This window comes from Phalacrocorax aristotelis, chromosome 1 (genome assembly GCF_949628215.1).
Source record: "Phalacrocorax aristotelis chromosome 1, bGulAri2.1, whole genome shotgun sequence".
NCBI lineage: Eukaryota > Metazoa > Chordata > Aves > Suliformes > Phalacrocoracidae > Phalacrocorax > Phalacrocorax aristotelis.
This window is the reverse complement of record NC_134276.1, coordinates 32,446,022-32,506,969: the sequence shown is the minus strand read 5'-3', so window position 1 is coordinate 32,506,969 and position 60,948 is coordinate 32,446,022. Positions and strand designations below refer to the sequence as shown.

Genomic DNA, 60,948 nt, shown 5'->3' with positions numbered 1-60,948 from the left:
ACCGCTGGTGCAGGGCTGCAGGTTGGGGTTCAGAGGCAGTGCTCCAAAACGCAGCCTGGGGGCAGGGGACTAGGAGGGAGGGCTGTATCGCAGGGTGCCTGGCTCCAGTGCTATGACGCTGAGGAGGAGGAAAAGCAGGCCTCTTCACAAAACATGCTTTGAATAACAGCATACATCACCTGTCCCCTCTCCAGAGCCTGAGCTAGAGGCAGGTTTCAGTCTCTGGGGACACTGAAGTCCTACATTTTACCTATGGGAAATGCATGATGTGTGAAAGCATCCTCTCCCTGTCTTTCTCAGCAGGCCTCTCTAAAAATCCTACCCCTGTGCAAAAAACTTGAGTTGGTAATGGCTGGTGAATGGGAAATGCTGTGTCTGAAAATTCATTATTCTCTGTGGGGATAGCAAGTGCCACCATTCATTTGGGACCAAGGGAAAAGCCCCTCCTCACACCCTGGTGCTGCTGCCACCTCCCATCCATCGTCTACTTCATCCCTCATGTCTGCTCCTGAGTCTAGGGCGAGGGTATCTCCTTGAGATGGGGAACCCAGAGCAGGGCTGTCTTCAGGCAGGATTACCTGGCCCTTTCAGATCTACGTCATCTACCCAGCCTAAAATAGCCCTTGCAGTTTGTGAACTTACATGTATGCATGCAACACAGACAAAATACATGGTCATCTCACCCGAGGGAAATGCTGTGGTCACAGTTTCTGCCTGCAGTTTCCTCTCTCTGATTTACCTCTGCTGGACTTCTAAGCCAAACAACATAAGGGAAGAGCACCTGCCTTTTCAGTGCCACCCCTCTTTTATGGCAACAGTGGGTCATACACTTAGAAAGAGGAGGAGCAGCTTAGGGGCCATGCTCTGATAACTCCCCTTTGATGGGCAATACGACAGGGTGATGTGTCCTTTGTATAACACTCGAGAAGTTCTCCTCCTCTGCCAGCACTGGGAAATACTGTGACCAGACAGGGTGGGTCTTGGGATGCTGTTCCTTTCCCACCCTGTATTAAATACACAGGTTCATGAAAGGAACAGGGCAGCCAGATCTGATCAGGAGCAGGATCTGGCCTTTAGTACAGAAACCCAGTGGCACATTTGCATTGCAGAATACATAACAAAGCCACATTTTTGGGTATATGAGCAAAGGAAGAGGATGACAGGTATTGTACTGAAGGGGGAAAATCACAAGGGGTCAGGCTGCAGGTTCAGCCAGCACAGTGTCCTATCTTTGGCAGGGTCCCGGAGTGGCACGTACAGAAATGACCTAGGAAATAATTCTTCCTGCTTTCTGCAATCTGTGCTTTCAGTAACAATATGGTAGGCACCTCCTTAACAAGCCCACAGTGGTGTTTTTTTTTTTAAATCTGTCCTTATTTCAGCTATATGGTACAGACTTCCCCAGTAGCACATGCATTACTAAAAACAAAGATTACACGTTTGACTTTATAGAACATTTTCTGTAGAGAGACTAGTGATGTCATTGAATATTGACTCTTTATTAAGGCAATTCTGAAGGGGCTGGAGGGGAGGGAGGGGGAGAAGGAGGGAACTGAGACGGTGTCAATGGGATTGCATTAAGGCAAAATTCCTTCCTTCTGCATTTCATCACAGTAAAAGCCACATAAAGGCCAGAACAATAAATGACTCAAGCCAAGGAAGAGATTCAGTGCAAACAATATCCCACTGACTAGCCACAGACGGGGCCAGGTCCTCGACTGAGGCAAACTGACAGCGCCTTGTTAGCTGCAAAGCTATGCTGATTTAATTCCATTGAGGATCCCAGCCTGGGTTCAGGGAGGCATTTTAATATGTGTTTCATATTAATTCGTTCACATTTAAATGCTCTCCTGAATCAGGGCCACAGCCCTTTGAGTGCAAGTCTGTAAAGTTAACAGAGTTTAATTTTCATTCACTACATAAATACGTCATTCTGCACCCCTTTGGTTCACTTCTTATCTTATTGCTACTAATTGAGTAGTTTCTTTAACATGGTTTTCATTTCTATCATGCTTTGCAGTCTGCTTATGTTTTGTGTTATGACATGAAAATGAGTTATCCTTTGGAGAGCATTTCTTGCAAAAGTTCCACAGTTTGGGTATTTTTGGAGGACCAGGTTAGGGTATGTTTTTTCAGTGAGTAGTAATGTACTCTGTGAGTAATGCCACTGGTGGCAGAGGCATAACTTGCAGAGGAGAGTACTGCTCAGTTCATATACCACCAGCACATAGCAGATTCCAAACACTTCTCTCTTTTCACAAGAATTTCCTAAGAGAATCCTACCGTTCCAAAAATATAGCCACTAATACTCGCATTGGCTTGGGGAAACGCCTTTTGTTATCCCGATGCAAACTGAAGGGAAGTGTGGCAGAAATGCTATCAGAAGCATGAAGACATTTTTAGGCAGAAGCAGTATATAACATTTCATAATCCTAAAAGCTGCCTGTACCTCCCAAGACAAAGATTTCCATGTGACCTCTGACAGAAAACCCTGGTATCCATTAATATAACAATATGTACAGGCCTCATTATTGAAAAGAAAACTTAATCAGGAACATGAAATGGTTATATCTAGCAAAGTGGAAAGTAAGGCAAAGAAATCAAGCACATATTACTGTTCAAAACAAGACCTTTTTTGGATACACAACTTTCCTATGATCTGGAAACATGTATAATATTCATGCCTTAAAAGCATGAGCACCCTGCATATTTCCTTGATTCAGAGAAGAGCATCCAGTTTGAAGGAATCAAAAGGGTGAATACCAGGCCTCAGTACAAGTCTTTTGTGCTTTAAACTTTCTTCATGCCTTTTCCCATAAGGCAAGCAAACACTGTCATGACCATTTTGGGTTTTACTTCAACCAGGTCTTCTGGAAGGGCATAGACTCTTGCTCCAATTTTCCTTGCCATAGAGATGGCATATCTGTATTGCAGGGGTGAAAAAAAACAAAACAAAGGAATAAATTAATGCAGTACCATGCATTTGCCCTCTGTTAAGAAGTTTTTTACATGACCAGTACCTGAGTGGGTTGGGAACTTTCTTACTGATTCATCAAAACTTTTCTATAGGAATGTATGAGGCAGGTTCATAAAGAACTAATTTCTAGTAAAAGGAGGAGTGCGTTCCCTGATGGTTAGAGCACTGATTACCTGCAGCAAGGGAGACTGCAGCTCAAAGTTCAGTATGAAACATTTAGTTTCCCATTCCCTGAAAGATTATCCTAACAAGCAGCCATCCTAGTCTTGCTCCCCCTCAATTTCTGCTCCTCAGGCTTCACACATAAACAAATCCATGAGGATGGAAAGGAGAAGGCTGATGTTGGTGGAGATCAGTGTTGTTGGAAAATCAACATTCAGGGCTTTCTCTCCTGTTTGAAGAAGAAAGTACTCAAAATCAACAAGCTGACCTTCCCATCTCCCTCCTCAGAGTCCACTGTTGCACAGCTACTGGCTGTTCTCCAGTGGGTATGTCTCTTCTCTCTATTTTTTCCTGAAAAAAAGCTAGAAAATCCCAGGTTCTTCCCACTGCAGAGCACATACATTTGTGAAATTCTCCCCAAAATGCAGAGAAACACGGTGGGGGAGGGAAAGGGAGGGGAAAAGAGTCATCAGCAGGGATGAAGAAAAGAAGTATGGAGAGAAGCACATGTAGGATTGCGAGGAAAGAAAGATAACATGGTAGGAAATGGAAGGGAAAAAGAACAGTGGGAGAAGTCTTTATAAAAATAATGGGAGCTCTGATTGCCTTACAGTCATCCTTTCCTCTTTTGTAGTTGCCACATAGCAAAGAAGTAGCTAAACTGATGATCAGACTGGGAGGTGATCTTTATAACTCTGAAAGGAAAGGGAGATGCTCCCAGCATTGGCTCTCTGCTAGGAAATGGTTTGCTCAGGAAAAATAATCAATATCCACACCCATAAAACTAGTTTTTCAGGCATGAATCCTGTCCTCCCCCTTCTCTCTTAAAAATGCCCTTGTTCCACATGTATGTGACTGAAGAGGTAGCATGACCTCTAATCACTGGTTTCCATGGCTCTCTATTGTTGGCATTGTTCCCTGATCTTGGAAGGAATTTTAAATTTAATAAGAGAAAATAGGAGCTTGTGAAGCCAAGTGATTTTGATCCCTTCAAGGGAATTATAAAGCAGGAATTATAACATTACACACTTCATTTCCATTGATAGTCTTTTATACTGCCTAACTCCTAGCCTTCATGCTTCTTACTCTGGAGGTATTTCTCAGTTGAGGTTGTGCCAGATGAGAATGATAGCAGAGCAGTTTTCAAAGACAGAGTCAGGCAAGCCTGAGCAGGTAACTCATGTTAAGTGTCACTTGGCACGAACGTACTTAGCATTATTTAGTTTCTCCTCATCGTTCAGGTCTTCTGTTTTCAAGAGGTCATATTTGATTGATCCTGGTTGAATAGCATCAATGAGATCCAGGACGGGCATGCTGGTGCTGATTTTGCTATCCTGTGTAGATGAAAAATACTGTTAGGTGCAAGAACAGGATGACAGATCTCCCACAAAGCCAGAGTCTAGGCTCGAGAGCAATGGACAGCTCAGTCAAATACCATTTAGATCTTCACAAAGGGCTGCTTAGCATCACTTTTCATCTACAGCAGACTAAAAACCCTTTCAAGGATTTTTTTTTTCCCCAGTGGAAATAATTAAATCAAAAGATGGGGTGCTGGGCTAGTGAATTTGCTTCTGAGGGCCACAAAAATGATCCAAGGACTGGAGCACCTCTCCTATGAAGAAAGGCTGAGAGAGTTGGGGTTGTTCAGCCTGGAGAAGAGAAGGCTCCAGGGAGACCTTATTGTGGCCTTTCAATATTTAAAGAAGGCTTATAAGAAACATGGGGACAGACTTTTTAGCAGGGCCTGTTGTGACAGGACAAGGGGTAATGGTTTTAAACTAAAAGAGGGTAGATTCAGACTACATATAAGGAAGAAATTTTTTGTGATGAGGGTGGTGAGACACTGGCGCAGGTTGCCCAGAGAGGTGGTAGATGCCCCATCCCTGGAAATGTTCAAGGCCAGGTTGGACGGGGCTCTGAGCAACCTGATCTAGTTGAAGATGTCCCTGCTCACTGCAGGGGGGTTGGACTAGATGACCTCTAAAGGTCCCTTCCAACCCAGACCATTCTATGATTCTATGATTCTGTGATACTATAACACTGATACACGTCTACTGATGGGATGTGTGAGGGGGACCAGCTGTGTGTCTTCTGAGCTTATTACATGAAGTCTGATGGATCTGTCCTCACCTGGTGCAAACTCCTGATTTACATCAACTGAATGTTCCCCAGCTTGGGAAGTGTCTCAGATGTGTTAGCAAAATTGGAAGCTCTCTGGAATTGGAGTGTCTCTGTGTTCATAAGGTGCCTTGCAAAATAGGGTACCACTCCAAACAGTACCACCATGTTATAAAAGTATTGCTATTATTCTTTTTAATATGGTCATTTGTAATTGTTGCCATTTAATAATAAACAGCATAGCAATTCTTGCTTAATTCCAGCCATCATTCCTGGCTCTATACTTTGATTTCCTATGTCAAACTGGTGTTCAAGGTGTTTTCTGTTATGATCATATCACGTTTCTGTTACCTTTTCATAATAAAACCCCTTGAATAAAATCACTATATCTGAACATGCCTTTGAAAGGGAATGAAAAATAATCAAATTATGTAGTTAATGATATCATAATATATTGTAGGCATGTACATGTGTATATATATGTCTATATACAGGCAAAGTATGTAACACACACAAACAAACTGAATAAGATATTCCTAAGAAGAGACTTCCAGCAAAAAACTGTACCTTGAAACTGGAGATGGTTGAATCCTTCTCAGCAGCAGTCAGCGTTTCATTGACCCAGCTGACAATGATTTCATCATTGACCTTCTCTCCACCACCAATGTCTTCAAGGATATTCAGGGTGTACCTTAAGAGGGAAGCCAGGATACCTGCGTTTGCTTAAAGTCTACTATAACTTCAGAACCATCCTGTATGTTCACAGCTTGACTGGGATCATCCCAAAAGTCCTCTTAGACCTGATATCCCCCTGCTTCCCACACATTCACAGTATATATGAATTATATTATAACATGTTAATTTATCTATTGGGTCTAATTCACGCCCAGTTACCTCATCACTGTTTTGGGAATGTGAAAATGTTTTGGCACTCAAAATACCTACAGTGTCCCTCTTAGTGGATCTCAGTGTAAATGATTCATTCTCACAGTGCTTAAAAAATAATCACTGACTTTAACACCAGAAGGGAATTGTTATGCTTACGTAAGACTGACCTTCTGCATAAACACAAGCCCAGAATATTTTGCTTATATGCCAGCATACACCTTGGAAAGACATCCTAAATTGATGGCAAGTTATCACCACATCCCTAGATTAATTGTTTGCCTGATAAAGCTATACCTTCCTTTGTAGACTGAATTTAGTCTGTATTTATTTCCTAACCACTGGGTCTCTTTACACCCATTTACGGAGCTCTTAAACACACAAACACACAGAGAGAATTACATTAAAGTGGGGAGAGCTACTTAGTTGCATCCACTTCATGCAGCGGATTACAAAACTTCTGCAACAATTCCTTGCTTCCAGTACATTCTCCCCATTCCCTGATACAGAGACCTTTCAACTCCTTTTTCTCTTTTCCATGCAATGAACATTCATTCATGCTATACCGCTAATGACAATAATGATCTTCTGCATGAGCTGACTGTAGTGGCCTTGCCCACAAGATAATGTGCTTCCTGATTGCATCCCTAACTAGGAGTGAGCAAAAGGTTACTCTGTCTTTGCATAGAAGTGCAAACAGAGGAGTGAGAACGCTGTAGCCTGTAGACCCTTCTCAGTGATAGCATCAGGAAACCTTTACAATACAAACTCAGTATATCAAAACACTCTGAGGTTTGTGTCTGACTGCCATACCTTCTCATCAACTGCCAGATTAAGGCCAGCGTGAGCGTACGGTTTCCTTCATTCAGATCTTGCCCAGCGATGCCGACAAGGGAAAATTTGGCTTGATTCTTTCCCAGTTCCACTGCATAGTTGCAGTTTTCAAGCTGTTGATGACAGGTTCAATTAGTGCCATTCAAAAATATAGAAAAAAAAGAAGACAAGACACTGTTACTTTAAATTCTTTGGATTGCTTAGCCCAGACCCGCCTGGGCAAACAGGAGCTTTGGGGCTCTGTGATAATACAGCTGTTTGACTACGAGCAGCCAGTTCCATCCCAAAAATGCCATGGTAAACAGTTAACATAGAAGGAAATGTTATACTTAGTCATCAGGGCCTGAAAAACAGATTACCCTGGAAAATATGAATCTGTGGCTCATGGGTACCTCCAGCATGATGGCATTGCACTGAGACAAAGGATTAATGTCCACGTCAATTTTTTAGGTCAGTTAATCACTCTGGTCTAACTGGATGGAATCCAGATAGCTGGGAGAAAGCTTTGTATTTAACAGCAACTCTGTGATCTGTTCTTGAGGCATCTGGTTAAGAATGCTTATCATCACTGTCTTCATTTGATGTGGAGGACAGTGATCCAGACAGCTGCAATTAAGCTGGTGCCATATGACTCACAGTAAAGATGCATTATAATTGGTGACTAAGTAGCAAAAGTGGTCTGCAAATACAGTTTTTAAATATTGACACAACAGGTGTCGAGTCTTTTTACTTTACAATTATTTTTCACCTGTCAAAAGAGCCAGCGTGTTTCTTTTTCAGGATGAAAAATTATTCACTGACTAGACAAAATCCCGTTTAATGTGCCATACTTGGGACTTGAAAACAACATGAGTGCCCATGTTGCAGTTTGAAATTATATAGTTATCCTCTGAGGATAAGGCATCATTACTGGAGCTATTCCAGCTTTTTGTACCTTCTTCATGTTGCCACCCAGTTTAGGATATGGTGGTTTGTTCACTCTGTTCCAGTCTACTGGCACTTTAATCTTTTCATAGAGCTGGAAGATAACCAAGGCGTCTGACAGGTCACTGAAAACAATAAAAAAGATACATCATTGTCCAGAGAACAGAGGAAAGGAACCCAACTAAACTATTGGTAGAGGTAAAGTTAGTTTCCTAAAAACTAAAAAGAAAAAGCAGCTTATATTCTTAGAGGGTCCAAAAGTTTTTATGTCTTTATAAACAATTTGCTGACTCTATTTATCATCTGAAGGAAGTGTAATACCTCCTCTTACCTATATAAGTGATTTACACGTGGATTAACACCCAGGGAGTTCATCCAGTTCCTGAACGTCCTCTCTTCCCTTGTCTCACCTAAAACAACAGATAGATCAATCAACCAGCCTACAAAACACAACACTGCAGTAAAATAAGTGTCTTGTGATGAAACCATAACTCAGAATTTACAGTGCACTGAACCGTAAACAAAAGGAGACACTGGCTGACATGTGAAATAAGAGAGCACGGTGCAGCATGTAATATTTCTTCATGCCCTATGTATTATGGTATTTAGGCAGATTGGCCTTGAAATACCTTCAAGAATTCAAGAACAGCCTGTGCTCTAGCGTGAACTGTTTCACGATGAGGCTGAGAAGGAAGGACCTGTAGCTCAGCAAATGATCTGTACAACGGTGGTCCTGACCCCAACCCAGAGCAAGCAGGCAGCAGGTTTATGCAAGACCTGATTTTTAAATTATATTCTCAATTAAGGGAATGCCAGATCAACTCTAATTTCAACTATCAAGCACTCTCAGTAGTCCGTACTGGTTCAGACATCCCACAAACATTTTGGCTTTTAACATGTGCTAGCCACAGAACAGATCCCCAAAATACTAGAAGCTACATGCAGGGAGAGAGCAGCCTCCCTTTCTCAAGGCTGCCTGTGCTAACAATGCAGTGAATATATGTCCGAAGGACATAAGGTTAGGTTAACCTATCATCAACTCAGAGCTGGGGATACTGTGGCAAGTGGGGCCAGAAAGTACCTTTACTTGCATTTTCCTTACCTTCAATAGAGCTCCAGTCAATGTCCTGGTTCTCTGGCTTATGCAGGGCAGGGTATTTGTTGAACAAGTTGGCGATGAAGGCCAAGTTTAGCTTTGGATTTCCCCGGACAACATCGGTGGCCGTGACGAACTGCCGGCAGCCCAGCCGCTCCGCCTGCTGCAGCATGCACTCTGCTCGCTGGACATCATCCTTCTCCTGTGCCGGCAGAAAATGGGACCATCGAGCCTCACCCCGTCGCCTGGCACTGCACACAAGACCCGCTCAGGGTGTCCACACGTGGAGCTACATGTGGGGCTGCTAAAGCAGGTCCTGTCGGATTTGTAGCTATTTCCTTTCCCACTTTTACTAACAGCAGGTCTGTGTTTTCAAATGGGCTTTACCTACAATCCAACCATCTCACTTTATTGCTTTTACAGTTATATTCCATATAAAAGGGGATGGTTTGATGAAATTCCCAAATACATATATTTAAATATGTTTGTTACATGTTAGTAGTTTATCAGTGTGATTCAATGGTTGTTAAAGTTTCAGCAATAATATCTAACAAAAGGCAAAACACATCATTTATTTCCTTGAAAGCTTTGATTTCTGAAATACAAGATCATGTTGCAAAGCTAAAAAGAGTTTGCTTGTTCTGGCGTCCCCATGCAACTCTGTGTTGACCAGCAATGCAAGTAACAGACAGAAAATATTGGCATTTACTCTAAACTTATCTCATCTTACCCTTAATCCTGACATGTCAATAGTAATAGCCGGAATGCCTTCTTCATCTCCCTTGGGGGCAACTTGGTTCAGCAAATGGTAATAAGCTCTTGAGTCCTGTGACAGGCAGAGAAATTAAAGGGAGGAACAATTACATCTAAAGCTCAGGTTTTGCATGCCAGTGCTCCCCTGAACAATGTGCCTGCATGCTTAGTTTTTATTACATCAATCATTGGGCTACATAATTAAATTAATTAAGCTGGAAGCACTTAGCAGTTCCTACTTCATGCTGTATTTGCCAAATCTATTTCTTCCTTAAGCCAATATACATGTGCTGCAGAACGGTCAACGCACAAGACAAAATGCTGTGTGTTGCACTTACAAAAAAGACAGCAACAACAAAGAGATATTAGAATTTACTTAATCCGTACATTAAATTAGAGATAAGAAAATGCATACCTTTATAATGCTGTAGAAGTCAGGCTGCTGAGCATTTAATAAAAGAAAATGCAGAAGGAGAAAGCAGATGTTTAAAGCGGATTTCAAAGCAACGCTGGAACAGTTATGGAAGAGAAAGCATAGTTTTCAAGGACAAAAGTTAAAACCAAAAATAGTATCAGCATTTTTCAGGCAAAAGGGCAGGAACAAGATAAGGAGTTAACATGTTGTGTCTTTAATCTTTTGTGAAATGTAATGTTGCTTCCATGTTGCTTCAGAAATATCTCAAAGAACTGAAATTAAAGCTACATGTTAGTGTCTAGGGACTTGACTCACTAACCCAAATAATACTCTTCGAAATCTAAAGCAGATTACCTGAATTATTTTAAATCTTATACATCGGCAAGGTGGGGAGACATGTTTAATTAGAGAATGGCTGTAAAGGCTGAAGTCTTGGCCTCTGAGAAGTAAACATGTGCCTTATTCTCCAACTGTAAATATGATAAGGGTAATTTATCTTACAGTTGCAGATAGGATTTAATCAGTTGCATTATAGTCCTCTCAGCCACCCTACAGAAAGATGGGAAATGCTCCATTCCCTTCCCTTTCCATGGATATTCTCCAGTCCCCTCCCACAGTGAACCAAAAATCTGTTACAATAAAAATCATATTGTCGAATGTGACTCTTTTGCCTTCCCCGGTATTTTTTGCTGTATGTCAAGCAAGTCATGGTAAATGACTTTTCATGCTTAAGTCCCTGGTGAAGCCTACAACCAGGCATCTCTGGAGTGGGTCTTTTCTCATCCTATGGTGGGAGCAGGCAGGTCGGGTCATGGCTGGGGCGTTCAGTGTGCCAGCCAGCCCCTGGCTTGCCTGGAAGCCAGCTCAGACACCCTCCCTGGTATACCACCTACAGCTCTGCGATGTGGCTGGGCCTCACTCTGTAGCTTTAGTGTCTGAAAGCCATCAGTGTGCACCACTGAGGTTCAAATACATCTGTCTATGAAGAATGAAGGTCCTACAGAGAAAGCTCTGCTGAAATCTGCACCCATATGAAGCCTATGAAGTCCCAAGTACATGAAATGTGCTACGCAGAATAGAGACCCAACCTTGCAAGTGCCTCCCCATCTAGCTATATTATTTTGAATAGTCCCACTGAATTAAAACTTGTAGGTAAGTGCATGCAGTGTTGTAGCAAAGGTTGGGACAGAGGAGCACATAACGCAGGTGCTGTACTGAAAAAAAGATCAAGCTGGGGAATTGGAAGAGCCCCATCCTCTTCCCCTACACCTAGTTACATGTCTGGGTAAGGTCCAGCCTTTTCCAAACCAAAGCCAGGTCAAGAGGCATTTAAGGACATTTAAGAAGGAGGAGAGCAATAGGCAGGGAACAGAAAGTACAGCAGTAGAGCATGAGTCTGTATGACTCAGTATAAGAGTCCCTATGCCCTGTCCAGAGCCAGCAGCCATTCCTTTTCCAGGCATTTGGTGTGCTGGGGCTGGCAGTGATGACTGGGAGGTCAGGATGGGGAGGAATACTACTGAGCGGAAAGGTAAACCCCACTAAAATGATTTTATGTATCCAGCTCCATGCGTTCAGCAGAGCAGTGTCAGCTGCTTGGATTGTTTCAGTACACAATCCCTGTTTGGAGGGCAGGGATTTGGGTGTGGAACTGCTGTTTTGCCATTGTTGGTCAGTGTTTCTCATACCTTGATGTCTGAGCTGAAGTTGTTGACTTTGTTGCATCCTGCATTCTCCAGGTGATAGTTTGCCCACCTCAGCAGCAGTTCCTCTGGAGACAACTTCATCAAGTCCTCCAGGCTCTCTCCTTCTCTCAGAAGAGCAATCAAAGCTAAGCAGGGAAAAAGAAAAAATTAGTGATGTTGTGAATACTTGTAAGGAAGAATGTATAAATATTTTATCTTTTACACATTCTGCTACCGTAGTTTCTAGAAGTGAGCGACCAAAATGTTGCCAAAATTCAAGCTGGGTTAGCATGACAGAGGACATCAACAGAAAAAGGGTCTCATCAATAAAATGAGGACAAGGCTGTTAGCTGTGGATCTAGCAGTGGATCATATAGAAATGCAAGATGATTTCAGTGTCATCTAAGAACTACCCGAATTCCTTGCCTCAGGTCTTAATGAAAATATTACGATGTTGAGCACAGGGGCAAGATGGGAATGAAAAAATGAACACGGACTTTCTGCAGGTTAGATGAAAGAAATCTCAGTGACCTTCACACTGAAACTGGATCCACACAGGTATCCTGAAGAACTTGCACATGACTTCATGGGCTCATGGGCCAGTAGGGTTAACTCATCTGTCAATTGGAGAAGATACCGTATTTATATAGAAAAATTAACATAGTTATGTTCATAAAAAGAGGAAGAGGCATAATACTATTTATGTTCATAAAAGGAGGAAAGAGGAAAGATTGACCCTTGCAACTGCAGGATGTTCAGCTGATCTCTGGAGCATGAAAAGCTTTAGAACAAGTTTTGAAAAGAACAACTAATAACATGGAAACTAATTGTTAATGTGATAAAAAGGGAGAGTGTACCACACTACTCTGATCTTTCAGTATCATTTGTCATTCTTTGAAAGAAATATGGACTTGCTACATAAAGGAAGCAGTGGAGACCTACAGTGGAGACCTATATCTGAAGTTCCATTGATAATTTGGTATAAGGTGCTATGGGGTTAAACTGAACCGGGTGAGGTAATAGAAGCGTCTGAGAGTAGGCAGTGGATTTTATAAAGAGAATAATGTTAACAATGAGAGAAGTAGGCTGGAAGAAGGATCGTGGAGTTGATAATGGATTGATTTTTGGATTAATGTTTCCTTTTTTTTTTTGCATCAATTATCTTGGCACAAATTCTAGCAATGTGATAAAAATTTGATGATGATATTCACTAGGTGGCATAGTCAATACAGAGGACGATTAGGAAATCAGACAGAAAGAACTAGATGACAGTAATAAAAATGGAATGTAATTTAATAGTGCCATGTTCAAAGACACTAGGGAATTAATATGAATCACTGCTATCAGCTAAAATCTTGTACAAACAGAGGATGAAAACAACTTGAGTGTATTAGATGTTTTCTGAGCTACTCTGAGCCACCATACGATATGACCAGGGGAAAACCAAACATGATATTAGTGCATCTCAGGTATTTCCCATAGAGGTTGGTGTGTATTACTGCCTTGATACCATGTCCTTATGAGACCTCATTGGAAATACAGTGTCCCATGCTCAAGAAAGGGGATTTTCACCTCGAACAGCTGCAGAAAAGGGCGACCAGCAGAAGAGAGAGCCTGAAAAGAAATCAAAATTATCTTGGCTTGTCTACCGTGACAAACTGAAGTCTGAGATGAGAAGTGAAGAAGAAAATGCCAGAAAGTGAAAATTAACTATTAAGCAGGGTAAGGCTACCTGCAAAGGAATGGGAACAGAGGACTCTGGGAACTGGTGGCTCTGGCTATGAAAGGGATAGAAATGTGGAAGGGCTGAAACAAAGACAGTAACACCTGCGTGGTAACTGGAGGGAAGTGTCACTGTTGCTTGAGCTGACTATCCAGAGGCGCAGGAAACAAAGCAGCAAGATGAGGTACCATGTGGACTGCATGTACACACCCACAGCCTCACACTGAAGCTATTCACAGAGAATGTTGGCATTGGTGAGACACATCTGGAGTGCCATGTCCCATTTGGGGCTCCCCAGTACAAGAGAAGCATTGACAAACTGCAGCCTAGCGGAGGAAGACCAAGATAGTTGGGCTGGAGTACGTAATGTATGAGAAGAGGATGACAAAAATGGATTTGTTTAGCCTGGAAAGAGGTCTGAGAGGGGAACGAGTATTGTCTTCAACAATTATAGAGGGGCCAGAGCTGTATTTTCCCAGTATGCACAGCAAAAGGATGAGAAGTTACAGTCGCAAGGTGCAGGAGTGGAAATTACAATCAGATATAAGAAAAAAAAATTCACAGCAAGAGTGATTGGGCTCTGGAACAGGCTGCCCAGAGAGCACTGGAGAAGGCCCTGAGCAACCTCATCTAACCTTGAGACTGGTACTGCTGTAAGTGGGTTGGATTGCTGAACTAGAGGACCTCCAGGGTGAACCTCCAGGGGTTCCTTCCAGCCTAAAATATTCGGTGATTCTATAATTCTGATTTCACAAAGAAAGAGGAGATGTTTGGCAATCAAAAGCAAGGAAAGAGCAAAGCTTCCTGCATGCAGTGTAACATTTCCTTATCCCAGTTTTAGTGCCAGAACACCAATATACCGGGGTGTGGACCATCACTCCTGACCCAATAAGCATGAAATTGGCTCTGCACATACAGGCCTACACACAGCCTTGGACTCTAGAGTGCTGGAACTTGTGAAGAGCAAGGGAAATTAGAGCAGTCAAGAAGACAGGCAACAAATACTTGAAGAAAAAATCGAATTAAGAACTTTTTTAAAAGAGCATTATCCTAAAGACTGTTCAGTGATAACACTAGGGCACTTAAATAAAGAGCCATATATATACCCTCATTCCTGCTGATCTCTATGTCGGCAAAGAGTCCAATTTTGATGACTTGCCACAGAAGACCCAAAACGAGGTACGGTTTCCCTTCTTTTAAGTCTTCGGCTCCAATGTTAACAACATGGCACCCAATGGCTGAAGCAGAGTTCAGGGCCAGGTTCAGATTTTCCTAGGGAAAGAAGAGAACTTTTAAATGATGCAGTAACTGGAGAGCTGAGGATACAGGAAGGGAGCACAGTCAAAACTAGTGAAATCTGTGAGCAGCTTCACTGTGAATGCATTTATGTACATGTCTGACCACAGGGAGCAGGGGAACACAGAATATCCTGGGATTACAGGTAAGTTCTGGGTCCCAACACAAAGATGGAAAGGACCTCTTTGGCCAAGGTGAAAGACACCATGTCACACCATGACATGGAGCTCAGAACATATGCCTGCATTCACAGTGATGTCCTGGCTCAATCCTGTTATCAAAGCCAAGCTCTTCCTATAGCTAATGCATAAGCATATGATTAAGTGCAGGCTTAGCTTCAGCATAGGGAAAGCTCTCGTCCACTCGGTCTTGCACACATGGAGGAATGAGGGAGCTACAACCCAGTCAACTGGCAGACATTCCAGGCTTGGCTTTCCCTAAGCACTATGCAAAAGCTGTAACACTTAAGATACAGTTAAGTTCCTAACTGGCAATGTATACTTAAAGCACACGGTCATAGGAATCAGTATGAATAAACCTGTTGAATTTTTAACCTTGCAATTCAGCCAAAGTCAGAACTGGTCAAGCGTGAATATTTTGCAGTATGGAGTCCTGGTTTGGGAGTGTTCAGTGGAAGCAGAGGGATTCTGTGATTCACAGTGAGGGAGGGAATGAAAGTGATGTTTCAGGAACATTATGTTCCTTTGTCACTTAATTCCCATTTAAAACAAAAGGTATAAGAAAAACTGACCCACCAGTCTGCACTATTGAAAAAGGTGGCTCGGTGAACAGCAGGCAAGTAAAGCAGGCAAAGAAGCCTGGACAATATAATTTATCACACAGATATGCAATTTTTCACATGAATTTCATCACTGCTGGCATGACAGAGAGATTTGATTAGATACAAAATACAAAGAGAGACATAGTGTAAATTCTCATAAGCTAGAAAAATTGGAGCATTTCACATTAATTATCTTTTCTCCACCAGACAGCTGTAAAAGGGTTAAGTTAAAGTGGAAGCTATATTGATCAAATCATGTCTACCTGTGACAGCAATTGATCTGAGCTGCATCACTAAGCTATGCTGCTGACCAAAACGATTAGAACTGAAAAATGTGGTATACAGCATAAAAATCCAATTTAATGGCTTCTGAGCTTACTTGAGCCTGGCTAATGTTCCATCAAATCAGAGCAGCTGAGGGCTAAACTGGGTTAGGTTCATATCTATTCCATATATCTATTTATATTCTGTACCCAGATACATAGATGCTGTTCATATAAAAATATCTCTCTACATACTGCTGTGTGAGAAACACAGTAAACTTTAAATAGGTGAAAATTATCTTTTTTGACCAATTTTTAAATCATGTACATGTGCACATAATAGAAATAGAGAAGATATTCAGTATTCAAGGTGAAATAGCATGGGTTGTAAGAGGTGGGTAAAGGCTACGGTCCCATCTCAGGCATGTTGCACACCACAGTACTTCCTAGATCATAGTTAATATTTTGGTGAGGGCATCAGACTGCAACACAGCAGTTCTGAATTCAGGTCCATGGCCATGCCTGTGTGACCCTGGATATGGGGTTCAGCCACCTGAGAGCTTCTCCAACTGGAATTGGTCACCATATTATCTAGTTGCTCTTGCATTCGTATGGCATCTACCACAAAGGTATCTAAAGCTTTGAAGTGGCAAACATTATACATTGGGTTAAGTGAAAATACAAACATAGTTTGTTTAGTCAGATTGCTGATTTGTTTGGCAAGAAACAGAAATAGAAGTCTATATGTTTTTTATAACGTGGACCTGAGCATCTCACTTTGCCACAAACTTTGGGCAGGACCATGGTATCTTCAGCCTTTCTCTTAATGGCTATATCAAAGCATCCTAAGCGGAAAAACAAAGAGCCTTGTTACATTTTAGTACCTGAATTGTGAAGGGCGTGAGTTTCTTTTTGTTGATTGTTCTCTCATCAATGGTATCTGGCACTGAGAAGTTGATCATCTTACTGGAAATAAAAAACAGCAAGAAATGCACTACTAGCTATGTGTGCACAAAATACAATATAGCTTTTGTCCCTACGCTTCAGGACAAGTCAAAGAGCTGGAGAGTTACCGAGCAAATATAGTCAGCCTCTGTTTTTCCACATACGCACATGGGCACACACACAATACTCAAGCAATTCTTTTGGGTCACGTGCAGATTGTAATATAAGTGTGAGGCGAAGAATGCCACAAGGTGAAGTTGTGCAAGAAGTTTATTATGCAGGAAATTTCTGTGAAAGCACTCACTGTCTTGTGTTGCTTCATTGAACCCTAAAAGCCCTTGGACAAAAATAAAACCAAGTAACTTCTTGAATTTCAGTGACTTCATCTTATTGCAAGGGCCTGGAGGCAAAGGAAAACTATCATTTAACATGAAAGAAGCTTTCAGTCTTGTTTAATATCTTTATCAATGATCTGGATGAAGGGACCGGGTGCACCCTCAGTAAGTTTGCAGATGACACAAAGTTGGGCAGGAGCGTTGATCTGTTCGAGGGCAGGAAGGCTCTACAGAGGGATCTGGACAGGCTGGATCCATGGGCTGAGGCCAATTGTATGAGGTTTAACAAGGCCAAGTGCTGGGTCCTGCACTTGGGTCACAATAACCCCATGCAACGCTACAGGCTTGGGGAAGAGTGCCTGGAAAGCTGCCCAGCAGAGAAGGACCTGGGGGTGCTGGTCAACAGCCGGCTGAACATGAGCCAGCAGCGTGCCCAGGTGGCCAGGAAGGCCAACAGCATCCTGGCTTGTATCAGGAATAGTGTGGCCAGCAGGAGTAGGGAGGTAATCGTGGCCCTGTACCTAGCACTGGTAAAGCCACACCTTAAAAACTGTGTTCAGTTTTGGGCCCCTCAGAAGAAGGACGTTGAGGTGCTGGAGCGTATCCAAAGAAGGGCAACAAAGCCTGTGAAGAGGGTCTGGAGAACAAGTCTTTTAAGGAGCAGCTGAGGGAGCTGTGGTTGTTTAGTCTGGAGAAGAGGAGGCTGAGGAGAGACCTTATCACTCTCTACAACTACCTGAAAGGAGGTTGTAGCGAGGTGGGTGTTGCTGTCTTCTCCCAAGTAACAAATGACAGGACAAGAGGAAGTGGCTTCAAGCTGTGTCAGGGGAGGTTTAGATTAGATATTAGGAAAAATGTCTTTACTGAAAGAGTGGTCAGGCATTGGAACAGGCTGCCCAGAGAGGGGATGGAGTCACCATCCCTGGAGGTATTTAAAAGACGTGTAGATGTGGCACTTCAGGGCATGGTTTAGGACACATGGTGGTGTTGGGCTGATGATTGGACATGATGATCCTAGAGGTCTTTTCCAACCTTAATCATTCTATGATTCTATGATTATATTTTTAAAGAGAAAAGAAGCAAAAAACTAGCATTACTAAGGCCCTGAATCTGCAAAGATTCATGAGCTTAATGTCAAGTCAGCAGCTTCCATTTAAGCAGAGGTGTAAGCTTCTGCAGACTCACAGTTCCCATTTGAGAGAAAGATAGGTATTATTTACCAAAGCACTATGCCATCACCGACCGCCTGGAAGAGGTCATCTGTTTCTGGATTCATTGGGACCACGTGTTTACAGTCAGGGTCTTTCTCAAGGGCTTTATTAATCCAGTTGACAAAGGCATACTTTTCTTCCTCTGTGGACACAACATCAAATCCATCAGTTTGCTGTGCAATACCTCTACCATCATTTTACTTACAAAAGCAGAACTCCTGGGGGATAAAACTCTCCCATCAGTGTGAATGATCAATGAACACCTACAAGAGAAGGCGGCTCTGAGGAGACAGGCAAATGAGCTGAAGACAGCAATGGGCTTGACCTGGCTAATATTCCTTCCATATTCCTCTCCACCGAACGGGGTTACTCGGTGTCATGAGGGCAGGCACATTATAGAGACTGGTAATGAAGTTCATGTGATTCAGCTGTATGTTGCAGTTGCTATGCTCTGCTAAGCATAATTTATACTTGCACCATAATTTGAATGTATTGTTGTATCACTGCTAAATCAAAATCCCATGTAACTTCAAATAAGTTCAGATAAGCGAATACTGTGTTGTACATTACACCCTCCACATGTGGAATATCTAGAAGACCCTGGCCAGGGTGTATTGGACTCTAACAGGAGCATTCAAAAGGTAATTGGCAAATGTTCCCTCTAGTCCAACAAGGCTGTAACATAGCTATCCTGTACCAGCAGTAGCTCACACTGCCACCACTAGCTCAGAGAAGGCGTCCTCTGTGCTCAGGTGGGTGGAGACCTTGGAAGCATCCTCCACTCTCCCTTCCCTGGAGAGAGTTCCCCACCCCAGCCCCTGGAGAAGATAGCCAAGGGTGGGGCTGTGCCTGGGTGAAGCAGCCCTGTGGAGCTGCTTCAGAGTGGGCTGTGCCTAGGAGACAGCAGAAGCAACCATGGCTGCTTCAAACCTTCAGCTTGGAAAAACAGGCTGGGAGAAGGGCTCTGATGGGGTCATCCCCTCTTTAGAAAGTGGTCAGGAACCATTTGGTTACAGGTGAGTTTATAGAGAGACTACCAGAGAACTGGTAAAATGTACAAGGAAGTGGGTTAGCAGCAGCGGGGAACTTGTGCCTTGCCTCACCGGTAAGCAGGGACAGCAATGGGCCAGTCTTTGTGGTGCTGCAGTTGTACAAGGAGGCTGTTCTCCAGCAAGGCTGCAATGCTTTTATGCTAAGGGAAGCTAAGCTGGTTGGAGCTTCCTTCCATAGCCACAGCTCTGCCCACCCCAGTAAACTATCTGACACTATTTTTGACAAAGTTCTGGGGCTTTGTCACCTTCACAACTCTCTGCCTTGCACCAGCCTTGCTTGAACAGCTGCTGAAGCTCACTGAGGCCAGAGCACCTGGGTTTGCACCAAGATAAGGTGCAGATGATCTCCCAGGGCACACTTGTTCCTAGTTGCTATCAGTATTGGACAGCTGTACCTACCTGAATAAGAGTGTTGTGTGCCAGCACTGGATTGCTCAGACGTCCCACCGATAGCACAGATCCCCTCCTTTTTGTTGATCTGTTTTCGGAACGACTTAGCAATGTCATCACTCTTCAGGCTTTGGAAAATCTTTCAAGCACAAGAGGCAATTTTAAAATTTTGGACAATTATACCAAGCTAAAACAGTGAGCTCTTGGGCCAGGAGACACATCCTCTTTGCTTCACACATAAGGAAGCGCAGCCTGCATATTATTCATTGGGTTTCTGTGTAAAATCTGTGTATCTGCTGTGGTAGAACAGAATCATACACAGCTTTTATGTTTTCAAAGCAGCGAACAAAGATCACCTAAGTAACAGAAACATACATGGTATGAAACCATGGAGCCAAGATGTGCAGGAGGAGGGCCTTTAACAGTTTCAGTTCGAAGAAAAGGTAAGTAAAATCCTGTTTGTCCATCCCAAGGGAAATTTCACTATTTCAGCATTTGCTTTTGTTCCAGTTCAGACCAGAAAAAGAAGCAGCTCTTTAATAGAAAAAAGGCCCCATAAAGTTTTTAGTTTCAATTTGCTGAAATTTCTCATAACCAACTAGCTAGAACATAATATTTTTGCAACTTGTAACTGAAAAACTTCATCCTGCTGCATCAACTAAACTGAAAGATATTGAATCTGTTCTTTATGTAGCTGCATTCATATAACTTGTCCCTGTTAATTGCAAGATTTCTAGTTCAGTTACCTCCTGCTGTCATATTTTCCAGTGAGGGGACTCCTTGGATTAACTAGGTGCCCATGAGACCTTGTGCTTGTGCCTCCGCTATGCCCTGGGGCCCACCTTGAGTATCCTGCCTGGCATCTTACTCACTAAATAAATAGCATCTTACTTACTGAAATAAATTCATCAAAACTGATCCTGCCATCCCCTGTGGTTGTCAAATTCTGAATGAGTTCTCTGGCTTTATATCCTGGGAGAGGGAGATTGGCTGCCTTCAACACGTCTGTTAAATCGTTGGTGTGGATGAAGCCATTTCCACTGACATCTGCAAAGATTAAAGCAAGCATTTAGATTCTACATCAGCCTAATGAAATTTTATGCACACAAAGGCTGTTGTTTTTATTTTACCTGGGGAAGTGTACATTATGTCTAAAAATTTGTTATCCTGAAATTCAATATTTTCAACCACTGCAGTGTCATTCACACCCAAGAAAAAATTACAATCACCATTTAACAAAAACTCACAGTGGTGAGTTTATATGTTTTAGACATATAGTTATATCTTAACAAGGCTAGGTTTAGATGGACATAATTGACTTTCCAAGGTTTACATATAGACAAACACGTAAGTGATTTATAGAGGGAATATCCTGTCTACAGAACACCTAAATAAAATGGAGCTGATGCAATGCAGAGTTACACCTTACACGTGCATATATTCATAGATATAACTTGTGATTTTGGCCTGTTTTCTGCATCTACTATCATCAGAAGTCATGGGTTTAGAGGCTTGGAAAAGCATATGGTTATCCTTAAAGTAAAACTTGTGTGTTTCTCTGCTATGGTGCTAACACAGATAGTCCTGCTGAGCCTGTTACAAGATCCAGGGCCAGATTTTATGAGAAGATCACCAATATGGGTTAAATAGTCCTTTCTTTTCTACTGGTTTGTAAAAATCTCCACAAATAAAAAAGGAAAATTAATCTATTGATTGGAGAGTTTCTGTTAAAACACTATGGTTATGGACATAGTTATATATAAATATAGTTACATACGGTTATATATTTATATTTGTTTTTTATGTATCTGTGTGTTTCTTGTTCTGCAGGCTCTTTCTCCCCAGCCCAGAGGCCAAAGTGATTTCAAAGAATCATGTGCTGATTTCCTGCATGGTAAATTGCAATGTGAGTCACTGGTTGCATGCAGCAAAAAGGCACTCAGCTCACAGCATTGGTAGCACAGGGTAATACAGATTGCAAAGAGCAACCTATCCATTTCTGAAGTTGTACAACAAAAGGATCTGGGCTTGCAGAGGGAAATGTCTGGGAGAGGAATGAGAGCTTCCTTCTGGCATTTACCTTTGTCAGTGCATCAGGTGCACTGAGCACACACAGTGACCAGATGTTTAAGATTGCCAGCCTGGAGTACCATGTGCTCAGAAACCAAACTATCATCATCACCAGAAGCAGTAAGGGCAACTGATTAACACATAATCTGGCAAGGCTGACAGATCTGCTAATAAAAACTTAAGTAAGCTGTGAGAAACGCAAGGATTTTTCTTAGAATTTGGGTAGACAGTGATGGATCTGTGTGACTCTAAAGGATACAAATCAGAGGAGACCTTTCAAGGCTTGGAAAGGAAATACAAACCTTAAAAATACATAGGGCTTGAAAGGTCTTAGTAAAGGGGTTACAAATTTTGTAGCCATTTCCACATTTGTCCTTTCCAGACTCTTCCTCTCCAGAGGGAGTACTCAGTTTACATTAAAATAAAAACTTCTTGCCTCCCAAATAATTAGCCAGGAATAAACAATATTCTTAGGAAAACACTTGAGACATCTCTAGCATGGTTTTCCATACAGCTTTTGAGGTTATTTCACAAACCCTGCTGCCCCTTGCCCTGCCGTCTCTCTCTGGTAAGAGGCCATTGCTCTGCAGCGCGCTGATGTGCTTTAATCTAGGAGGTCTGCAGTGGCAGGAAGATGACTTTCTGTGGTTTCTGTGACACAGCAGATCAGCACTGGAGTAAGCTGTTTTCTCGTGGCTGTTCAGTACAGGAGAAAAGAGCCTGCTACGGGTTCACACTTCTGCAGCGCCTTTCCTGTTTGCTGTACTAACCAACTTTGCTGAAAGCCTCTCGTAGCTCTGCCATCTCCTCCTCCGAGAAGTGTGCTGTCGACGCCATTTCTTATTTCTCCGAGCAGCAGGTCTGCAAGATGAAAACATTTGTTTTTATTTAGTGCCTTTTTGGGTTTGTAGTCAGGATGGAAAAGAGGTGGTTTCTCTTGGATTTTCAAAATCTTGGAGCAGTTCCCATAGCTGAAAACCCAGTTCCTCTCTGCATGCCAAAATCAAGTGAAGGGGTAAAATCTTGCACACATGAGATATACAAATCCATGTCCCTCCGGTTGTTTTGCCAGGCCTTGCTCAAAATCCCAACAGTTTTATTCATACTAATGTAACTGGAATTAAATCCTACCTCTGCTAACTTTAGCTTCTCATGGAGAAAGTGGACAAAATTGTGCTGGTCCTTGTTATTCTTCCTTTGGAAACACAATTCACCACGTGCTTCTTCAGCAGTGCTGGCAGAGAAGTGGCAGACCTGTCTGCTCCTGGGACCCTGGGCTGGAGCCGGAGCCCCAGGGGATATTTGCACCGCCTACCTTTGGGTACCTAATGAGGAGGCTGGTCACCCTTACGGGGTGGATGGGTGGAGAGAAGCTCCTTCACAACGTGCTCAGAGGACCAGATCGGGCTCCTCAGAGGGCTACTTCTCTTCCTGGCTATGGGGAGAGCTTGGGGACTTGCCCCCCCAAGGTACCTAAGCTAGTGCCTGCGGTTGGGGGACACTTTAGGAATGGATGGCTAGAAGGAGTTTTCCTGCCTTTGCTCTCATCAAAGATATAAAGCAGGAGGAAAGATTACTCTTGCCCTTTCTAGGCAGCTTTTTTAATAATCGGAAAGAGAGAGTTTACTTCCATTTGTCACATCATTTAATACACTGCCAGAAGATGCAAATTATACCCCTCTGCTTTTTCATGCACCTACTGTCCCTCGCATCTATTCATGAGGAAACTGTTCAGGAGAAAGACTATCTATTATTCTATATTTGTGAGAATGACACTAGTGTCCTATGTCTCTTTAAGTATTAATTAACCAAGCAACTATTTAAATAGAATAGAATGGAAACCTGAGTTGATCCTGGAAAGTGATTGCTGTAGCTATAGTGTCCAAATGAGGAAAAAAATATCAGGAATACCTCATTCCCAGACTAAAACCAACATTGCATCCTAGAACGTTTGGATTCCAAACTTTCTAGAAAGATATACAGGGATAATTTAAAAAATCACAGATTTGCTATAGTCCTCTGCAAAGACACAGAGTTCTGTACAGCGTAACTGGGCTTAAGATTTAATGCTCGCCTGAACTCAGGCATTGATTCTTTGTATCCGTGAGAACCGCTATGGACATGGCTTTGAAATAGCCCAAAGGCAATCTCATGTGGTTGGCTTTTTGTCTGCTGTCTCCCTGTAGTATTGTGCACCCTTTATCTGCCTCATCATTGTGATTTTAGGGTGACGACAGCTTCCAGAGGAAGATCTGTTCATTTATTCCAACCTGCCTAAGTAGAGAAATGCAGCATAATCCATAATGCTGCACTGTGGGGCACGAGGAACCACGTGCAGTTTTCAGCACAATGGAGCTGGTGATGGCTGCTGAAATACTAATATAATATTAAAAGTGGTTCTAACCACCATACTTGCAAGGATTACCTGTAAAAATCCCTGTGATCCACTAGCAATGTGGGTTATTTATACTAGGGAAAATTAGATCCATAGGCTTCCTCCTTCATCCTGGTATCTTTCCTGCCTCTGATTATTCACTACATACCTTTTTATTGTTGTATGCTGTGTGTTTTTGCAACATCTGGATTACCTAAAATGCACCTGGACACATGAAAATCTTACACTATCAGCAAGAAAATCCATATTCCATTGCAAGATCATCCCTTCCAGTACAGTCATTTCATCAAGCAATATAATTTGCAACACAACTTTTAATAGCGTTAAGACTGTTCCAGAGCTTAACAGATAAGAAACACCACAGGTTGTTGCCTATAACATTACCTTTGCAAAGAGTTTTATAACCTCAAGAAAAAATTATCACCAACAAAAACTGGACTTTTCTTGATTGCATAAGAAGTTGTGGCCTCTGATCAGTAACTGAGCGTTAGAATCCAGTGAATCCCATTAATACTACATGTTTACATGTATACTAACAATACATAATAGGATGAAGGTTTTTGCTGTAATGAACCCTTCTGACATCTCTTTTAGATCAATATTACCCACTCTTTTGTAAAGGCTGAGTTGAGAAATCAGACGAATCTCTGCACTGAGCATGAGAACTGGTTCTCGATCACCCAAGGAGTAGTTGGACTCAGGCAATGGAGTTATCGTCACTGCCCACTCCAATGCACAACTGAGTTTCTTCTGCATTTTCAGTCCCTTGGTATCTCGTGATTTCAGCCTGTCAGCTGCAGCCAGAAGCCCACTGCAAAGTGTGTGAAAGCCCTCAAGTTTATACACAAATAATCAAACCCAGAATTTTTGGATTCAAGGTTTCAGAGTAATTCACAATTAAAAATAGCTGTCATTTCTGAAATTGTTCACGTAGTAAAACAAAACATAGGGAAATCGAAAGTAAAAGTCCAACACTTTAGCAACACATGTCAAAAAGGAGCAAATCCACTTTTTAAAAGCTACTTTTTGTTATATAAACTGCCTATTTTGCTTAGATAGTTAAACGTAAATTATGATATTTAGGCACACAGAAATGTAAAATGCTTCTGGATAATGGTGTGGGAGGTCAGACCCATTATTTTCCTTCTGATTTTATTAACCAAGAGCAGAGCAATTTGTTTCTAGGGGTCAATCAATTCCAGCACTTCACCCTCCTTAACGCAAAGTGAAAATACCTTAGGCATCCCGTCAAGACGGCATCCAAAAACCAGAGGTGAATAATTCAGTTACTGATAATCCACAAGGCATTGTAAGCATACTGTGCACTGCTCTGCCCCAAACCATTTGTAAAATCAGTATGACAAGACCAATGCAGAGAAAAAAATCCAGCAATATAAATGTATAACAGCAAAGGAGAATATGTGGCAATATGAACAAGTTGGAAGTGCTTGTTTGAAGGAAATAGCTGTTGAGGTGCTGAGAGAGAAGCAAATGGAAAATCAGCTGATGAGAACCAGGTGATGGCTTTGAGCAGGGAGGCATATGGCAAGAAGCAAAGAGGAAAGCTGTGCAGGAGCAGGGCATGGCAAGAGGGAGGGGAGTTTGAGAAGGAATGAATACAAACAAAAGCTTAGCAATCAGCAGAAATGAGATTTTGAAGGTCAGCAGCAGCCAGGAGGAAGGATCATCAACCTGGTATGATCGAAGATCAGTGAAAGAATTGAAGTTCCTTAGAGAGAACAAGGCGAAAATCAGCACGTGCTCAGATGTGGAGGCAGGACACTGAAGAGGGGAAGACAGTTCCACGGGTCAGAGCAAGAAAGACAGTGGAACTGCCAGTGAGAAAGGAATGGAAGGTAATAAAAATTCAGAAGGAAAATAAAACACTCCTTGAGGCAGACAGAGCTTCAGATGGCATCAGAACATCCGGATTACACATTACCTCCAAGTGACACTTCGTTCTTGCTTGCCAAACAGCGTAACCCCACTATTGCAAAAGCAAAAATAAAGTTGTGCAAATATACGCCTTCCTCCCCAGAAGACTGTTGAGTAACAGGTTAATGTAAAAAAGAGAAAAAGGTCTCACCTAAACTGCTGAGAATCATAGCAAACTGATATTCGAAGAGCCTCTACGAAGCATTCCCTTTCCTGCTGTCATTTCCAAACCAATACACTACAGCCACTCTGTAAACCCTCCTTTTATTTGACCTTATCGTCATAAGAACCTACTATCACACTGATGTTTTAAGAGATCTAATAACAAACTATTTTCGGTCCGGAATATAAAGGAAGAACTAAAATAATCTCGAACCTGAACGTTACTGCTAAATTGAAACACACGATATTGATGTTCTTTCACCTCTTTCGATTTTGAAGCTGTAGTCTGGGAAGCTGCCTAGTTATATATTACTTGGCAAAGTGTGCACCCACCATGCAATATAAATAATAAATGGCGAAGCCATTAAAACCTAAAGGTTTCCATGACTTGTATGAAATAGTTACCTTGTTTTGTATTTTCCTCGACCTCTTTGGTGTTTAAGCTTTACTGCAGGCAAGGCAATGAAAACCTCGAAGATGTGAAACCATACCTTACAGCTAGACATATAGTTGCACCTTCCCCCAAAGCAAAAAAAGGAAATTTCATGATGCAACATTACATTTCACAAACACATATTTAGGTCATCAGGAGTGACTTAACTGTGAATTTGGTGCCAAGGAAGCTGAGTAAATTACTAATATTTACTCACTTTCTGCCACCAGGGCTTTATTTTGTTAATGCACTAGTACTTTGTTAATAATACAATAACCCCTCTAAGCTGTTGGAGAGTGACCAGATAAAGGATTGCACATGTGTTCCCTGTCATATAAATTTCCCTATTTCTTCTGCCATCTTCTCATCAAACCTGATTTTTTTTTTCTGAAAGGGATGAAACAACAGACATTGACTGTTGCAAAATACAGCTGTTAGAATTACATGGGGCAGTGTAAGACTGTGTCCCCCTCTGCACACAAAACACTACTTTTTACAGCGCTCACAGCTCTAGTTCCTTTTCTTTTCTTTTTCTTGTCTCATCTACAAATTCAATTTCCAAATGTCGGGTATTCTGTAAGGGTTGGGGGAAATACTTCCCCAGCTCTCTCCTGCATTAGTCTTTCTTTCCCAGTTGATTTCCAAGAGGCACCACCAGCAGTCCTCCCCCAATGCACAGCATTCCCTGGGCAGTGCCACCAGTGGGCAGGAATAAGAGAAGTGGCCCCAGAGTTGTGCAGAAAGTCTTGTGATAGATCTGAAGTGTCTTGCAGGCCAGAAAAAATATAAGAGAAAAGGGAGCATCTTGAGTATATTTTATGTTTGTCCCATACCTCCTGCACTTCCTCATTCCTGGTCACTCATCAGAATGTCCCTTATATTCGGCCCCAGAAATATTTCCTTCTACCTTTCCCTCATAAGATCCCACACATAAGTCCATATATCCATATACATTTCTGTTCAAATTATGTTTCTCAGCTTATTTAGTACAGTATGGAATGGGTAAGGAGGAGACAAGAAAGGAAAAGATTTATGAGTTAGGCTCTGATACTTATTTTCCTTCTGGAGACAAGTTTTTGTCATTTTTGTTCTCACTAAGGGGTGAGAAAAAGAGAAATTATTCAGTGGATCTTATGCTTAAAGAACACTCTATGCTATAACCACAACAGTGTGGCCTAGAAGTTCCTCAATTTTAAAGTTTCATTTTGTGCCCATCAGCAAAAAAGACCTTCAACTAAAATGCAACAAGCAAAGCCATCCTTGGAAATCAGCCAAACATATTCTTTTGCATAATCCAGGGTAATTTTCTACCAATTAAACTTCATATTCTCCACACACTTGCTATTATAATCCTTTTCTCTCATCTATTTATTATTATCTATTTTTATTCTTGCACTTCTGATTAAAATAATGTGCTTGTATCCCTGCACTAAGAGGATGATCCATACTGCACCCACAGCAAAGTAGGGTAGTGGTGTTAACACTAAATTTCCCCAGCCTTACTGCCAGTTTGGAGCAGTGATAATTTGCAGTGATGGCTCTGGGGTATCCAGCTATCTTAGACAAACAACCAATGCCATCCATGTCCTTTATTCTTGTTTGCTGTCACAGCTTCCAGGCAGATTGCATGGACATTTTTTTGTGATAGATTTTTTTTTCTGCTAATGACGTAAGATAAAAACTAGAATTCCTATGTCTCATTTTCACTGGTGAGTTATTCGGCTATGCAGCTACTCACCATGACTGACAGCATCAGCAAATACCATCAGGTTTTGAACCACGTGGAATTTAGATGCATTTTTTGCACAACAACTTTGAAAATCATTGAAGAAGCATGAAGAATGCAGCATCTTTGAACAGGTGAGGAGGTTCAATAAAAAAACTTGTCATGGTTTAACCCCAGCCGGCGGCTGAGCACCACACAGACACTTGCTCACTCTCTGCGCCATGGGATGGGGGAGAGAAGCAAGAAAACTCATGGGTTGAGATAAGAAGAGTTTAATAATTTAAAACAACAACAGCAATAATAATAATAGAATATACAAATCAAGTGATGTACAATGCAGTTGCTCACCACCTGCCAATCGATGCCCAGCCTGTCCCTGAGCAGCAGCCCCCCCGGCCAGCTTTCCCCTAGTTTAGGTACTGAGCATGCTGTCATACGGTATGGAATGTCCCTTTGGCCGGCTGGGGTCAGCTGTCCTGGCTGCGCCCCCTCCCACCTTCTTGTGCATCTCCAGCCTTCTCAGTCCGCAGAGCGTGAGAAGCTGAAAAGTCCTTGATTTAGCGCAAGCACTGCTCAGTAGCAACTAAAACATCACTGTGTTATTAACATTATTCTCATCCTAAATCCAAAACACGGCACTATACCAGCTACTAGCAAGAAAATTAACTCCATCTCAGCCAAAACCAGGACAAAATTTCATTCTTCAAGCCATGCACTTAGTGGTATGTCTATTTCCCTACTTAAATAACTATAGATACTGTGTATGGATAAGAGCTTTTTCCAATTTCCTCAAAGATACTGAGTTAAATTTCAAATCCTAAAGTAGACAGAAACATACTTGGCTCTATTAGCAATGTGTAGCTTGGATATTACAGTACCTTGAATCTGGGTAGGACCGTGCTGTTTAAATCAGCATAAAAAGTACAGAAAGGAGTCTTTCTGAAGTTATGGCAAATAGTTCCTCCCTGGTACCTGATAAAGGTTCACAGTTTAGCCCACAATAAATGGCACTCTTTGCTTCCAAGGCATTTTAAAAGACTGGTGCCTGCAACAGCAAAATCTTACCATGTATGCAGGCACTGGAATCCTTTAGCTGTTGCACTTCATGTAATTTATTTTGTATACAATTTGAAGAAACACAGAGAAAAGACATCTCTGGCTGTACAGAAAGCAGCATAGTGGTGCCCATGAGTTATTTTCTTAATGCTCCGTTTTATAAAGGATCTCTCTTGTCAATGCAATGCCTGAGTCCTAAATCAAATACAAGTCAACAGGGCTTAGGAAGGGAAAATCCACAGAGCCTGTAGAAAAAAAGATCTCTTTCCAATATACCCCTCTGCAGCAGGGAATGCTAATCCTTCAAGGAAACTATGACATTGAAGTAGCAGAGCTGTGAACCCATAAATACTATCCTTATATGTCTTTTATCTGTCAGATATATCCTACCAGGGAGACAGCATAGTTGTGCATATTATTTTTCAATGAAAGTCTGTAGAATGTTTTTTTTTTTTTAAGAAAAAATTGATGCAGTACACTATGTTTTTTTGTTGGGTCACTTACGTTTTCTATCCCTTTACCAACATAAGCTAGCTAGCTATTAAGTGAAAACATTTTTCCATAGAAAAAGGAACATTTTGATTCTCACATGTTTTCCAGTGATATTTTTCTTGGGTTTTTTGTGTGGTGGGTTTTTTTTGGTTTGTTTGTTGGTTTTTTTTTGCCAAAGCTGGTTTTCGAACCAAGCCAAAATGACAAACATCTTCAGTTATTCAACAGATGTTCTATTTGGCAAGGAGATCCCTGCCCTGCACAATTCCACCTTTGCTAACTAAGGTGGGGGAAGAGGAGAGCATCTGCAGGGGCTGCTTTAGATATCAGTATGAGGAATTACCCCACTTCTGCCCCATCACAACCAGGGTGGCAGATGGGACACAAACCCCTGGGGCAGACAGATAAAAGCCTCTCTTCCTATTCCTGTGAGGTGGTCATCATACTGCAGCCCAATGGTACAAGGTCAGGTCATGAAGTACTGAGTCAGTCCCAAATGTCCTGTGAAAGCTGGGTATCTGACAGAAGAAAAGGAGAACATGACCTGTGTTTCCAGATTGTTAGCGGGAAAACAGTTCCTCTGTGCATGGAAAATATTAAAAACATGTTCCAGCTGTAAAAAGGAGGTTTTTAGATCCAAATGTATATTTGTATTTGACTGATTTGACCTGTATTTGTGAATCTGTCACTTGCTCCCGTGCTGGGAGCTGTATTCTGTCCAGGTTTGCAGGACTCCTCACTGATTTCAGCAGGGATTCATGGGGGCTTAGCAAGCCCCTGAGTGATCAGGCCCTTCCACCCACCAAACCAGACAAGCAAACGGAGAGCAAATCTGAACGTAGCCCTCCTTATGGGCTGCCCTGCTGCTTGGGACACCCTCCTGCAGTGGTGCCACACTGGGAGCTGTAAAGTCTCTGAGCGTGCAATGGGGAACCAAAGCAGGAACTGGAGCAGCCAGAGGCACAGTCCTGTCATGCCCCTTTCCTCTGAAGAATGGCCTTGTGGTGTGGTCCATGAGCCCCACGCTGCCAGGTACGCCTTGTGGCAGTGTGCCACCCTCCTCCTTGTGGGCACTGCCTCCATGTTTGGGACACCCCGCTTGTCTCACCCGGGGGTGGCAATTTATTTTCCATCCTACAGCTTTCCCCTTTGATAACTGCAAAGATGCACAGAGCGACCAATGCAGAGCCTCCTACTCCATCTTGCAGCACAGCTGGTTCCAGTATCCTAAATGCTGTTTCAGTTTTTTTCATAAATATTTTTCATTTTGATAAATATTTTATGTTTTGCATCAGCATTTCACTGGAATCTGCTGTTTTGCATGAAAGGGCTAAAAGTATGAAAATCAGCTACATTTCTGAATGCACTGTACTCTCCTGATCTCCCCCGTCTCCTTCCTTCCCCTTCACTCAATCTCTTTCCAAAGTTCTTTCATACTTTAGAAAAAAATATGGTGATGATTTTTACTGTAGGATTTCTATCAGGATAGCTCTGCTCCGTGCGACACAGCTGCATTTTAAGCTGCTCATGACTGAAATCAGCAGGAAACAGAATTTAAAAAAAATTGGTAACATAATACAGCACGATGGAGTGCATGGTATGTTCTGTGAGCAGGGAGAAAGAAGCAACACCACTAGACTTGTTTAAGCACAACGAGTTTCATATACGATCTCAAAAATTTTATAACTAACAGTATTTAGTCCAAACCCTTACGTGATTTCAATTGAGGAAGCAGATTCAAAAACAGAAACATAATTCCTTTTTTTGACCTATTATGTGAGTACTGTCCTCAGCTTCTGAGCTAAGTAAATCTGAACCTCATGGTCAGGACTGAAGCAGAAATCCCCACTCTTGTTACCAGCAGGCAGGAAGGCACTTCCCAGTCCCTCCTGGCTCTCGCATCCCTCCTTGATGGAGTTTCCCATCATGGAGGGGGTTTCCACATCTCCTGTCTGCTCAGGAGAGTTTGCCCAGCCCCATCTCTGGCCCCCTGCAGACCCTCTGACCCCATCTTGGGAGGGCAAACTGCTCCTGTATGACAAGCAAGAGGGCAGGAAGGCGACACATACTGGACTTTCTCTACATGAGAGGTTTCAGGGCATGTTCTACTTTTATCAAGATAATCAAACAGCCATCTCCTGAGCACCCATCTGCACTTCTGATGGCACAATCTCACCTGCCATTTGCTAGAGATCATCTCCACTTCTTATCTGAAGCAGTGAGGGGTCAGCTGCCCAATGTTGTCTGTGGCTTTGGCTACCCTAACACAGACCTGAGGTTATATTTGCTTCAAGAGTCACATTGCTCACAGGCTTAAGGGTCAGTTGTACAGACAATGTTCAATCCAAATGCACATGCTAAGGAGAGCACTGTCTGACAAAAACAGCAAGTCTACTGCTCTTATAGAGCAAAAAGTTAAGCCCAAAGGCTCCTGTTCACAATACTACTGCCTAAAATGTCTGTAGACCTTTGCAAGTCACAGTTCATCTACTTACTCATGACAAAACAAATATTATGTGCTGCTACATTTGTGGATTCCCTTTAGTTTTAAATGGCCCATCAAGAGGCTGTATTAGCTCTTAATGCATGAGCAGCTCCACTACAGCCTGAGATGAAATCCCAAAGACAAAGGACAAGCCTGACCACCTTCAACAGTCAAGATCTTAAAAGGCAAATATAATGTTAGGAACACCACATACCACCATTTTTAAAGCAGAAGTCCCTACTACAATCAGGCTCTGTTATGAATCAGTTTGATTTATTCTCACTTGAGAGTAAAATTACATTTATAAAAGCCTAGTATGAATGTCCTAACAGGCAGCAGACTATATTGTAAGCAATATGGGCCAAAATACATTAACTTTATGAATCAGTGTTTTTCATCACTGGAATTAGAATTACCCTCTTACAGGGATTCACTCTGCATCTAAATAACAGCTTCCTACTTTATCACACCCTGCCAAACTCATGAAATGCCAACAAATGCAAATTCAAAGTCTACCACTCTACTCAAAGACCACTCTGCACAATTAAATCCATCAAACACTTTCCAGAAGGTCAGTAGAAACGCCTTGCACAAGATAACTGGAAAATGCTTCACACTAATACAGAACCTGCACTGCTTTTTTCATGGTGACCACAATTTCCTGTGCAGTTAAACTGCTCATACGCACAACGAGAATGGCTTGCTAAAAAATCAGCAGGTGCTGTGATCTTACCTCCTGGGCTCAAGCGGTGCGTCCAAACTGCCAGAGCAACAGCTCGACAGCTGCAAATCCAAAGGAAAGGGGAGAACTTCTTCTACAAAAAACAAAACTTTTTGTAGGTTGGGGAACTGCGAAGTAGTATATTGAAACAGATGCGGTGTGACTCGGAAAATCTTCCTTTTCTGCAGAGCAACTAGTCAAGCCAGAGACTGCAAGACCAAGACTGAGCCCGGAGAGGGAAGTGAGCGGTGACAAAACGTCATAGTGAAATAGATTTTGTCTTTATAAGGAAATTTACCCTCTCTGATCTTCCTTCAACTCGTTACTCCTACAAAAGGTCCCCTGTCATGTACCACTTCCTCTCAGTTGTACCTCTCTCTGGTTCCATTCTCTCTCACTAAGCACACGCATGCACGCACCCATGCACAAAACACCTCCAATCTTTGGTGATTAGAAGCAGCCACGTTTTAGACTTACAGAACAGCAAAGTCTGCAGTCCTACCCCGTGCTCAGTGCAGGGCTGGCTGCAAAGTCAGGCTGGGGTGCTCGGGGCGGTGTCTCCAGGGATGGAGACTCCTCAGCATCTCTGGACAACGTCTGCCAATGTTTGACTGTCTTCGCTGTGAAAACTTTTTTTCATTGTGTGGCTGGAGCTTTCCTTGATGGAACTTGCAAACCTTTGTATTCAGAGTGTGCACCTCTGACAAAAGGCTGGCTCCATCTTCACTAGAAGCTCTGATTAGGTAGGTGCAGACACCAAAAAGATCCCTCTCAGTCCTCTCCTCTCCAGGCTGGACAAGTCCAGCCCCCTCCGCCTCTTCTGCCTCATGTGCTCCAGCCCATGGCCATCCTGGTGGCTCTCTACAGTTTGTCAAAGCCTTTCTTGTACAGGAGAGCCTCAAACAGGACACAGTGCTCCTCACGTCACCTCACAACGAACACCAATTTCAAGGACACGTTTCCCAGCTACACTGAGGGTCAAGCATAAAAGCTCTTGGTGGATGCAAATAATGACTGTCTTTCAACCCTGATGCCGCAGCATTGCAGAAGTCTTAACAGAACTGAAAACATGCCATCAATAGATAAAAGTGATTCATCAACCCGTGGGGATTTTCAGAAATGTCCTGCCGTAACAGCAAAATTCCCACTACTTTCCACAGGCTGAAGAATCATCTTTCAGCTTTTTAACAACTTCAGCTCTGATTTTGACCTCTGAAAACAGGCATACTTCCCCTATAATATTTCATTATTTGATAGACTATGCCATGGCTCATCTTCTTTGTTTTCTAGGATATTTAACATTAGCCTGATTGTTTGCCCCAACTTTTTTCTTACTAATCTTTTTCTAATCTTTAATTATTTCTTTTGTTCTCCATGGCATCTCCTTGAACGATGCATGAATGTGAGATAGGGAAGAGGGCACCAAATGGATGCCTGCCTTAAATCTAACATCTTTCTTGCACAGGAAAACCAGGGGTGTTTCCTTACCTAGGAAACCTACCTCACCTTTCCTGGGTGTTTCCTTATCAGAGATGTTTGTTAAGCACTCTTAACATCCTCTCTTGAGTTATTATAGCTTAAGCAGAAGGCGGGTGAGAGACGCAGATTTTCCAGCCTAGTGTATGATATTTTATATTCATCTCACTTAGGCTGAACTCAAAACTGTGTCATCGATACACAGTACTGACTCATACCAGTGAATAACAATAGGCACCAGCTGTGCTAAAACAGTGCTCGAACAAGCTTAGAAATACATGGACAGCGGGGATGAGATTTAAAGTATGATGGATTTATAAGGCAAGTATAAACAAAATATTTTTATATATTTGCCATGTGGACCATTAATCCCTTTCTGTTTTTCTGCCTTATTTCAAGACCTACTGTAACGTTGCTTAGTATACCTAATAATGCTGTCTCACCAAACATTATTAAACTTAAGTCGTCTTTACACACAACCCCAGCTGAAGTCCTGTCATGACAGCACACTATTTAAATTCTGCACTGTGCATCCTTGAAGCATCACACAAATAACAATTTTATTGGGCATCATTGAAATACATTTAATTGGTACAGTGCAATAGTTAACTCCTACCTGTTCCTGGTTAACTTGTACCTGTGCAATGTTCATTTGTGGTATTGCTGTCAATGTATGATTATATGGCAATGATCTCTCTAATGTAATTTCTCACACGGGGCAGGATACTGGAGGCAATCATTATAGTATTGATTTCCCAGAAGTGTGTTGAATCGTAAGTCTCTGATATAAATACCTTGTATTTTGCAGTAAAGTATGCTTACGGTTAGCAACAGGGCTAGCTGGTGTTACCATAGGATGTACTGTGATACTGACTTAAATGTCCATTACTGTCCCACATTAGAAAAATAATGCACTTGACGTACAGCTCTAGTCTTAGGACCAAAATCCCAGTGCAGCTACTTTGAGATTTACTTGCATGAAAGGCAGAAGAGTTAGAGAGGAGTGTTCCTGCAGTTACAGGCAAAGACATTAGGAAACAGCTAAGATGACTGTCTACAAATTAAGTACCATAAATTAACATGCACTGTATCCAATCACTCACAGAGGGAGGACTAAAATTATAAATAGACCATGCCCTTGAGCCACAGCTGAACAGGTCAAACCCAATCCTTTCCCCTCTGTTGTCACCACTAAAACACTTCAAAAGCCTTGCCCCATATTGTCCTTGTGCCTGAAGGGCCTTTCTACGCATCTTTTGCAACGCTGACACTCTCATCCTGCTGCCTGTGCAACGCAGCCACGCTTCGCTGCAGGTCATCCAGACTGTGTCACCACAGTCTTCAAACTCTTCCATGGCTTTTTTTCCTCCTGTCCTGCAGCCTCAGCTCTCCTCTGCCTCTGCGTCAGCCCAGCAGCTCTGAGCAGCAGTGCATGTTCTCTCACACCTCCTCACCTGCTGACGGGCTCTCGCCTTCTTCCCCTTCACCTCTGGGTGCCTTGGGGAGCCTTGGGAAGAGTGGTGACTGCCTGCTTGCTCCCCTCATCAAGCTTGCATATTTCTTAGCAAAGTAAGTGGCAACCCAAAAAGACTGCAGGAACCATTGATCCCGTTTTTGCCAATGAAAGGGAATTATATTCAGAGAAACTGGGGCATCTGCCTAAGAAGAGGTACAGCAGCTTCACCTTACTTGGCAGCATTGTCTTCTGGCAGTCTGGAGGGGGATTGCCAGGGTCCCCAACCAAGGAGGGAGTTGGGGTCTGCTGTAGGTGAACAGTTTCCTTGTGGGAACTAGGCAAGTGTATTCTTGTGGTGGCCTTTTCTGGCACAACCACCTCTTGCCTCTTCTATTTGTAACTGCCCGCTGGAGTCTCCCAAGACCTTTGCCTTCCTGCAGGCTGCTTCTGCCTGAGAATGGGTTTCTCCAAAAGCCATTATTTTGTAAAATCACATTTATGTAACGCAACACCTTCCTTGCCACTGCTGATACAGTCACGGGTTGTGGACATGTCCTCCATCCAAGAACATACACAAGATGGGAAGGGCATTGTGGGAAGCAGAGCAGGCACAGCAGCACAGATCTTCCAAGCTGACAGTGGAAGCTTCCTGTGGACCTTGTAAAGTATCTTTGTTTTAATGACAGCAGAATTTTAAATGAACCCTTTGAGGGGAACTTCCTGGTCCATGAAAAACTAGGGCAAATCAAAATTAATAGAAATTATTTTAAAGTGATCTCATTTAAACAAATAATATCTTGCTCTTATATAAGTACAGAGGACTCGATCTAATTCCCACTGCAGTTTGATGTGATCTGAATCACACCTTTATTCTTTGTGACCCTGTTCTTGTTCCTATTAAACTCGGTGACACTTTCTGTAGCCACTAGTGATTTAGGTACTGAAATGCCTGCCTCGTTTCTGAAAATGGACCCTGAGAACTTAAATGCTGTTCAAAGGTAAATTAGTCCTTATGAAGCAGGAGTCATGCTGATGGCATGTACTCAGGTGGGGGGAGGTAATTTGACCCACTGCTGGGACTGCCTATGCTAGCAATGTATCCTGGAATGCCATGTGTGACCTCTGCAGGAGAGAGAATACTAAAGATTTGGGGGCTTTGCAGAATGCATGTGAAATTAACACCTTTTACGCTGTATTCTTCCTGCATTACATCTGCCAGGAAAAGCCTTGAGAATGCAAAGCAATGGTGGGTGATCCCACTGAACTTGTCACACCATGGAGACTGGGGTCTTTTGGGGGTGGGATCATGATATCATGAAATATCTGTTGGTACAACAAGAGCATCTCACTCTTTGTCTCAATCTGTTTATGCAGGAAGGAGCGGGGCACACGTACCCCTGCAGGGTTTCACCTCCAGCTGGAATGTGCCGCCATGCTCTCCCTCCCTGAGACACAGGATCTCCAACCCCTGTGCAACCACCGCCCTCCACGCCAGGACGCACTGACCCCCAGGGACCCCCTGTATCAGCATTCCCAGTGGTGCCCTGTACAGCTGCTGCATGGAGCTAGAGGAGGAGGAAGAAGGTAGCGTGGAGGGTGATCGCCCATGCCTACACAGGTGTGAAGAAAATGAAGGGGAACCTCTGCCACGTAGCACAGCTGGCAACCCCCAGTGCAAATCAGCAAAAAGGCATTTACACTTGGGCTGGAAGGGACATCTAGGTTTGTATACTGGCACGTCTGGGGACAGAGTCATGCAAAAAGAAGTAGTCTCATACTGAAAAGCATGTTTTTGGTGGGGTCACTCTGCAAAGCAGTGGCTCTCCAAACCTCACCCTTTACCCTGCAGCTGCACACAGAAACAGACAGGAGGGTAACGTTCTGTTAAATCTAGGCTGGGAGACTGGCTTATGATTTTACATGCTTGTGGAGCTTTCTGTTTCCAAACCCTTAACGCTGAAAACCTGTCTGAGTCTTCTAAGAAAATCTTTATTTCAGTTTCATTGACAGGCTGTCTTATTTAGGAATCAAGATGAGCCACAAAGGTAAAATAATCTATGAGTAGATTGTTTCCAGAAAGCAAAGCAAAAGGTCACTTCCAAGCAGGGCGTACAATATACAACCAGCCTAGAAAGATTTAAACTCCCCAAAACATATATCAGGGTCCTAGGACAAAACAGTGCCTGCTCGCAGAGTTGGAGATGGGGCAACAATCTGTCACTGGTCTTGGAGCAGGTTGTTCCTTCAGCAGGAGCCAAACGTTCCTGTGAAACAAAAAGCAGATAGCTTTGAAGCCAGGGATGAACTTCGGGCTGTTGGTCTTGGTACCAAAGTCCCAAAGTCATTTGCTTCAAAGAGATCTTCTGCACTGAAGTGACTGAGTGTGTCTGAAAGTTTTCCTTATGGCCCAGTCCCAGGCCCTTGCGGTAAGAGCTTAGCCTTACTTAAAAGCATAAGGAACCAGATTAATTTCCTGCAACCAGTCTGAACTTTGAAGGAGAGGAATTTAAGCAAGCGACAAATGAAATAGCAGGGCAAAAACACCCTGTAAAATGAAAGCAATGATAAATAAATAACATGAAAGTGTACACCACACTACAAATTTAATAGGCTACACCCAGCCATGAATTATTGAGCAGAACCATCCATTTGCTGCAACGGGAAGTGCTAGTGAAATATTAATAATGGTGCATGAGCTAATCTTAGGTTTTACTTGCGGGGGGGGGACGACCAAAGAAGAGTTTGGGAAAGCCTGGCCACTGTTAGCCAACTGAGCAACCATGGTCCTACCCCCAGAGGTGACCGCAGAGGGAGGGGGCCACACACTCCTGTCTCTCCCGGGAAAGCACCTGAATCCCGCATCTTGAGCAGAGAGCGGCAGTGACTCTGCCAGCTGATAAATTCATTTCCAGAAGGATACAGGTATAGAATTGTCATTGGAACAATACTGGCTCACACATTTTGGGGTTTTTTTGCACTCCTATGAAAACTGGAGGTTTGGTTAGACCCTCACTGAGCCCCAAATCTGTTCCCTAGCCGTTCTGGTTTTCCTTCAGGAAAAAGTTTCACCTTTGTGATGGGTGGGGAAAGTATGAAAACGTGACTTTGGTGACTCAGCTGGCCAGAGGCTTATAGGAGTAAAAGCACGGAGAAACGGATTTAAAAAACTGTTTTGTTTTAAATAATAATAATTATGACAGGTTTTTTGTAAAGCTGAGGGGAAACAAAGTAATGATTTCTGAAAATCTGGATCTGGCAAAAGCTGTCTTATAGTTGACTAACCTTCTCATTTATCTGTTACACTTAACAGCCTCAGTCTCATTGAATTTTTGGTGAGTGAACCTTAGGTAGCTTTGCCACAGTAGCAAAATGGGCTTCCCTAGCCCCCCCCGTCCCCCGCCTGCCACATGGGCATCAGCTCTACTGCGTACCCAGGCCGGCTGTCGTGGCAAAGATAAAGCACTTCTGCTGGGAGCCCAGGCGCTGCCACTCCACCAGCAGAATTTTAAGTACCTGTCTTCTGCTGCAAACTGGTACAACAGCAGGAAAAAACCCCCATGATTATAAATGAAGCTGCTCTCCCAAACAAACTCTCCACAGGTGGCTTTTTGCCAAGAAAAGAATAATTCAATTTGCTTTGGATCCAGAAGGAAATCTGCATACAAACACCTGTATGACTGAAGAAAATGTTGTGTGCATACAGGCACACTGGCATACGTACCTTCTTGTATATACTGTCATTGTGTTTTGATTTTGTTTTTAAATATTGGAAATTTTAACTTCCTAGGCTGTTTGCTTTGCTTTTAGCTTTTTTTTTTTTTCACTCAGCTTCTTTAAAAACTATATTCCGGTATATCTTCCTCTTTTATTTTTTTTTTTAATGTTTCCCTTTATTGTCTCATTTTCCCTTTGCACATTTTCTTTCTTTGTCCCTCTACCTCTTGCCATTTCCTCACTCCCTGACTCCCACCTTAGCAGCTTCTGCTCACTTGCTCTCACGTGGTACTCTTCTGCTTAATTTTTCTAAGGCTATTCAGCTCAGAAGCCCCACTTCTTTTTCCAGCCTTTTGCCTGCGTTTTCCAAGCCTGGTGGTCAATGGCCCAAAACTCTGCACAGAAGCTGCCACTCAGAAACCCGTACAAGCAGTTATTAGTTCCCTGTCAGGAAGGGAAGTTTGCCTCCCCCAGGAGGAACTTGCTGTCTTTCTACAGCACATCAAAAAAAAAAAAAATCTCAGTACAGAATCTGGAGAGCAAACGCCTGAACTGAGGTTTTGTTTCGAGCCTTGACGTGGTTGTGTTTGCAGAGCCGGCTCTGTCTCAGGGGGACTTGCCACCCTCTGCAGGTAAAGGATGAAAGCCAGCGCTAGGCTGACCATGTGCTGCACTGGGCAACAGCCTTTTGCTCAGGAGGAACATGTCCTGCATTGACTGAAGCTGCAGGAAGACAAAAAAAAGTTTGTTTTTGTTTTGTTTTTGGTGGAAGCATTAGTATGGAAATTAAACACAGGCGGTATCTGTGGCCAGGCTCTCCACAAAGGCTGTAATACAAAGGTCCTGCATCCTCAACAAACTCTCACCCGGTGCATCTCTATTTTTGGAAAAGGAATGCATAAAAGGCCACCTTTTTTCCTGGCAAATCAAGTCTCAGTAATGTCTTTACATGGTGATTAAGAAAACTTCCAAGTCAGAGCTTGTATTTGGGATTAATCCCTTCCATGACATAGTTAAACTAACAAATACCGATTACAGCTGGTTTTAGCTGTAATTCTGCTTCAACCCAAGCCCCACAAAAACGTAGTTATGATTCCTTCATTTTTTTCACTGTCAGCTTTGCTTACCTCAAATAAGCAAAAACAAGCTTTTCCTTGAATTTTTTTCATCTTGCTGGTCAATCAGCTTTCTGTCCTAGTGTTTGGCATTGATATCTCTTGGAAGCTCAGCTGAGATAAGGGTGAAGAGTTGTGGATGTGCTCTGCAAGGCAATTGAGGGGTATTCATCCAAAGACATGTTCCTGTTCTGGAAGTCTATGTAGAGCAGTAGCTGGTCTTTGAGAGTAACGGTGGCCAAGATTGCGAGGATTTGCCACCTGAGCAAGAGTTTTGAGGCAGCACAGACAAGTTTTAGCAAATATATTTAACACCTGACCAAAATATGGTCAGGAACACCCTCTACACTGGGATAGTAGTTAAGTTCGCAATCATACAGAAGGCACATGTTGTAAAAGAGAAAACTAGACTTTAATTTTGCTGACTGCTTAAAGGGAAACCAGAGAGATAGAAGATATGTCACTCAAAAGCAAGTGCTGAGAGTGAAGTGTCAGATGCATATCAGATGGCATCAGTTTGCTTGCACAGATGCTGCTTGTGTTGCTACCAACGGATACCATGCAGGAGCTGCCTGCACTGCTAGAAAACAGGCAGATCACATCCTTAGACAAGCAGAGGGGTTTTTCACGTCCTAATCCTCACTTAGCTGCTCAGAAGACTCAGAAGACCCCCTAAACAACTGTTCTTGAAAAGCAGCATGAAACCTAAACAGCCCAAGGAGCAGTAGTGTTTGGCTATATTCAGCTCTGCATCCCACTAAATAAATGCACAGTCCATGGCATCCTTGCAGTTCACCCACGAGTCAACAGTGAGGGCTGTTCTCCCAGGCACTCACTGACCTGTAGGGCGCAAGAGAGCACAACCCATTCCCTAAACCAAAACCCTGAAAGGGACAGTGTCACTAGTCCTGCTCCTGTCCAGCTTCGCTGCCCAGTTTCCGTCCTTCATTGTACAGTTGATCCAATGAGCGGCATGGCTTTGGAAATGGTCTCAGGAAGATCACTTTAGCCCCTTCTCAGATATTTATCAGTGTTGCATGGAATGCATGGCCAACTCCATCACCTCTGAGCTCAGCTTTTCCCAAACAGCAGGGACATAGACCCCTGAATGCATTCAAGATGAAGGAAATCTCTGCAAATGATACCACTGGCCAGCTTATTTTGTGTCCTGGAAGCAGGCAACTGGCCAGTATGGACAACCAAGGCATGGCCAGCAGCCCTGCCATCACTCCCCCGCCAGGCAGCTGAAGCGGAGCACGGAGCTGACATGGGGACAGAGGGAGCTTGGGGCTGGGATTACCCTGGTGAGCTGGTGCCGGCCCTATGGCAGCAGAATGGAAGGGGGAAAGTGGGTGGCCCATGGAAAGGGGAAGGATGGAGCCAGACCAGCTTCCCAAATAGCTGAGCGCCATTCATGGAAGATAATTCTCTCCCTCAGTCTCCTCTGCACACCCTGCACAGGTTAGATGGGGGCACAGGGAGGAGGGATGGGTACTGGGAATACCACCTGAGCAGTAGGATTTCTTGGTGCACCATTAGTATGAGAGGATTTCCTCCTGCAGCTCCAACACCCAGTGGTGCTGGTGGTGTTTTGCAGGCTCCATGGACAGGAGGACCAAGCCAAAAGGGCTGCAATGTAAGACCTCTGCAGATGTCCACAAGCAGGAGCTGCCAATCTGGGGTTGCCAGTCCAGTTCTGCTGGGCATGCTCCCATAAAAGCTGGTGGCAAAGATGTGCCTGGCAAGGTCGGCCATGGTCAATATGTACAGACTGGCCATGGAGTTCACTCCAAAATTTGGGACCAGGTACAACAAGCCACATTACTGCTCAGGGATGAAAATGGCCTCAGTCACAGTGAAGTGCTGACCAGAAACCATTCTCCCTGACACCTCAAGTTTGCTTAAAGGAATGGGTAATGTGGTGGGAAATTTTTCTTCCAGAATGTTCCTGGGTGCTGGAGTTTTTTCTTTCCCTTTGCATCTGTCTTCTTTGTTCCTAGGGCTGGTTTCTACAAGAGCTCCTGGAGCCTCTGGGCACTGTGGTTCCAGGAATGAAGAAAGACAAAGGGTAAGAAAGACAAATGGTAAGAAAGCAAGCTTCCCCAAAGGGCTTGCACTTTCCCAGATGAGACAGAGAGGGAGGTAAGAGGAACCAGATATAGACAGACAGAAGGATGGTTTGCTCTACCACCACTATTCAGAGAGCTGCAAAAGGTGAGGGGAGAAGGCAGGGGAATCTTCAGCTTTTATTTTGATCCCCTTTGCTAGCCAGGGCTGAAGGACAGGCACAGAGGAGAGATGGAATGAGACTGAGATAAAAGGTTGGCACAGACCACCAAATAGCTCAAGGGGAAGAGGGTTGAGTGACAAGAGTGGCAGGAGCAGCCTGCTTGCTGGTTAAACTTGCTTTGGCTGGTTTAATGCTCCTTCAGGCATTTCCTTGCCTTTTCTCACTTGGTGAGTTATGAGCTTCACATGAGCAGCAATGAGTTTCCTACATGACAGTAACTCTAAATCCTTTTCTAAGCATTAGTGTGGAAAGTATCTAAGTTTTAGATATAACAAAATATGTTATTCAGCTTGTCACAGTGTTACATGACTGAGTAGTATGTAACAAAATATCCATTTTAGCTGTCAGAAACACTGGACAGCCAAACTATAGAAAAGCCAGACAAAGATCTCACACTGAAAAAAAATGCCAACAGTTTGCCTGGTCCCTCTCCTCTGCATGTGAGCTGTTCCCACAACTGCAAACAGGAAGAGGAAGAAAAACTGAGGGGGTGGCTCTGATGGACTGCAAGAATCCCCTACAAATCAATCTCCTCCTGACTCATTCCACAGAGAAGACCCACCATGCTCCTGTGCAGCACACTGATACTGTAAGTGCATCCTCAACTGCATGCTGCGGGCTCTGACTTGCAAATCACATTTAAACAAGAGGGTTCACAGGTGTCTTTGCAAAGACTAGATTTAGTTCAGCCTGTTTACATTTCCTCAGTAGTTTCAGCTGTATGTTGTAATCTCTGTTTCCTCCATGGCCGAAGAGCTGTTACCTTTCATTTTAAAAGTATGTGTATTTCCACATCACAGTGAGATTTCAGTACTGTGGGCTTTCTCTGCTTGAAGAGTCATGGCCATAGGAGAAAGGCACCATGAGGACAGCTGGCATGTGAGCTCTCATGCTCCGGCTACTGTGCCCAAGGTTATGTTCCAGCAATGAATGCAAGAGATGTTGATTCATGAATGAGAGAGAAATTACTACACCTTTACTAAGATCCTGTGCATCAGCTGCTCTGCAGCCTCCCTGCAAAGTTTTGTCATCTCCCTTCCTTCCAGCACACAGGTATCTGCAGCCACAAACCCCGCTTTTACTAAAGGCTGTCCTTTCAGCAGGTCTTCCTCCCTGCTCTTGCAAAATAAGTCAGCATTTAAGCAAAGGCTGTGTGCTTCTGCCCAAAATTTCTGGGACACACCACTGCATGGGTTCTGTGCACCTGGGCCAATACAGGAGAATCCTCAAATACTGCCACAGGGAAGGCTCTGAGAGGAAGGATGAGAGGATAAATACATGGCAGGTACATGGTAGTCACAGCCTAAGGGGATACCTCTTTTGCGGCTACTAGGGTTTCTGGTTACCATCTGTTGTACAAACCCGTTTAACTCAGGGTATGTAGACACTGAAGGCAGAGTAGTGCAGAAATACCTGAGTTTGCTTAAAGAAGGTAGCAAGCTAGCTCAAATGCTGGTAGCAACCGAGCTGCCACTGACTAATGTATTCTACTTCTCTTCGTTAAAGAAAGGCATATTTTTAATATATATACCTGAGAAAGATATCCCATAGTTTGAAATAGTGGTCTAACCATTGAACAGTCCTTCCTCTTCTGCTTTCTGCTTGTCTATGTGGGGCATGTAATTGTGAAAGTAGGTGCTGATGAAGTGTGGACCCTGGGATGCAAATAAGAACTGCAGACAAAGGCAAATGCTTGGGCACTCACAGCTTTGCAGCAAGGGCACCCAACAGGAGTTACCTGAAAATTGGTGTAAAATGCCAATCCTCACCTGATTTGAAAATTTGTTTTCTAATCTGCATGTGTAGCACCCACACAAAAATACCGGGGTTCACTGGCATACCACAGCATTAAGACTGCACTGCCTTTAACTGAATGAACACCCAAAATGGAAAGAAGGTGGGGGAGAGTGGTATTTCTTTTAAAAATGTGATTAATATTAACAAATACTTTGATTCCTTCTGTTACTAGAAATAAGACATAAAATATGTCAGTTATCCTGTTACTTACAGGAGATTGAAGGTGCTTCTAAAGGATCTTTAGTAAGGACATTTTCCTTCTCTGAATGACTATAAATCCCTTTCTCATTTTCTGGGAATTAAGTCTCTTTTGGTGTCTCTTTTTTGACCTAGCAATCTCTCTGAGGCAAGCAGACAATATAAGAACTACGTTTGCAATATAAGAACAAAGAAACTGATTACTGCCTCATCCTGTAAAACATTTACCATCACCAAGAAGCAAAATGTGCAAAACATTATTTTTTTCTTTGCAGGACTTTATTTGTCCCAAATTCCCCATGCATACTGACACCTCCAGTACTACCTAAAACTCAACAACTTTTGCAAATATCAGGCTTCCTACTGAATCATAGAATCATAGAATGGTTTGGGTTGGAAGGGACCTTTAAAGGTCAACTAGTCCAACCCCGCTGCAGTGAACAGGGACATCTTCTACTAGATCAGGTTGCTCAGAGCCCCGTCCAACCTGGCCTTGAATGTTTCTAGGGATGGGGCCTCCACAACCTCTCTGGGCAACATGCGCCAGTGTTTCACCACCCTCATCACAAAAAATTTCTTCCTTATATGTAGTCTGAATCTACCCTCCTTGAGTTTAAAACCATTACCCCTTGTCCTGTCACAATAGGCCTTGCTAAAATGATTGTCCCCATCTTTCCCATAGTCCCCCTTTAAAGCTGCGATACAGTCTCGCTGGAGCCTTCTCTTCTCCAGGCTGAACAACCCCAACTGTCTCAGCCTGTCCTCATAGGAGAGGTGCTCCATCCCTCTCATAATTTTTGTGGCCCTCCTCTGGACCCGCTCTAACAGGTCCATGTCCTTCTTCTGCTGAGGGCTCCAGAGCTGGAGGCAGTCCTCCAGATGGGGTCTCACCAGCGTGGAGTAGAGGGGCAGAATCACCTCCCTCAACCTGCTGGTCATGCTTCTTTTGATGCAGCCCAGGATACACTTGGCTTTCTGGGCCGCAAGCACACATTGGTGGCTCATGTCCAACTTTTCATCAGCCAATACCCCCAGGTCCTTCTCCGCAGGGCTGCTTTCAAACCCTTCATCCCCCAGCCTGTATTGATACCGGGGGTTGCCCCGACCCAGGTGCAGGACCTTGCACTTGGCCTTGTTGAATCTCATGAGGTTCTCACAGGCCCACCTCTCCAGCTTGTCCAGGTCCCTCTGGATGATGTCCTGTCCCTCAGGCATGTCAACAGCACCGCTCAGCTTGGTGTCATCTGCAAATTTGCTGAAGGTGCACAAAATCTCACTAAGTCATTGATGAAAATATTAAACAGCACTGGTCCCAGTACAGACCCCTGAGGGACACCTGACATACTGACATGCATATTTGAAGACAGTTTCTTTTTAAAGAGTTTGTAGTTGGTGTTAGTTCTGAGAAACACACTCTCATGAGCATGGGAGACCTTCAGTGGCTGATGAACCCACCTTATCAGCAAGGGAGTAGCACTCTGCCTGAGTGTCCCCTCGCTTTATCTGTCCATGTGATGTCTATGTTAAAGCTGCACCACTTCAATGCAGCAGATGCCCCCAGGCTTATCACTTGATGGCACTGCAGGTCTCCCCCACCAGGTACAGGGGAGCCTGTTCCCACACTCAGAGATGGCTTCTTTATGGGGACAACCCCACCAGCCAGCTTGGCAAGGCATTTCCCTTTGGGTACCTGGTGAGGAGGATGCTTTCCTCTGATTCTTGGTCTTTTTAGCAAGGGGAGCTAAGCTAAGTGTCCAAGCTAGGAGTTATTGTGCCTAGCCTTACCACAGAGCAGTTGGTGAGGACTCCCCTGATGAGCAGAGTCCAAGAGTAGGAAAGCATTCTCATGGAGAAATGGCAGGGTGGATATTTTAAAATAGAACTGTTAGGAGAAACTAAGGGTTTTTTAAAGAGCGCATAAACGACTTCATTTTAATTCATAGGCAAAAATAAATTTTCTGACATTGTTGCTCATTGTGTGTCCCTGCTCACACTTCCTGTGTTAATCATGGTTCTGATTAACTCCGCTCATTAAAACCAAGCTGATCAAGTCACTGACATGCAAATGACCTCACTGGGCCTGCAAAAGGTAATTCAATCTATTTCCAGTTATGCTGTGTGGTCTTTGCTGTTTCCTCTAACCCCGAGTGTAACTGAGTGAAATCCAGAACCTGAGGACTTCCACAGACTTCTAGTCTGCAGGTCTTCCAGAAAGCCTGCATGCATCCTCTTCCATCAGATCTTAAGGAGGACAGTACAGATCTCTGCTGGTAGCTGCTCAGCACTTTCCAGAGGCTACTCTATTTTTTTCATGTCTTAAACTGGGTAATCTAAAATGTAAGTTTTATTTTGAAAACTCTGGCCTGGACACACAGGTGAAAAAACTGAGGAGCAAAGTCATGACACCTGCCTGTACATAGAAACGGCAAACATATGGGAAGGGGCACGTGAGAAAAAGTAGTCTGCCAAAGCTAACTAATAGGAGCCAGTTACATTTTCAAGAGTTTATTACCAATATTTCATGACAAAAATCTCACAAACTGATTTTTATATTTATCTTTACAGAATGTCAGGCAAGCAATGGCTATAAAAAACAACAGGGCAGAAAAGCTAGGAAACTTTGCTGACACTTAGGAGTATAGATGCTTTTGAATTTAAAAGTAGGGTAGAAGTTGTATAGTTTGTAAAGAGGTTTTGGTATATGGCATAAATTATTTATCTTCTTGTAAATGCAAAGAAGCATTTGTCTGTAAGACACACTGAAATCTCATCTTTTGAGTTATTCCCATAAACAATATAAGAAAAATTATATTGGCAACTTACTAGAGTCAATCGTTCAGAAACTTGCTGACATAAAAATTAGAGAATGTTCTCCTGTATCTTTACATAATCATGAAACAAGTTGTTTTTAAAAATACTATTTTTAGGTACATCTTCAGTGATTCAACTTGAGACTTGTGCTTAACAGCAGACACTGGGGTTTCCATTTTTCCTTGTTATTTAACATGATGACCATATAAAACTATTAGGAAAAAAAAAACCAAAGAAGCAGTAATTCTGGCTTTTTTTCAGAATTTTTTTCACTCAGTTCCACTCTTACCCAGCATACTGGCTTCCTTTTACCAGTAGGCACAAGAAAATGAATCTTCTTTCGTATTTTTTTCTGCCCAGAGAAGGATAGGCAATTCAATCCCAACATGGCAACAATCATTTGTAAAAAGATAACAAAACTGCTTTCATTTCAGGCTCAGGCAACATAACAACACAGTGACAGGAACTGTAATGGGGCAAGAAATTCCACTTTGATAAGAAATATGGCTATTTCTGCTTACAGGAGCAAAAACATTGTGTAAAATATTCAGGTCTCCAAAACAAATATTGTCTTACTGCAGTTTTACAGTGCTTTATCTTTGGGGAAACCCATTCCAGAAATGACGCTGACCTCCTTTTCCAAAAATTTTTGGACTCGCTGATTTAAGCGTGAGGTGAAAGGCATGTGCTGCCACTCTGCAGTCCCAAATCCTTTGTCACTAGAGTTTTAACCATGCTTTTCCATCCTGTGGCACCCAATTTAAAGAAGCTGAGAAGAAAGGACCATGGATATGTTGGAAGGGACCTCTGGAGTTCAACTACGCAAATCTTATGCTCAGTAGGACACATTAAAATGCAGTGCTATGAGGAAGGACACTTTTCTGATATAAAAGCATACATGATTACTTAGCTTATACATGAGTGTTTCCAGCTAAAACGGCCCACTTCCTGCAGGATAAGGGCTTGAAAGAACAAAATGCAATGTGTTGACCTTCTTCTGAGATTTTTCCTTACAGAAAAAAACCCTACAAAACAACTTCAGTGCCTTTCTGAAACAGTAGTAAAGGGCGTACCTTCACAATCTGACAAAGGTCTACTAGTGCTAAAATATGACAACAGGAAAGGAAGAGTAAATATTGAAGGTTCAATAATGAAAACCAACAAAGATAAATAAATTTTAAACTAGGGAAATGTTAACTAGGGAAGTATGTTAAATATTGATTCAGAATAAAATCCTAAAAGAAAAGAAGTATAAAGATGATGAAAATAGACAGAGATTAAATATGGCTAAAGAACATTAAAAAATAAATTAGGTTTTCAAAATGCTGATTAAATGGACTAGCTGTCTCCCCGTAAAAGAGAAGGAAACTAATGCACTGTATATACTAAGGGTAACCAGGTCACTAGGTAGGGTAGGAGGGAAAAGAGGAAGCCTACAGGCTGCAGACATTTACATGGGGAGTGATCCCCTCCCTGACACTGGGCATCTGACTCAGCCCCTAAGCCTGCATACAGCCGGACCAACTTCGGGGCTCCCGAGAGCTGGCTGGGTCGGGGGCTCTGCTCGGCCACTCTCCAAAGGGTCTTTTCCCACAGGCAGCACAGGGAGAGTCTGAGAAAAGCAAAATACTGAAAAAAAAAGAAGCAGATGTTTTCTTTGCAGACTACACCACAGATTTAGGAATCCATCCCTCAAGACCACCTTGTAATGCTATTACCAATTCATGAATTTTTCCAGTTGTGTGATCCCTATGTCGCCAATATTAAAGGTCAGTGGGAGGACTAGCAGCATGATCCTAGCTTCCTCTTGATGCAGATCATTCCATTTTGGTAACTCACACTGGTGCAATTGGTATTTATTTTATTTCAGCCCTCAAAACCAAAATGTGGAGTCTCTGATAACAAGGAAAAGAATATAATTTCTGATGAATTATTGTATTTTCTTTAGAAAAACCTGTGGGTTATCTGTAAAATAAATAAATAAGTCTGGTTATTTAGTAATTGTATGGGTTACACATGTGCATGCAGAGGAGCAGAAGTTGTTTATCTCCGAGTTCCTCCTCTTGATCTTGTGGCATACGCTCCCAGCGCAGGCCTACCTATGGTTCCTCGTTGCTCCTTTCTCTGATTTTGCAAGGATGATCAGAGGGTACGAGTTACCTGAGGACTTATTTTTTAACATTGTACCTTTAACTGAGCTAGGGCTATCTGAAGTGTGTGTTGCACATGGGAAAACTATGGAATTGCAGGTCTGTTGTAGAGATGGTGATGGGATGTGAGAGAGAAAGCGTTAACGGTGAGGAAGCACCGTGTGATGCGGTGGTGTGGGAACGGGAGTTTCACCTGAGTTTCATCTTGTTTTCTAACTCAGAAATAACGTGTATAGCATACTGCGTTACTGGACTGCTGCTGTTGCTGACCTTCTCCCTCACAATTTGTACGTTGTAACAATCATTACAGGAATAGAGGGATAATTTTGGAAGCAGCTGATGGAAGCACCATCCAACTAGTCACTCAAGACAGATCGCCAATGGAGATCAGCCCCAGACACTGCTGGGTATCTGGGCCACAGTCCCTCCCATGTGTCTTGTCACACCGGACACCCACTCAGATGCTGTGCCACCACCCAGCTGCTGTCAGTAGCCTGCCGTCACTGTGGGAAGGGTCTGGAACAGAAAATGGAGAGAGGCTCTTTCCCACCAGGGAAAACTCACACAAGCTGTTGAGTGAGACGGTGTTTTAGGCACAGCTCTTGTCCCTGCCTTTTATGCTGAAACAAAAAAAGACAGGCCTTGATCTTGCAAACACAAAGGCCACTTTATTCCTCTCAGCTGAAAGGAGGAAAAAAAAAACCAATTCCACTGAAGCTTGGAGAAGTTTTGCCAGAAGCCCCTATAAGAGCAAAATTTCATTGCACTTGCAGAATACAGGATGCGAAAATTCCTCAGGAGTGGAAGCCTAAATCACACTCTGGTATTGGACAACTAGGGTCTGGCATCAACATACTGCCTAGCACTGGCGCATACAGACACCGCTGCAGAGCCAGGAGATGGCACTGCGGGGAAGGCTTCCCCTACCACCCCCCCGCCAGCGGGTACCTGGCAGAAGGGGCATGGCCAAGCCCAAGTGCAGTACCGTCACCTGCTGTACCTGGGCCGACCCGACCTCCCACCTGCCAAATGCTTGGCTTAATGCATGTCAGTGAAAGTACTGACCCTGCTGAAGTCAGTGCTCTGGTGAAGAAAAATTAGAAATTTTGGCAAGGGTTTGTCGGATTATCCCTATTGCCAGTCAAAAAATTCCACATTTTGTGGGGAAGGGAAAGCTGCAACCCAGTGTTTTGCTGTCAACAGCACGAACGCATACAAAATGTTTCCTTCAGAGTATTATGGTATCCTTTGGGTATCCTTCTAGCCTTCCTCAGGGTGTCATCTTCAACACACGCACCTACATCTGACCAGGGGACTTAGAGCGTCTGGGCTCCCAGGTCTGGATGCTCACCCTGGTCATGCCCTAACTCCAAACACAAAGGCAGGCATGAACATCCCCATTCTGCCTCCCACAGAAAGGGGTGTCAGGGCAGGAGGTGGGGTGCACACCGGCCAGCCCTCGGACCCCGAGCACCACGCAGTAAGTGGCCACACCTCGGTGGAGATGCAACCGTCACCACTGCACAAAGACGGTGACACCAGAGGTGGCCAAACAATCTTACAGCCTAACGGGGGAGAGCTCACAATTTGGCACAGCACGTACATAAAGCGTATTTCTTCATTATGACATTTTCCTTTGAATCTCACACCGCTAAGCACAAAAGCCAATGATAAAATAAATCACTCGGGCACAGTATTGATCCTTGAATGACAATTACATTAAAAAAATGTAAATGCCTTAGTGTGTTACATAAGTAATTCCCCTCTGGCACCCATTATGCACATTGCAGCCATACCTTTAATTTTATTTAAGCAGTTCCTGTTGTGGAAAGACATAAAAATTTTTCCCTCAGCCTATTTCACTCACTCTACGCAGTGCAATATGTGCAAGGGAAGAGCAGAGGCAGAGGAAAGAGAGGGAAATTGATTGCTGCCAGCATGGTAGGGAAACGTTAACCTTGCAGGCAGGGGACAAACAGCAGAGTCATCTGCAACATGCAAACCAGCTTCTTCATTTCCATAGTGAGGCAAAGGAAATGCCCTTCAGAAATTCTCAAAACTATTACTGCTATAAATAAGTTGTCTTTAGCAGGACCCTGTGGACAAAAAGGAATTTCAGAAATAAATACTAAGATCAAATGTATCAGCTAAGCAGTTTTTGACACAGAAAACAATGCTCGGTGGTCAGCATTCACGTAACACAGACGCAGACCAGTCCCTAAATGCAACCTAATGAGATCATTTTCAGCTAACAGAGATGCTAAAAGTGCCTCCACTTCAGTGTCCCACCCCTCCCTGCCCTGTCCAGTCCCCCTCTGTGCCCTACACCACCTTTCGAAGTCACATACAACAGACTTTACCCAGGCAAGATTTCTCTCACACTTGATCAAATGGGGTTTGCTTGAATCAGGACCGCAGTGCCGGGTCTGTTTCTTAAATTAATTATATTTCTGAGATTAATTTGAAGAGGTTTGGCTCAGCCTGACCTGCTTTGCATTAAGAAACAACGGATTTACACCTGCTATCCCACCCAGGCAGCGCACCCCCAGGCAGTGGGGGCTGCTGTGGCGGGGCTGAGCATGAACCCAAAAGCAGTGGGTCCCATTTCCAGCCCCTCTGGTGATGTCCAGTGTCCGTGCACGGCCCCACACCCGCCCATTGGACCCAGCACCCAGTGAGACCCCCCCATGCCGAGGGACGCTCGCAGGGCTCCCCCCAACCCCTCTCCGGTGAGGGCTCGGTTTACTTTTTATTTTCATTTTTCTCTGTGAGTACTGGGTGGGTGGGCTAACAACATCACTAATGATGATAATGATGATAATGATGATAATGATGATAATAACTGTAATTATGATAATAATGGAGAATTAAGCTGTCTATTCATTATAATTATTCATTTATATATTTATTAGTAACATAATAATTGCAATATAATGCTATAATTATTACTTCTATAAAATAAAATCATATATATTCATTCCAAGTAGACAATTATTATAATTATTATGATAAGAAGCGCAAATAAACCAGCGATGCGGGAATAGTTACCGGCGAGGAGCCGCACTGCAACAGGCGATGCGGGGCGGGCAGGCGGGGCTGGCGGCACCCGGGGCTGGCGGCACCCGGGGCGGGCGGGCGGGCGGGCTGCCGCAGCCCCCCCCGCCGCTCCCACCGGCTCCGCGCCGGGCCCCGCCGCGCCGGGCGGTGCCCCGCCCGCCCCGCCCACTCCCCGTATGGCCACGCCCCCTCTGGCCGCGCCCCTGTCGCCTGGCCCTTTCCCGCCGCGCTAACGGCCGGCTGTGAGGCGGCGGTGAGCCTTGGTTTGGTGGGCGGGGGGTGAGGGGGAGCCGGCGCCCCCGGCTGCCCTCAGAGCCTCCCCGGGGCTGTGGTGGCCCAGCCCAAGGGCCGGCAGCCAAGAGCTCCCCGGGCAGCGTGTCAGGGCTGGGGAGGAATGGGTGAACCAAAGCGCCACGCCCAGAGCATGTGTGGGGTTTTGGGGGTGTTCGTGTGGTGAGACCCGGCTGCCCCCTCTTAGAGCAGAGGCGGGAGCTATGTCTGGTCGAAGGTCTGTCCGTTCTGCTTGTGTCAGGCAGTGCTGCGCAAGGCACCTTTTAAAGACGTAAAAAGTGTGATAAGTAGGAGGGAAGATTTCTCCTAAAAGGCAGGAAAGATTCAGGGCGAAGAACAAAGCCAAGCACAATGTTGTATTTTACTAGTGCTCTGTATTACACTGTACCTCTACTATATTGCTCAAGAAAATACATTTTTGAAAGGGTACCTCTGTGCAGAGTTTTGCTCTATGCTGGTACATGGACCAGATGCTTTTTCCTGGTCAACGTTAACCTGGTTTTCATACCGTGCAGCAGGAAATTCCTGATATTTGGCCATGGTTAGAGCAGAATACAACTGTATCAAGGTTTCTTTTGATCCACATCGGAAGTCGCTTTGTGCCTCTCTCCCTCCTCATGATATATTTGTACTACATTGTTTCCCCCTGCTCTCTTCTGCCCCTGACTTTGCTCTTCTCCCATAGCAAGGTCTCTGCCTGGCAGGATTTGTCACAGACACCACCTTCCTTTGCTTCTGCATCCTTCGCTCTGCTCCTGCATATTTACCCCACTACTGATTTTCTTCTTCCCTTCTTCAGGACTGATGAGTCCTTTTGGCTCAACTGTCTGGTGTCTTGAACTAAATTAGACCTACAGTAGTGACCACAGCCATGTTTTATGGCCACAGTCTTTATACTTCTTGGTTCTACTTTCATTTTGATTTTTACCAAAAACCTCACTGACTATAATGATCAATTTTATCTCATGAGAAAATGGTGCTCCCTGTCCCTTTGGCTCGCTTTTATCCTTCCTGTCTCTAGAAGCTCGAACAACTCCCTTCCTTCCCTGCCAGAAACACTAGGGTTTCTTGTCTGCGCTGCATTTGCTCCACTGCCCCAACCCAGGCTCCGACTCTCCTTCTTGTCCACCCTGCTTATCTCTGTAACTTGAGGTTTCCTCTGCTGCTTTCACCGCCTTCCCTCATGCTAAGCTGACTAAATGTGCTGTGTATGCTCGCTATCAGTTCTTTCACTCCACTTTCATCCAAAGCCTTCATTTCTTTCCAGTCTGTTCACCCCCCGGGTAATTTGCAGGCAGTGCTCCTCGAGGCACTGATTTCTTTTTAACCAAGCCTGATAATATTTCTCACCCTTCTTGATCTGTCAGCCAGTTTCAACAGAAGCTACCTATAAAAGAGAAAACAAGAACATCCATCTGTCTTTAGATGTGTGCCCTAATCAAGTGTGCATTCTATATCTTGATTTTTATCAGTGTTGGAAGGAGGCCCAGTGGGATCAGAGAGAGAATTGGAAGGGTAAAAGAAAATTCATGGGCTACGATAAGAACAGTTTGATAATTAAAATATTATAATGAAAACAACGAGAGAGAGAGAGAGAGAAGCAAAACCCAGGGAAAAATAAACAACTTGTGCAACTGATTGCCACCCGCTGACCAATGCTGCCAGTCCCTGAGCCGTGATTGCTGCCCCTGTGGCTAGCTCCCCCCAGTTAATATACTGAGCATAATGTCTTATGGTATGGAATATCTCTTTGGCCAGTTGGGGTCAGCTGTCTTGGCTGCGCCCCTTCCCTCCCCTCACGGCTTCTTGTGCATCTGGCAGAGCATGGGAAGATGGAAAAGTCCTTGACTAGTGTAAGCACTACTTGGCAACAACTAAACCATCAGTGTGCCATCAACATTTTTCTCATCTGAAATAAGAAACCAGGACAGACCTCCTGAGGTATCTTCCAACCTGCATTATTATCTTATGCTATGATCTATGTGGCAGGCGCCAGAACCCATATCCTGAAAAGGGAAAGACTGGAATGATAAGATGCAGTGTATCACCAGGGAAGTCCAGACATAGCTACAGAGTGTATTGTTCCTGTTCTTGAAACTCATACTATTTGGCTTTTTAAGAAGTCCCGCGTTGTGGGTTTTTTGTTGTTGTTGTTGTTGTTGGGTTGTTTGGGTTATTTTAAATATTATATTCTTCATCCAGTTTGTTGCAAGGATGTGGTCCCCAGCGTCTGGTTAACATCATGAACCATGCCAGATTCCAGTTATTTTTGTGTTGTGGTAGCTCATCTTTTTCCGATGTTTGACTATTTATTCAGACTCAGCATGGCTATAACTGAACTCCAGGCTTCCTCTTCAAGCCTCCCCTGCTTCTTCCTTTCTCTATGCCCTTGTTTTACTGTCACTCAAGTCTGTTAGCTAAGTGTGAAACCTGAACTCAGTCCTGCTTAATGCTTCAGGACTGTGTTCATTCTTTTCATCACAGTTTCATATAATATGACACTTCATCTAAATTAATCTTGTCCGCATGCAAAATTGCACTGAAGTCTCAAGTTTATCTACTTTTAAATTAAATTAAATTATTGAAATATTTTTAGCTTAGAGATGCCCTTGCTTCTAGCTGTATGTGGCAATTTTCTTAATCTTCCTGTGAGCCATTAGTTTCCTGATAGCACTTTCAGTTTCTCTTCAAAGTCACGTTCATCAATGCTTTCTCTTCTGTGTTTTCCTTCTGATTTCCAGTTCTTTAGAACCAAGTCTTTATACTGTGTGATGTCTTATATGTTTTTAACCCTACACCAAAAAAACCCCCAACCCAAACTCTGCAATTTAGGATGTAGATAATCTTGAAAATTACTGTGAATCAGAGATTTGCTAAACTTGGCTACTAATAAGAGGATTTCTGACACCAAATCAGGGGTTCTTTGATAGAAATAACTATCATTGTAGGCATTCATAAACTAATAGGAAGCCAGAAAGAAGCATAAAATTGCTACCTGCAAACTCAGCCTTTTACCAGGGTTAACTGTTGGTCTTACTAAATCTGTTTATCCAGTAGAAAGCTGTTTCCAGGAGCTTTCAGAATGCTTGATATGGGGTGTTTCTCTGTTTTACTGTTCCTCCTTTGGCACAGAGATGAAAAACTCCAATCGCGTCACCTTTTGTGACAGAGGTGCTGAAAAACATTCTTTAAAGCAAGCATTCCAAAGTTAATAGAATAGCTCTTTTTTTTTTTTTTAATAAAATCACTGATTTATTTCCTGAAACACTAATGGTAACTAGAAAAACTGTTGAATCAGTCACTAGGAGAACAAATGCCCTTTTTGGCCACTTCTCCTGTTTATTATTCTTTTATCACCTGGTTTATCTGAGCAGACATAGTTCAGCACCTTAAACTAGAGATGACTATTTCTTTTGTTTTGCCTTGTTGTCAGATTTTTCTGATTTTTTGAAATATCTTCAGTCATCCAGCAGGAACAAAGGCAAAGCAGAAAATGGCTTAGCAGCTAAAACTGCTTCATAGACCTCTGCCTCCTAAACTGCTGTCTAAAGTATCTACACCAAGAGAGAAGGCTGGTAAAGGTAAATTGTACAAAGACAGTTCCTGTAGTGCGTAGTTTCAAATTCCATGTGTTCTTTAAAATCAACATAGAAGAAGACAGATTGGAAGTTAAGGGGCTAGTGCAAAGCAGTGTCAATGGGACTGCAATATGGCCTCTATGACCTGCATCTCTTTGGGAGGTTCTTCATGTAAAAAGTGGAAGAGTCATTGAGGCAGGTGCTGGAACCTGGGTCTTCCACGTATCAGGCTTGAACACTACCCACCAGGCAACAGAGGCGTTCCCCCTAGCTCATCCAAAAATATGAGGGAGAACTGAAAAACTGCTGGTGTCAAGAAAAATTAAATTAGATCATGTCAAGTCAGACCACAGGGAAGTGAGATTCAGACAAAATGAAAAAAATACAAGGTTTTGGGGATGGTCCTGCTCTTCTCAGAATGTACATCCATGTAAAAAGGCATATTTTGGCATATATTATTTTAAAGGCACCAGGGATTTCAAATTCAAACAAAGGACTTGCAGTGCCGTATGGTTCAGAAATAACTGGGCATTTTGTGGGCCTCTATATGTGGATGAAAAGCTCTTTGCAGTTTATATAAAGTAGCTATTGATTAAATATTTAAGGACTAACCTTTAAAAATAAAAGTGAAAAACAATAGCGTGATCTATAACCAAAACCTTTTTAACATAAGTAATAATAATAAAAAAAAGCTGGAAACTAGGCACCAATCCTGAAACCAGATCTCTAGAGAAGGACCCTGGCATCTGAACATGTTCACTGACTTCAGTGAACTACCAGGCCTCAGGATCTGCTGTAGAAGTTTAGCATACAGAAATTTTACAGTGGTTTTTGTTTTGTTTGTTTGTTTGTTTCCACAGACCAGCACATTAGAATAAAGTAGTAGCATGAAAAAACAATGGTGTCCCTACAAAGTGAGTTAAAGAGACCAAAGCAAGCTTTTCTTTTTTCCATCTAGCTTCTGTAATTCTGTAGGAGTATCTGAATAGTTAAAACTCCTCAGTCTTCATGTAGTCAGTAAAGCTGGCTAATGGAAAGAAAAAAAAAAAATAATTTTTACGATGCTTGAAATAAATGGTAATTTGACTTCTGTTTTTTAGAATACCGTCATACTATATTTGTTATTACGTAATATTAATTTTAAAAGAGCAACAATAATATATTAGAAGTAAGGTAAATTCAATTAAAGAAGTAAGGTTGAAAAGTCAGAAGATATAGTTACTGGTCCCTTGATATTATTAAGCCCTTCTGAATAATATTTTGAAAGGCTGGTAAAATCTATTTCTGTGCAATACATTTGCAGTCTGGCGCTGTCCAAACAGATGTAAATATTTCTAGCTCACTACCAGAGATGTGCTTCAATGATTTAAACCATTTTAAAAGTGATAGGTAAACCTTTTATCCCGAAACAAAGTTCTGTTGTGATGGTTCTCCTTGTAGTAGTACATATTAGTGATAGATACTATTTACAGATTATGTATTTATATAGTAAACCTGACAAGAATCTGAGAGCTGTGCAATGAAGTTTGTTCAAGGATCACGTCTCCAAATGAAACCATTGCACCTGAAAGGTATTTATGCAGCAGCGTGCCCATTGATCAGGAAGCAACTCTTCAGCAATGGTAAGTCAATCACTTTGGTGGATGAAATTGGTTTGCGCTTCATGAAGTGTGAGACTGAGATCTGAGAGCAGGAGCCCTGAGCTAGGGAAAAAAGGTAATGTGGTGTGCCATAAGTGTCTTTTCCTCTGCAGGGGAATATAGAAAGTGAGAATGTAACACAATAAAGCAGCTGACTGAAAAGGCAGCAGAAATGTCAGGGGGTGGACTGTGCCCAGCAGAGGGCTGGAGGCTGTCGGCCACTGTGGTGGAGGGCAAGAAAACCAGGGAGATAAGCCAATGGTCCCAGCTTTCTTTGAGAACTAAGCTGTAGCAGAGAGCTATAAAGAGTGACTTCTTCTTCAGCAAGTCCCTGGAAATGAGTCGTCCTAGCAAAGGGAACAGAGCACCAAGCTTGTGGAACTACACAGGCTGAATGAAGGATAATTTACTAAGTATTTCTTTGTTGATAAAAATGTTCAGGATTAAATGTCTGCTGGGTGCAGTACTGTGTGGAAATTGGGGACTAAATAAGGAACCGATGGACCTCCTGTCCTGGTTTTGGCTGGGATAAAGTTAATTTTCTTCCTAGTAGCTGGTATAGTGCTGTGTTTTGGACTTAGGATGAGAATAGTGTTGATAACCCAGTGATGTGTTAGTTGTTGCTAAGTAGTGCTTACACTAAGTGAAGGACTTTTTCAGCTTCCCATGCTCTGCCAGGTGCAAAAGAAGCTGGCAGGGGGCACAGCCAAGACAGTTGACCCCAACCGGCCAAATAGATATTCCATGTCATATGACATTATGCTCAGTATAATGGGAGGAGCTGGGGGGAGTTGGCTGGCAGGGGCAGCAATTGCTGCGTGGGGACTGGCTGGGCATTGGTCGGCTGGTGGTGAGTGGCTGCATCAGTTGTTTTTCCTGGGTTTTGTTCCTCTCTCTCTCTTTTTTTTTTTGTTTTCCTTTTCATTATGATTTTTTAAAATTATTTTTGTTATTTCATTTTATTTTTTATTATTTCTTAGTTTAGTTTAGTTTAGTTTAATTATTAAACTGTTCTCAACCCAGCCATGAGTTTTCCCACTTTTTCCCTTTTGATTCTCTCCCCCATCCCACCAGGGTTAGGGAGGGTGAGCGAGTGTCTGTGTGGTGCTTGGCTGTCGGCTGGGGTTAAACCATGACACCTCCAAAACGAGGTCTTTGCATATAATCCTGGCAGCAAAGTCCATCTGTTGTGTGAGGCGTATGAATGAAGCTCTTTCTCAGTGGTGTGGGACACTAGGGCTCAGTGCCATCCCACCACACCCACTAGTCATTGAATAAACTAAGAAAACAGAATTTCTAAACCTCTCAGTAATCTGTGAAGGGAGGTAAGCAATTTCAGTGAGTTGTTCAGCTGGCTGAAGATCTGGTCCAGCCTCTGAAAAGTCTTTCCCTTCTTCTGAAGAGAGGAATTTTATATACTATTTTATTACTAAAAGGATCCAGGACAGATGCAGACACACTTCTGACTGTGGTGCTTCAGCTGGGTGCCCAACAGTAGAAGGATGAATCCAGACCTCAGAGGCTGATAGCAGTGCTTCTGCACAAGTATGATCAATTCTGTGAAGCTGCCTACTTGGAAAAGATCCCACAGCCACTTTTGAGACAGTATCCAGGAGGTGATTCACCTCTTCTTTTCACAGCTTGACCACAACTGACCTCACTTGTATAATCAAATTGAAAAGAAGTCCACTCCGTGGTGATTTTAAGATATTGAAATTCCCTGAATGTTTGCCCTTTTCCCGTTCAGTAGGGTTAGCCTGAGGTTTAGTGGTACAGAGAACACTATGGAGCATACAAAGGAGCACTCCGAACACGCCGAAGGAGTCCCATCTACTTCTCAGGTGAAAGACCTCATTGCATTGTCATGTGGCACTGAGCAGAACAGATTCAGTGTCCCTAAATAGGGACTTCTTGGCAATACAAACGGCCAGTTTTCACATGCAGTAGAACATTGCACATACATTCTTCTTTAAACTATGAAGGCATCTTGGAAATCCTGCCCTTTCCATCTTGCTTGTTTTCTAACTCTTCTACTGCATGCTACACATCATTCAA

At 43.2% G+C, this 60,948-nt stretch overlaps 1 protein-coding gene across 1 annotated transcript; it reads right to left on the bottom strand.

Annotated features, from left to right (window-relative positions):
• Window positions 1–1,478: 1,478 nt before the first annotated feature.
• LCP1 (lymphocyte cytosolic protein 1) lies at window positions 1,479–33,650 on the bottom strand. The gene is made up of 16 exons (XM_075087098.1): window positions 33,333–33,650; window positions 22,686–22,776; window positions 20,741–20,892; window positions 19,855–19,984; window positions 18,413–18,545; window positions 16,797–16,878; window positions 14,679–14,844; window positions 11,853–11,995; window positions 9,727–9,822; window positions 9,003–9,198; window positions 8,232–8,310; window positions 7,911–8,025; window positions 6,956–7,089; window positions 5,825–5,948; window positions 4,349–4,473; window positions 1,479–2,923 (listed from the first exon to the last, which is right to left on the bottom strand). Exons 2-16 carry the CDS (start codon window positions 22,750–22,752, stop codon window positions 2,791–2,793), a joined length of 1,875 nt encoding a protein of 624 aa, XP_074943199.1. The 5' UTR covers window positions 22,753–22,776; window positions 33,333–33,650; the 3' UTR covers window positions 1,479–2,790.
• Window positions 33,651–60,948: the final 27,298 nt, after the last annotated feature.

What these genes read in the sequence shown, in the direction of transcription:
- LCP1 (XM_075087098.1), bottom strand. Translation starts at nt 22,752, where the DNA reads ATGGCGTCGACAGCACACTTCTCGGAGGAGGAGATGGCAGAGCTACGA. An exon ending in ACTTCAGCTCAGACATCAAG is followed by an intron (nt 9,823 to 11,852) that starts GTATGAGAAACA and finishes TGCCTGTCACAG; the next exon opens with GACTCAAGAGCTTATTACCA. An exon ending in TTGACATGTCAGGATTAAGG is followed by an intron (nt 9,199 to 9,726) that starts GTAAGATGAGAT and finishes CTGCCGGCACAG; the next exon opens with GAGAAGGATGATGTCCAGCG.